The 65,497-nt window shown below is 46.0% G+C and overlaps 1 protein-coding gene and 1 long non-coding RNA gene across 2 annotated transcripts; one reads left to right on the forward strand and one right to left on the reverse strand.

Moving 5' to 3' along the window:
* Positions 1-6,061: 6,061 nt before the first annotated feature.
* On the reverse strand, positions 6,062-9,457 carry POU3F1 (POU class 3 homeobox 1). Its single transcript, XM_007492827.2, has one exon. It carries the CDS (start codon positions 9,428-9,430, stop codon positions 8,090-8,092), a length of 1,341 nt encoding a protein of 446 aa, XP_007492889.1. The 5' UTR covers positions 9,431-9,457; the 3' UTR covers positions 6,062-8,089.
* A 352-nt stretch (positions 9,458-9,809) lies between these two features.
* On the forward strand, positions 9,810-35,244 carry LOC103100777 (uncharacterized). The gene is made up of 2 exons (XR_466778.3): positions 9,810-10,467; positions 34,339-35,244. It is a non-coding gene; the product is annotated as an uncharacterized LOC103100777 (long non-coding RNA).
* Positions 35,245-65,497: the final 30,253 nt, after the last annotated feature.

Genomic DNA, 65,497 nt, shown 5'->3' on the forward strand with positions numbered 1-65,497 from the left:
GCATGATGCATTATGCATGAGGTCTGATTTAACATGAACATTATTTCTTGTGTATGAGACCATATGCCTCAGTTCTGCCTCTGTAGTCTAGTAATACCCAGCCGTCCCCAGTGCCGGCTCAGGGACGCGGGGCAGCCTGGGCTGGAGGCAGAGCGCTGAGCAAAGGCGACCGAGTACCCGAGAGCTCGTGACTCTGAGCGGGACTGCCTGCCTGTGTGACTGGCGGCCCGGGAGGGCGCCTGGACTGACCGCGGCCGGGTGGAGGCACGCCGACTCGTCCGTCCGTGCTGCGTGTGCCAGCGCGAGCCACTGGCGGGGACAGTCTGACTCGGACGCGGGACTGATGGCCACAGACGTTTGTGAGGGTGTAAAGGAGGCTGCTGTGTGTGTGCGCGCGAGAGAGTGACAACGCCAGTGCGCTACTGTGTGTGTTTACAGAATGACTGGGATGAGTGTATTGACATGATTTGCATTTTATATAAGGCGGTGAGATTGCCGAGACTCAAGGAGAGAGCCGGGGACTCTCTATGGAAGTGTTTACATATACACTCGGTATGTATATGTGGAGGTGGATGTTTAAAAAATAGGATTACACACATGCACATTTACATCGTCCTGCCAGTTATCCGAGAGGGACTCCGAAGCGAGAAGAGAGGAGAGGAGAGGCCCTCCCAAGGTTGATCGCAGCTAAGGCTGGGGTGCTTGGAGATCTTTGGAGAACAAGCCTTCCGACGACAGTGGAAACACCACCACTTTTATTACAGGTTTCAAGGATCTGGCATAGTCCCAGTTTTTCTCAGAAGGCCTAGCTCTGACCAGCCCTTGTTGCTCTGGGGTATATGTATGTGTAAGACTTACAGAGTATGCTTAAAAAAGGAGGGGTACAGCTTGGGGAGCAGGAGGGCCCCAGTTCTTGGATTTTACTTACAGCCCCAATGATTCTCTCTCCATCTCTCCCCCTCATCTCTCTCTCTTCTCTCTTTCTTCCCCATTTCCCCCTCTTTTCTTCCCCCTCTTCTTTCTCTCTCCTCTCTTTCTTCCCCATTTCCCCCTTTTCTTCCCCCTCCTCTTTCTCTCTCTCCCCTCTCTTTCTTCCCCATGTCCCCCTCTTTTCTTCCCCTTCCTCTTTCTCTCTCTCTCCTCTCTTTCTTCCCCATTTCCCCCTCTTTTCTTCCCCCTCCTCTTTCTCTCTCTCTTCCTCTCTCTGTTTTTCTTCCCCCTCTTTTTCCTCCTCTCTCTGTCTGTCTCTCCCATCTCTGTCTGTCTCTCTCTTTCCCCTTTCTCTCCCTCTCTCCCACTCTCTTTCTCTCCTTCTCCCTCTCTGTTTTTCTTCCCCGTCCTTTCCTCCACTCTTTGTCTCTGTCTCTGTCTCTTTCTCTCCCTCTCCTCTCTCCCTCACTCCCTCTCCCTCTCCTGGTGTCTCTCTATCTCTGTCTCTCTTTCTCTTTCTCTCTAGCTCTCTCCTCCCCCTACCCTCACCCCCACCCCCCCTCAGCTCATACACTCCCCTGGCTCAAAGATGGAAGACCAATAGAGGGCAGTCCTCTCCCACAAGAGGCCCGGGAGGCTGGAGGGAGCAGAGGGGAGCAGAGGCGAGCTGGGAGCCCAGGGCATTGGTGCTTCAATGGGAGAAGCACTTTCAACCCACCACAATTAGGATATCGTTTAACAGACTGAGGAGCAGGGATAGACGCTACCAAAGGCCCCACTGAGCCCAGACCCAGAGCAGGGAACTCAGGGAATGGTAGGGGCTAAGCCTAGCTCCATCCAAGGGATCTTCCCTCTCTGCCCTCATTCAGAACCATAAGGAGGTGGGGGAAGGACAGCACACAGGGCCAGTCTTCACGCTCTCCAAGCAATCACTAAACAGGCCTCAGAGCAACCCTTGCCCCATTTGGCTGATAACTTCTAGCCAGGGCAGAAGCTGCCTGGAGCCAGGTGAGCCCCTGAAGGGGCCAGCCAGGTTGAATGTGATCCCCAGGCTGAGTGGAGAAACAGTGGCAAATGCAAACCTCTCACTGAGCCTCAGCTGCGGTGTGATTGCAGCCCACGCCACAGCTCCGGATCTGAGACTACCTCACTTAGTCAGAGTCCAGGGATGGGCAAGGGCCACCTTCAGGTGTTCTTCTTCGATGGATATTGGGCAGTAGACTCTTTGACGGGGGGAATTCCCACGCATACATATATATACATAGAGGAGCATCTATAGTCATGGGGCTGAACATGTTTACCATGACTGCCTATGGCCTTTAAACAGGTATTTCATGACCAGAACTTTGAGCTAACTCAAACACTACTATTTTGGTGAAATATCTTCGCATCTTCCCAAACCTGATAGTCGTAGATAGGTGTGGAAATGTTAAGCACTCCAGTGCCCTAAATGATTTCCTCTACGCTCTTTCCCAGAGACTCTTCTTTCATATTCATGCATGCACATGACTAATACATGCTAAAAACACAGAGGCCCCTAAAAACATACAGGCATGCAGGCACTCCAATTTGTGAACACATTTACCGATGTACACCAAGCCGTGAAGGCACAGGCACTGAGAAACTCATATATTCAGGAAAGCTCCTTGTATTTGGAAATAGTTTCGTTCTTTGTAATCAGGTCCCTGGCACCTAGCACAGTGCCTGGCTCATCGTAGGTCCTTAATGAATACTTGTTGATTGATGCATATATATACATATATATGTGTTATTTATGTATATATAATAACACTGATTTTGACAAACACCCAAAATAATGTGAGATCAGGCATTATGCATTATGCCTGGTTATATCATAATATAATATATATTATTATATTATATCATATATATATGAACAGAGGCTAACAGACACACAAAATTCAGTTTACACAGCAACACTCATGTCCATATATTAAGTTGTCCCAGCACTGTAGGCATGCATATTCACATACACACCGTGGACGGACTCCTCTTTTATTTCTTTCATTGGCCTATCTTGTAGTGGATAGAATCGATTTTTAAAAATTGGGGATGGAAACCTTTTTGCTGGGGAGATATCACTGTATGTCAGAATCCAGGGACATCTGAGTCTCTGGGAAAGAATGAGCGGCTTTCCCTGAAGGTGAGTGTGAGCACACACAGACACATCCATGCAGAGACACGCATCCATGTGCATGCCAATACCCCAGCCCAGGCATTGCTGGGGCAGGAGAAGAAGGGGCTGGTACCTGCCTGCCTGCCTTCCTGACCCCTGATCCAAGGGGAAAAAACATGTAGAAAGACTGCTCCCATCCCACTCACCCCCAAAGTCCAGAAAAAATCTAGTGCTTGGAATTTCTCTGGTCTGCCCCAAACTGGGGAGGTGAGTTGAAGTGGCCAAAAGGCCAACAGCAGATGAAGGTCACTAGGCACACACAGTGGGTATCTATTTGGAGAAATCATCATGGTACCCTAGCGAGCAGGGAATTTTCTCAGTGATGCTTGTTTCAAATTGGTCTGTCAGTCCCAGCTCAGCTCCGGCTTGGGCTTTCTCTCTGGTCCCTGTTCTGTAGCTTATTGTTTTTTTGGCAGATCAGTTGTTTTAAAGAGTAAACCTAAACTCTTGCAAAGGATTAACCAGACAATTAGGAAAGCAAGCTTCATCAGAGCTAGCTGCAGGAAATCCGGAGGGGAAGCCAGGCAAAGCCAGGCAAAGCAGTCTCTGTTCCTTCAGCCTCCCTTTTTACAGCATCACTCTTATCCTCTCTCCAAGACCCAAGAGAAGGAGATCTACTAGCATCTTACGGTCTCCTACTAAGCTTCCCTCTAGTTCATATCCCAGCCTGGCCCAGGGATGGAAGTACAAGGCAATAGAGAAGGAAAAAAATAAAGAGAAAAGGAACAAAACAAAGAAATAATTTTGAATGAAACATTTGGACTGAAAGAACAAAAAAAATTGGCTTGAGCTAGGACTCTGCTGATGCCAGGAAACTGGGACCAATTGTCCAGTGTTTTCAGGGTTCAGGGAGAAAAGTCCATTTAAGGATTCCAGTGTCCCATCACTACTCAGTTTTCTGACTCAGTCTGCCTGCTAGCCCATGCACACTAATAATTTCAGGCCTTTATATGACTGTTGATCATCCGTGTTGGTCGTCTACGAGGCTGAGATCACAAGAGAAACAGGACAAAAAAGAAACAGAGGGTCTGAGTTGGCGGCTTTGAAAACCCCAGCTAAGGCTTTTGTACTGAGAGAAAAGCTTCAGACCCTTTGGTGGGTGAGCATGTCCCCTTGACCTGAAGCGGAGCCCAAGGGTCACTTAGGAAATATACCCCAAAGTAAGAGGAAATCTGACAAAGGAGAAAAAGTCTTCTTCTGCCCTGGCCCTCGACCTTTGCTATATATAGGACGACAGAAGTTAAATGGGAATAAACTAAAGCCATTTCAGGTTCTGTCATTTGTCTTGAGGACTGATGAACACCCCCGGCCCCCTCAAACACTTCTCTGGTGAAGGAGTTAGTTCTAAGGCCACCCACCTGGCTAGGGGTGGGGGGATGGAGAGCACTGTAAAGAGGGCCTAGCTTTTACCCACACACACACACACACACACATTCACACACTCTCTGGGATGCAACTTTCTTTTTAGGGCTAAAGGCGAAGGAAAGTGACAATAAGGAAAATATTACTGTTAGTATAGGCTCCTCTAGAGAAAAAAGAGGTATATACATTAGAGGGAATATTAGGAATATTTAAGAATTTAAGATCTCTGCTTGATCTTTGCTAACGGGTTTTGGTGATACTAGTCAGGGTCCCAAAATAACAGGGTTTTGGGTGCTAGGCCTGTGAATTTCTGGGCTCTGTGGAAGCCAGGCCCCTGTCCCTATAGCCTGATGTCCTGTTAAAAACTCAATCTTCACCAGCACCCAAGCAGCTGTTCTTGAAGGCTTATGGGAGGCATGGAAAGGGCCTTCTAGCTTTCTTTAATGGTGAGTGTTTGTGTTTCTCCTCAAATCAAATAATATTTGCAAATTGCTTATTTAGTACACCCCCCAGAACCCGGAAAACCTTACTACATGCTTGTTTCTTCCCTTCCACTTTTCTCCTTCCTATTACTGCTTTCTTCTCCAATTCCCTGGGCATTCCTTCCATAGTGGCACCCAGAGTTTGGAGAAAAGCATTAGTGGATATCGGGGAGCTGCTCATGACTTTCTCATCAGTCAGTGATTCTGGAAGAGAATGTGGCTATGAATACAGAAGGGAAGAGGATACTGTTGGTCCTTTAGACCCAGAAAATTCCCCAGCAAATTAAACAATCCTTTCAAATCTGAGACAAATATGTACATTTTGCTTCTAACTACAAAGTATGAGGAGAATGACCAACAGAAAAGAAGATTAGGAGAAGAGCGACTCTGGGAGTGTGGGAGCTCCCAGTGTTCTGACCCCTCCAGGTATGGAGGGATGGAAACTAAGGGCCAACTTGCTTACATTTCAGAAAGTGGAACTAGGCCCAGGAGAACCCAGAGATGCCAGTGGCCTGGGTGTGTGAGAATTCTTCTCTTCTCCCAAGGTCCCCCCCAAAGAGATTTTTTTTTTCTCAGACTCTGAAATAAACAAGAGGTGGGAGCACATGAAGTTGCTTTTGTTTAGAATCTGGTAGGTGTGGTCTGAGGGGTTCAGAGCTCTAGACTCAGGCCAGCTGGCCCCCAAGTCTGCTCAGCTTTCTGGTGCAGAGTGATGAGAACAGAAGACAAATCCTTTTTAGGGTCTCCATCTCCAGAAGAGAAATTTGGTGTGGTTTTGTACTTGTAAGCCTCTTCGTGAAGACTCTGATTTCTAGTAACTGCTAAGAGTCAGAGCTGAGCTCAATTTCTTTTCAGAGAAGCTGGTCTGAGCAGTATTGGGCTCTCTCCTGTTGAGACCAGGCTTCCTGAGGAAGAGAGATGCTGAGGACGGTGGGGGCATTATGGAAATATACCGCCTGTCCCCTGATTAAGAGTCTTAACATGTGAACACTGGGATGACACCCCCTGCTCCAGGCTCGGATTCCTGCCCCTGGCACCCATGCCACCCTCTTCCAGCCCCTGCTACAGCAAAGAGGACAGGACACAGCCATGGGGTACATGTTTTATGAGTAATAAAATATTTACTATAACATAAATATAAAGGGGGAACTTCCCAGTCTACAATTTTTAGAAATTAAAATACAAACAGAATGCACCAAATGCTGTCCAAAAAATTAATAAAAATAATAAAATTAAACTTTAAACTGTAACAAACAGACCTAGAACTGGGGAAGGGGGCGAGGTGGGGAAGGAAGGGAAGGAGTGGGGGAAGTTCCAGACACATCCAGAAAATAAATAGGACCGGTCAGAAATCCGGAAATCATATTAAAATATCCTCTTCAGATTAGGCAGCGTACAAAATTCTCTAGGATGGAAAACCCCAAGCCCCTAAGATAAGCTCAGCACAGCGGATTCCTCCTTTTCCTTTAACCACTGGCCTTTGCATACATATCTCACATATTTACAGGGCTAGTTCCTCCCCCAAACGCCCCAAGCGGGACTGGACTTTTTCCCAGCTTCCCTTGGGCTCCCAGGCCCCCAGACTGGCAGCTGGGGGAGGGGTTAAAGGGGGCAGAAAAGGAGTTGAGGGGAGTCTGGGGTAAGAAGACTGGGGGGAGGGGTGGGGAACCTGTTTCTGTCTCCGGGTTTAAAAATAATAACAGGGATCCAACTTTTGCAAAAAGTGTTTTCAAAATGGGATGGGGACAAAGGGGCCCTGGATGGTTTTGGGGATGCCGAGAGAGCTGAAGGCCCTCTGCCCCCAGCCCTCCGAGTCTCCCTGAAGGGGAATGATAGACCCCCGCCCCCCACCTGCTGGGGTGTAGAAAGATGTGGGTTCGGATAAAACGAAGCAGAAAACATCCCCGGGGTTTGGGGGATTTCGATCCATCTTTTCTTGTTTTCGGTTTTCTGGGGTGAGGTGGGGGAGTGTGAGAATAGATAGGGCTAGATGAAAGCTTTGGCTACTTCCTGTGTGACAGACACACAGACTCGGCTCTCCTCTCCCGGGCTCCCCCGCCGCTTGCTGCGCCCTCCCGCCCGCGCCCGTCGAGAGCCCCGATAAATACAGTAAACAGCGATTTAAATTAAGGACCCGAGCGGAGTTAGGCAAACCAAAAACGAAAAACGACTCAACGAATAAATAAAAACAATAACATTAAAAAAACCCCCCACCCCAAACAACACCCACCAACCAGGAGCACTGGGGAGACAGGGGCCAAGATTTGGGAAGGAAAAGAGGTTGTGGGGAGAAAATATAAGGTCCCCTCCTCCACTCCCCGCCTCTCCCCGTGGGTGCCGGAGTTTCCCTGGGCATTAACCCTTTAGGGACTTCGCTGCCCCCGGGACCCCAACTGGGAGGTTCCTCAGCGCGTATGTCTGACTGTGCCTGCGTAAGGGAGGGTGACTTTGTGTTTGTGGATGTCGCTGAGGGTGTGTATGTTTGTGCGTGTGACTGGGTTTGTAAGTGTGCCCGAAAGCGTGTCTGTGTGACAGAGTGAGTGTATTTTCGTGTGTGCAGCGAGCGCCCTCTCCTCTGCCCCTCTCCCCGGGAATCCCCCTTTCCCCTAATCGCGTTACCTGTCGCTGCTGGGAGAACACTGCCGGGATCCGGCCCGAAACAGCCGGGGGAAGGGAGGGAGGGAAGGGATGGGTGCGCGCCCGCCTGCCTGTGAGTCTGGGGGATTAGGGCTGCCGGGAGTGGGATGGATGGAGGTGGTGGTCCGTGGGTGCGCGGGCGAGTTGGTTAAGTCGGCTCGGGGTCTTGGATCCTCTCTGCTCACGCCCAGGCTCCGCAGCTAGTCCGCCATCTCCGAGACGATTTCGGGTCCTCGTCCGTCAGTCTGGTTCGGGGTCGTGTTATTATGATTATTTTTTAAAAGTTTCTTTGCCTTTTTTTTTTAATTGTAAAATCCAAACAAACAAAAAGTCCTGTCCGCGTGGGCTGCGGGCGGGATCAGCCCCCGACTGTCCTCTAGGTCTCGCTGTCTCGGGGGCCGCTCCCTTTGTGGGTGGTGGTCTTGGCACGGTGGGCAGAGAAGGGAAGGGGCTCGAGTCCGGGCCCCGCGGGGTGAGGGGGTCACTGCACGGATCCCTGCAGTGTGTGGTGGTGGTGATGGTGCAGCGGGGCAGGCGGTGGAGGTGGTGGTGCAGAGGGTGGCGAGGCGCCCCCGCCCCCGGCCCCCGGGGGTCCCAGCTCACCTGGCGCATACACGTCGTCCATAGGGGGGTGGCCAGCGCCAGCGGCCGGGGTCATGCGCTTCTCCTTCTGCCGCCGGTTGCAGAACCAGACGCGCACCACCTCCTTCTCCAGCTGCAGGCTGTCGGCCAGGCCCGTGATCTCATGAGCCGACGGCTTGGGGCACTTAAGGAAGTGGCTCTCCAGAGCGCCCTTGACGCCCACCTCGATGGACGTGCGCTTCTTGCGTTTGCGTCCTTGCGCCGCGATCTTGTCTAGGTTGGTGGGGCTGCCGGTGGAAGAGTCGGTCTCCTCTAGCCACTTGTTCAGCAGTGGCTTCAATTTACACATGTTCTTGAAGCTGAGCTGCAGGGCCTCGAAGCGGCAGATGGTGGTCTGCGAGAAGACGTTTCCGTAGAGCGTGCCCAGAGCTAGCCCCACGTCGGCCTGCGTGAAGCCCAGTTTGATGCGCCTCTGTTTGAACTGCTTGGCGAATTGCTCCAGGTCGTCGGAGCTCGGCGCGTCCTCATCCGAGTGCTCCCCGACCGAAGAGGAGCCGCCACCACCAGCGCCGGGGTGCAGGTGACCCGCATGGAGCCCACCCGCATGTCCATGTCCATGTCCACCCAGGTGGGGGGGCGGCGACGGCTCCAGCTGCGCCTCGTGTCCGTCTTCGTGCAGCCCGTGGTGCAGGCCGGGCCCCGCACCGCCCCCGCCAGCCGCTAGCATTCCCGCGAGGCCCCCGCCCCCGCCAGCTCCCGGGTACGCGGCCGCTTGCGCATAGAGCCCTAGAGGCTGGGGCTGGTGACCCCCGCCGGCCCCGGGTGACGGTGACATTGCCGGGCCTAGGTGATGAGGTGTCCCGCCTTGAGCCCACGCTGCTCCCGCATGGGCCGCCCCCTGGTGCACCAGCCGCGCGTGGAAGCCTCCGCCGTCGTCCCCTCGGCTGCCGCCTCCTCCCTTCCCGTGGTCCAAGTGGGGGCCACTCGCCCAGTCGCCCCCGCCGCCGCCGCCCGTAGGTAGCCACTGGTGATGGGCCAGGCCCACGGGGTGCCCCGCGCTTGCTCCCAGCCACTCATGGTGCATCAGCTTCTGCACCTCGCGGTACGCGGCCCCCGCATGGAGCCTCTCGGCCGCTGCTGCCGCGGCAGCCGCCGCAGCCGCGTCCGGGTGCATAAGCGGCCCGGCGCCCCCGGCCCCGCCGCCCGGGCCCCGCGGCAGGTACTGCGCGGTGGTGGCCATGCCGCCACCGCCGCCGCTGCCGCCGCTGCTGCTCCGTCTGCCGGCCCCGCCGCCGCGCTCCGCCGGCTTAAAGCCGGGACCCGCTCTGTACTCCGGAGCCCCACCCCTCCTCCTTCTCATTGGCTGGCTGCAGACACGCCTCCCGTTCTCTCCCCCCACCCCACCAAGCCCTTGGATGACTCCCCCCTTCTTTCCTCTAGCCTGTCGGTGGGGCTCCGGCCTCCCCCTCACCATTGGCCTCCAACTCCGGATGGTCCCGCGTGCCGGTCCCGCTGATTGGCCGCAGGGGGTTCATTCACCACCTCCCCCTTGTTCCCCACCCCCCTAGTTCCCCGCACCTAACACTCACACTCACGCCCCCGGGGGCGCGGCCGCCACGTGGGAGAGCGGCGCGGGGGTGGCCCGGGGACCGCACCCCGCTTTCCTCTCTCCACTCCCTGCGTGGGCCCCGCTTCCCGCAGGCGGTGGCGACCCCAGTAATAGGCCCACTGCCAGGAGCAACGAACCCGGGAGAGTACAGATAACTCTTTCTGGGCAAGGCAGGAGAAGGAGTCTCCTTCTTGGTTCTCCTGTCCAGGGGATCAGGGCTGGCTCTGGGAGGCGCTCAGGTTCCCCTAGAAGCTGCTCAGCCCCGCGGCTCCTCCTCGTTGCTTTACTCTGGGACTGGCCCTCCCCATGCTTCTGGAGTCCCTGCAGTGCCGAGCTGAGAAGATAGAACCGCGGTCCGGTTCCTGCGCCCCTGGCTCGGGATCTGGTCTGGTTTTGGGTTCGGCTCGGCTTTGACCATCCCCGCCCTGACCCGAGCTCTCCTTTCCTGAGGGCCCACCCATCTCGATCCTCGGCCGCTCGGGTTCCGATTTGGGGCCTCTGGCTCCCCGGAAAAGGCGAGTCAGGCAGACGGGGAGGGAGTAAAGCTCAGGGAGCCAGAGCTTTGTGCCGCACAGAGACAGAACCGGGGTTTCCAGGCCCGGCCAGGTTGGGCTGGGGCTCGATCTCCTCTGTCTCTCAGCGAAGTCAGCCCCAGCGCTGCAGCCCAGGTGAGTACCAAACCAGTAGCTGAAGGGCTGTTTGTTCCCATTAAAGAATCCACTGTCCCAGGCCTCTCTGGTCCTTTTCATCCTTTTCCCACTCACTCACTACTAGCGGGAAAGTGACTGGTGTCAAGGAGGGGCTCGGGCTAAAGTCCAGCCCCCGCGTTTTTCCCGGGGATAATGCCATCGGGCTCTCTGAAGGGTCAAGTTGGGGGTGGGGCTCGTTGCCATGGGAAGAGACCAGGTACTTAGGCTTCTCCTTCTCTGTCTGGGGAGGGCGGGGGGCAGTCCCTCGGGGCTCTCTGGAAGCTGCTCCCATCTCCACTTCCCCACTGGGCCTGACAGGCTCAGTGACTGGGTCACAGCTAGGTCACTGCCCCCTCCCCCTTCCCCACGGAGACATTGTCCAGCTAGGCAAGAGAGGAATATGGAGGGTGGGCTCATCGCTTGGTGGGGAGCTGTCCAGCCTGCTCTTCCTGGGAGTCTGGCTGGGGGCCGAGCTTGCTCAGAGAAATCTTGGAAGCCTCTCTCTCATTCCTACCATGTCTGTGGGTCAGAGGTCCTGGGTCTTTTGCAGGATCTATCCCCAGAGCAGGACAAGGAAGTTAGGAAAGAAGGAAGAAAGGAAGAGGAAGGACTTTTTGATACACTTTCCCTTAAACCTTAATGAGACAATTCAAGACAACCCCAGACCAGGGCACTCTGCTGATCACTCCAGGTTGAAGCCTACCGGGTTTAACTTGCTCTAGCACCCTTGACTGCAGGCTAGACGGAGGGCCCTGGACAGGGGAGCTTCAACAATAGCAGAGAATCTTCCTAAGTTTTATCATGTTCTCACTGCATGGAGGAGAGGCAGGGGCTTCAGGGAGGGGTTCAGATTCCCAGAAACCCAAGCTTCCTGGTTCCCAGTCCTGATCCATTTCCTCCCTAACTGCCTCATTCACTAGCCTCCTATCTTTTCCCAGCTTATATTAGATTATAGCCAAAGAAATTTCTGATCCAAAGGGTTCTCAGGAGGCTTCTGTGTCTGGAGCAGATGCTATAGGAACTGAAAGAAGGGACTGAACTCTTCTTGGCCATTGAAATTCCTTTTTCCTTTCCTCCTTCCCTCTTTCCTTCCATCATCATTTCTTCCCTTAGGCAGCTGTTTTCATGAGGCTGGGTCTCAGAGCGAGGTGAGTAGAGGCTTTTTATGAACAGCCCATCAGGAAACCCAAACTGAAGATGCATGACAGTCATCATTCAAACTAATCAGCATGGGGGGTACAGGTGGTCAGTTCATCATCTGAAGTGGTCAACTAAGCTTTAATCAAGTCTCAGCTTCATCTTATGGTGAGAGAATGAGTCTAGGTCTTGTGTTAGGAGACCTAAATTGAGATTTCCCCTCTGCCACTTTACAACTATTGTGACCTTGAGCAAATTCCTCCCTCTCTCTTATTCAGCTTCTTAATCTATAAACTGAGAGGGTTGGCCTTGATGATCTCTAAGGCCATCTCTCATCCTGTCATTCTTTAAATCTAAGCTTAAGTTACCTTCTCTGGATCTTGGTTTTCTCATCTTTAAAATGGGTATAACAATACTTGCACTGCCTGTCTTCAAGGGTTGTTTTCTGGAGATTTTTTTTTGTAAAAAAATATAAAATGATATAGATATAGGAGCCATTATTATTTTTTTGGAGATTCCTAAGTGGGCTGGGGAAACAATGACCATTCTGAGGGTTGTCCATGACACAGATGCATTTCTTAGGCAGTAACTGAACCGTCTGAAGGCCCTCAGTCTCTTGTGCTCCTGTGAGTTACCCTATGGGTGACAAATGTTTTGGCTAACCCCCCTTTCCAATTATTGAGAGCAGATTACTGGTCCTCCTCTGTCACCACCCAGAGTTTCATGGGCTACTCTCCCTACCTTGGGCTCTTAATGTGGCAAAATCTGAGAAAATTGAGGCTTCCAGAATATCCTTGAAATGCTTCTGAAATGTTTTTTCACTCCAAGCTGTCAGATGGCTGTGCTTCTGAGGCCATGCCCTTTTGATGATGAGACAGAACCCTTCTGTTGGGTAAGTTTCTTCCTTTACCTTTCAAAGGGCTTCTACCCTCTACCCTCATCCATTTTCTTGGGACCAAGAGACCAAAGTTCTCAATCTATGTAATAGAAAAGAACTTGGTCTTTGGAGAAAGAAGTCATAGATCCTAGTTCTAGCCTTGACACCAGCTTTCTGGCTAGGATGAACTTGAATGATTGATTTGATGGCATCAGCTTTCCCATTTGTGGAATAAGAGGTCTAGATTTTCTAATAGTATCCTGGAAGAAAAATGTTGCCATGTCAGGCAAATACATAGGCAGCAGCAAACTTAGCCAGTCCTTCTTGATCAAGGGGAAAAAATCATTGAATCAATAAATGGACATTGATTGTCATTCTATCTGGGTAGTATCTGTAGGTTCTCCTTGAGTTGTGTTTAAAGTAGCAGTTAGATTGTCACAGAGCCAAAAGGAATCTTCAGCTAGGCGAACCCCCTTATTTCTACAGATGAGAAAACTGAGGCTCAGAGTGATTATGCTAGTTATTACTGTCCAAGGTCACATATAAGCATCAAGGTTTGGATGAGAACTCAAATACTTTGATGAGCTGAGAATTTTGGGGAGCTGAGGACCACTGGACCAGTGCTTCCAGTTCTTATAGCCTATGAAAGTTCACTCTCATTCAGCAACTCCGAATCTGGCCTTCACTCATTTTATGGTCTCACTGTACATGTACACTGTCCATGTAACCTCAACACTGGTTTCTCCTTGGGACAGAAATCTTCTGATGATACAATAAGTGTTTAGGAGCAGTAGCATCAACAGCAAATTCAATGGTCCTTTTTAGTCTATGAGCCTTCAGGCTAGAGCTTGTTGTGACTTGGTGATCACTTCTGGGGGTTGCTGCCGTGAGTGAGTGGCTGTGGGCAAAGCTTGGGGAGAAGAAGCAATCTCTCTTTAAGTTTCTCTAATGGTTTTCTTTAACAGGCGCTGCTCTAGATTCTGGCTCAGCTCCTAGTGAAGACCTAGGCTGTGCCACCAGAACCTACTATTTCCATTTTCAGAGGCAAAAAGGATCCTACTTCAAACCTTTAGGGACTTGGGCAGGCTTATAAGTGAAGTAAATCTTTGATGGGAACAATTAAAACAAGGAACATAGGATTCCCAAGAAAAAGAAAGTCACATTTCTTTTCTCTGCTTTGATATTTAAAAATCTGGACATTGCTTCACATTTATTTTGGGGACCCTTATTTCTTCCCATCTGTCAAATGAAAGGGTTAAAATGGGTTGGGTCCAGGATCTCTTCCAATTCTGATATTCTCAGGCACCTTCTAGCTCATGTTCTCTATTCTTGAATTCTGTGGTGTAATATCCTTTCCAGTTCTGACATTTATTGGTTTATGTTCTAGTGTCCTTTCTAGTTCTGACAGCCTATGGACTCTCTTCTAACCTTCTTGACTACTCTAATTATCCCAGCTCTAATCTGTAGAAGCCAATGATATAAAGGGCAACTAGGTAGCACAGTGGATAGAAAGTCAGACATGGAGACAGGAGGTCCTGGGTTCAAGTCTAGTCATAGACACTTCCTAGCTGTGTGACCCTGGGCAAGTCACTTTACTCCCATTGCCCAGCCCTTACTGCTCTTCTGTCTTAGAAGTCATAGTAAGACAATAGGTAAGGGTTTGGTATGAAGTAAGAAGAAGCTGATGCTATATAGAGAAGGGCAATATTTAAAGTATACTCACTACCCCAGTATTAACCAGCTACTCTGGCCAGGTACAAATACTAGAACAGCAACCAAATACTATTTGAGCTAGAAGAGACAGAGAAGGCAGAATATAGGATTTCTCTTTCAGGAAAAAAAGACAATTTTGTTGTTCTGTTTGCAATTTCAAGGTCTGGAGCGTTAATGATTAGGATTTCTTTTTTTAAGTCAACATTTTTCCAATTTGAGAGTGGAGGTTTTAAGGCAAACTCACAGTCTTTAAGACCGTGTGGGATGGTGGGAGCCCTGCAACAAAAATCTACAAGGGCTTAACCAGTGCAAGCTTGGGTCAAGACAGCATCTGAGTTCAAAGGGAACTGGTGGGGAGAGGAGTTCCCCTCTTGTTCAGAGCTCACCCCCACATGGCCAATCACCACAACTGCCACTTCTAGGAGCACTTGATGTTTACATCTATTCTCAGTCAAATGAAGGGGCTGGATTACAGGGTCTCCCAGGTTTTTCAGAATCCAGCTATCGTCTGATCCTCATTTCATGGCAGCTCTGGGTGACAGAACAAAGATGATTGCCTGTAGTTTTGCAGATGAGGAAACTGAGGCCAAGAGAGCAATAGTGACTTGTCTAAGGTGAAACCGAGTCTCAGTGGAGCCAAGAATCAAATCCAGGTCTTTTGCTGTTTCCCCTCTTTTCCTTAGTTGAATATATATATATATATATATATATATATTCCCCCCCCCCCCACCCCCCCCGACTTCACACCAGGCAGGCTGGCTGGCAGGCAGCTAGATCCATGCTGATGAATACACAGACCCCAAAGCCACGATTACAAATAGATACACACAGACACATCCAGGCACTAACACACATACACACGGCAGCCTCCCTGCAGCACACAGCCATGGCAGGCGTAGAGACAGAGGCAGAATTCCTCTTAATGCACCCGAGAATGGATGCAGCTAGAGACGCACACAGCCAGGCAGAAGGTAGACTTGCTCTGAAACATCTGACAGGCCACCCAGATCAGGGCACTTGTGGTGTCCACACTAAGTTGTCTCCCCAGGGAGGGAATAAAAGCGCTTTCTCCCCCCTCAAATTCGTTTTTCCCCCATTGTTTGCAAAGAGTGTTCCTGCCAGGGCAGCTCCCGCCTGTCTCCTGGCCCCCAGCCCCCCTCCTTCCCCACCCCCAGCCTCTCCTTTTAGGGCTACCCTTTACATCAGTCAATCTGTCCCCCTCCCCCCACAGCCCCCCTCCCCCACCCCCATGCTGGGGGCTTTCCCAGCAGAGCCGCCTGCCCACCCTGGCCCAGAATGAGTTCAACCTACCCAACTCCTGGCTCATTTGACACAGGTCACTGATCGTCCAGCAGATGGGCCTGGCTCTGTGGGGGGTCTCGGGAGAGAGGCGGGGCTGTCTGGGGAAGGGGCAGGAGAGGAGGGGGGGAGTCCTGCAGGCCTCCGCCGGGGTTGTAGAGGGCAGTGTGTTCACACAGTTCCACAAACAGAGTACAACCACACAAACACAACCACACGCATTACATCCAGAGCTCCCTTGGTCTGCGCAGAGATCCCACGGAACCGGCCACAAACAAAGCCACGCAAGGGTCATGGTCACGCAGAAATCACACATGACCACCCAAGGGTAGAGCCAGGCAGAAAAAGCACACAACTCCGCACAGGAAACCCAGACCGCCGAGACAAACCCCAAACCCCGCTGCCCATCCATATTACAGATCCCGTTCTGTACCCCCCCAGTTACAGACACTAATCAGAGACCCCTCATGGCCATTCGCAAGCCCCAGGGCCCTGGCTGGGCTCTCTACTGTGAGAGGAAGGCCAGGGCTTTCTCTTGTTCCAAGGTTTACTGGAGGCAGTTTTGATCTTCCGACCACTTGACCTATGGTGCAGCAGGGGCATAGCTCTGTCTCACTCACTGGACCCAGGAGACGGCCGGACCTTAGCTGGCAGCTACAAGACACTGAACTAGGTCTAAGAGAGAAAGAGATGAAGAAGGAGACCGAAGAGTCTTTGTCTCCTAATTGGTCAGAGTGGGGAGAAATGGGGAGAATCATTGAGTCCAGTCTCCTCCTTTCATAGAAGGAGAAACTGAGGCTTTAGAGGAAGAGATGGGCTAATATAATAATGGGGGCTCACAAAGAAAGTGAGGGTTAAAAAACAAGATCCTCTCAGAAAGAAGGTGGAGAGTCCTGAGGTCAGCAGCAAAGAAAAGCAGCAGAGTAGGGAGATTCAAACCCAGGGCTGCTGATTCCTTCCCCATCCCATCAGATTTTCTATAGCTACGGTCCTTTCACTCTATCGGTTTAGAGATGGAAGGGACCCTTAGATGTCTTGGAGTACTACCTTTCATTTTACAGATATGGACATTGAGACACAAATGAAGTAAATTGCCAGAAGGTAAATATCTGAAGTGGGATTTGAACCCAGGTTACTTCTAAGTTCACTTCCCTATCCACCATGATTTCTCTCACCATGACATTTTGCTTCCTAACTTTAAAATCTGTGACCTCAGTGCATTGCTTGGGACAAAGTTTTCAGATTTCTAGCCTGGGGTGGAGGATGTGTGTGAGTGAGTGAGTGAGTGAGTGTGTGTGTGTGTGTGTGTGTGTGTGTGTGTGTGTGTTGGGTAATGACAAATGATCAAATTCAGGGAAGATCCATCTGAAAGGCATCCTGGGAGGAATCAGCTTGGAGGTCCTAGTCTTGGTCCTCTCCCCACTGTCCCCAGGTAGTGTGATGTCCCATAAGAGAATCCAATCTGGCAAAGGAATCTGGGTTGGGACCAAGGCTAGTGGAAACCCAGGTTGTACCCTCTAAAATAACAGGGGCAGCTAGATGGCTCAATGGATAGAGAGCTAGGTCTGGAGATCCTGGGTTCAAATGTGGCCTCAGATATTTTCTAATTGTGTGACCCTGGGCAAGTCACTTAACCCCAATTGACTAGCCCTTACTGCTCTTCTATCTTGGAACTGATGTTTATTATCAATTCTAAGACAGAAGATAAGGATTTAAAAAATAACAATGTTTTTCTGACCAGTGGCTCTATTTTGGTGAGCACCCATTTTGTGTTTGAGGGCAGGTGTGTTAATCTATTCATCTGATTCTGCTCCATCTAGTCTCCTTTATGTTCCTAATCATAAAAGAGCCTTGGGGGTCCATTTTTGGTTCCTTAAATCAAGAGATTTGGTGGATAGGGTGCTAGATCTGGAGTCAGAGGGACCCGAGTTCAAAATGTAGCCTCAGATACTTCCTAGCTCTGTGACCTTGGGCAAATCATTTAATCTCTGTTTGCCTCAGTTTCTTCAACTAAAATGGGGATAATAATAGTATATATCTACCAAGATTGTTATGAGGATCAAATGAGACAATATTGATAGGGTGCTTAGTGCAATGCCAGGCACATAGTAGGTGCTACATAAATGCTCTTCTTCCTAGTTTGTCTCTGACTTGTTGTATGACTTCAGGGCAACTTAAAAGACTCATCTCTGAGCTTCATTCCCTTACCGGTAGAATAAGTGGAATCATTTCTGACCTGCCTTTCCAGTTTGTTAGAGAAATTAAAAAAAAAAAGAAACAGGAGGATTTTTCCACCCAAGGATTGTCATTAGAACTGGATGGTAATAGTGTTTTCTTTTCCTTCTCTTCCTCTTCCCTCCTGGCCTGAGGCTCACGAGGAAGGGGCCATTTGGGCCAGAGGGGAAGCCTTTCCCTAGGAGATTCCCCCTTGCTTACCTTTCCCTCTGTGCTGTCCTAGGCTCTGCCTCTTGCTAAATCTTTTCAGGAATGACTCCACCACCCACAACTGTTTACATGCCCAGCACCTGAGCTGCCCCTCCCTGCCTCACTCAGCTCAGCATGTCTGGGTTGGAATGTATATCAGTTTTGACCCGAGGGGACCTGGCATCACCCCAGCTATTTCAGAGGATCACAGGCTCCTAGTATAGGCACAGCATGTCAGAGGTCATCTATCTCACCCACCCCTCTGCCTCAGTGTGGGCTGATCCCTCTTTTCCTAACCCAGAAATTGGAGCTTCTTTCCTTGAAAGGAAGGAAGGAAGTCTTTACTGCCCACCACAGGACTTTCCACTTTCCTTCTGGGAAAGTTGTCTTTTTAACCCTTACTTTCTCTTAGTATCAATTCTAAGACAAAAGACTGGCAAGGGCTAGGCAATGGGGGTTAAGTGACTGGCCCAGGTTCATGCAGTGAGAAAGTGTCTGAGGCTGGATTTGAACCCTCTGAACCACCTTGATGCCCCGGGAAGATCTTTTTAAATCTAATATTAATCCTTCTTCCTTTGGAGTTCTCTTAGGGTGATAAAATGTTATAGAAAATCTAAACCAATGTCCCATTTTACAAATGAGGAAACCAAAGCTCAGGGATGTGAGGTGTCCCCCCCCCCCCAGATGGGAGTAAATAAAAAGCAGATCTAGGTCTTGAACCCAGATCTTGTTTTTCTCAGGCCAGTAATCTTTCTACTATACCATTCTTTTGCTTTATTCTATTGCTTTACCTAAGAAGGAGAGAGTTACCTTATGAATCACCCTGGGGCAGGGTCAATCAGTAATATTATTAATTAAAAAGTAATAATAATAATAACTTACATTTCTATATAGTACTTTACAGTTACAGAGGGCAATGACCACCCATTATCATAAGTTGATGTTGAAACCAACCCTGTGAGGTTAGGTGGGCTGGTGCTATGTTATCCTTATGTTACGGGCAAAGAAACTGAGATTCAGAGAAAGGAAATGATTTGCCCAAGGTCAGTGGCAGCCCAAGAAAGATAATTTCCCTGGGGGTGAGGGGCAGGGGTGCTGTTGGAGGGAGGGGTTGGGGTAGGCAGCTTTTATTTATTGATTCTGTTGAGCTGGCTACCAAGCTGGGATGGGGGAATGGAGGGGCGGAGCTCCGGGCTGATGGAGGGCATGAAATATTGCCCTGGGATAAGCATTTCTTTCTCTCTCTCTCTCTCTCTCTCTCTCTCTCTCTCTCTCTCTCTCTCTCTCTCTCTCTCTCTCTCTCTCTCCCTCCCTCCCTCCCTCCCTCCCTCCCTCCTTCCCTCCCTCCCTCCCTCCCTCCCTCCCTCCCTCCCTCCCTTCCTTCCTTCCTTCCTTCCTTCCTTCCTTCCTTCCTTCCTTCCTTCCTTCCTTCCTTCCTTCCTTCCTTCCTTCCTTCCTTCCTTCCTTCCTTCCTTCCTTCCTTCCTCCCTCCCTCCCTCCCTCCCTCCCTCCCTCCCTCCCTCTCTCCCTCTCTTTCTCTCTCTCCCCCCCCCCCCCCTCCCCTGACCTGGCCTGTCAGCTCCCCCATGATGCACTAGCAGAATATTCAAATTGGGGATGGTCAATTGCTTGGGATATTTATATCCATTTTTAGGGGAATTGCACTGGCTGAATGTATCTCCCTACTCTCTCGATATGCAAAGCAGGCTCTTTGCAAATCAGTAAATCATTAGGGGGATTAATCACCCCGCCAGGCTGAGGGCTAGATTTCATTTCTCACAAAACAAACTTTTTCTCTGGCTGGCTTCAGCTTCCATCCCACTAGGGGAAGAGGAGAGGGAGGGGAGGGTTGGAAGGAGAGTGGGAAGGGGAGTCTGAGATAATTTAAATCCTTAGCCCAGTCAGCCCTTCAGCCTTGATTTTCTGTGCTGATGAATTACATAGCTCAAGTCCCCCCTGACTCCCTAGGCCTGGTGAGGCTCATATGGCAAGAATGGGGTGTATTCCTAGTCCCATTAGGACACCTGGAAGAAAAGTGGACAGCCCCCTGAGGGAAACTTCAGGCTGGGGTAGTTAGGGTGGGAAGGTTTCTGTTTGAGGGTCTCTGGGACTTGATGCCCATATTCATGAGCTATCCTTCAGCACCTGCTAGGGTCAGCTCTCTAGAAGGGACCTGGAGTCTGCACCCAGGCTGGGTTTCAAGAAAGCTGTGACCACTGAGGGCTTCTTTACCCAGGACATTCCTCCTCATATTCTTCTTCCTCCTCCTCCTCTTCCTTTCTATTTCCCTCCTTTTTCTCTTCTCTCCCCCCCCCCCCAACTTTGTGCCTGAATTCTAGAATATTTCTCCACCCAAGTCTTAGGCACTAAGGATTTCCTCCACATAGGAGGAATCCTATGACCTTTGTTTTAGGGTTTAGTGAGGAGGTGAGATGGGGATGACAAGGAGTAGGTCCACACTCACAGAATCATATATCCTCTGAATATGAGAAGTGAATGTAAGATCTGAGTGGGGGTGGGGGTGGGGTTGGAGACAGGAACTTTAGAACACTTACTATCAGAGCTGGAAGACCTTAGAACACACAATTAGAGAGCTGGAAGTGACCCTGGAGGTCACTAAGTATAATGTCTCATTTTTTTTTCCCCATGGGGAAGCTGAAGCCAAGTGAGGAGAAAGGACTCACCCAAGGCTATCTAGCTAATTCTTTGCAGAGCTATGACTACAATACAGGTGTCCTGCCCAGGACTCTTTCTACCACACTATGGATCAGGACACTTGTTCCCCCTGTACCCCTTCTTTACCCACTTCCACATCCCAATAATATTTATGCTGACTGGGTGGGGAGGAATTCTCCCTTCTATGTCTGCTCCTGGCAACCAGCTCCTTATCTTACTCATTCTCTCTGAGTGAACCTGCCTTGCTCTGGAGTGGTAGTTACCCAATAATGACCCATTATTTATTTTACTTTCTTCTTGGACAATACTAATGTGGGACTCTCCTGTTCCCTGGTGCCCTAGGAAGGATTCAGTGGATCCAGGGAAGGGTGGTTTAGATCCTCAAGTATTCCCCACCCCCCAACTTCTGTCTGCTATGGAATCATAGAATACTAGACCTTTAAGGGACCTGAGAGATGGTCAGCAGCAGGCTCTTTTAAATTTGTGTGTGTGTGTGTGTGATGAAACCTTTTAGCAATCTGGTGAAACGAGAAAATCTTTATTTCCTTCCTTCTCAAAATTGTGTTCTCCAGGGCATAAAATGCACTGGATTTTAAAGGAAATCAACTAGATAGAAATACAGTGATATCTATTTGCATGTATGTATGTATGTATGTATGTATGTATGTATCTGTCTGTCCATCCATCTGTCTGTCTTCTCTATTTATCTATCCATATGTCTATCTCTCTGTCTAGATTATCTGTTCTGCCTGTGTCTGTCTCTGTTTCTGTTCATCTATCCATATCTCTGTCTTCTGTTTTTGTCTACCTGTTTCTATTTATCTGTCTCCATCTATCGATCTGTCTATCTGTCTATCTATTTATCTATCTGTCTGTCTGTTCATCCATCCATATCTCTCTCTACCTCTTTCTTTTTACCTGTTTGCCTACCTGTCATTCTATCCTATATACCTCTCTCTCTTTCTTTCTTTCTTTCTTTCTTTCTTTCTTTCTTTCTTTCTTTCTTTCTTTCTTTCTTTCTTTCTTTCTTTCTTTCTTTCTTTCTTTCTTTCTTTCTTTCTTTCTTCCTTCCTTCCTTCCTTCCTTCCTTCCTTCCTTCCTTCCTTCCTTCCTTCCTTCCTTCCTTCCTTCCTTCCTTCCTTCCTTCCTTCCTTCCTTCCTTCCTTCCTTCCTTCCTTCCTTCCTTCCTTCCTTCCTTCCTGTTTTTGTCTGTCTGTCCGTCTGTCTGTCTGTCTGTCTGTATCTATCTATCTATCTATCTATCTATCTATCTACCTCTATGAACCTATGTATATATGTATCTACCAACTGATCCAATTTGCTGTCTACTTCTATCCCCCCCCCCCTCTCCTTCCTTCTAATCTCTTTCTATGTTTGTCTTTCTATCTAGAATTATGTCACCCTGGGCAAGTAATTTCATCTCTGCTTGCCTTGGTTTCCTAATCTTTAAAATGGGGATAATAATAGCGCTTACCTCATAGGGTTGTTGTGCGGATAAGATGAGTTAATAAGTAAAGTATTTTATAAATGTGCTATATACTTCATTAGTATAATAGTCATATAATATAATTTATTAATATAATGTAACTGTTAAAATGCTATATAAATGCTAGTTATGATGATGATGATGATGATGATGTCTCCCATTGCTCCTAGTTCTGCTCTCTGGGGCCAAGCCAAACAAGTCTAATCCCTCATCTACATGACAACTCTTCACAGACTTGCAGATGGTCATTCTTTCCCCTAAGTCTTTGTCATTTTTTTTCTTCTTTTGAGACTGGCCCCCCCTGTCTTACCTCCCTATCTTGTAAGAGCTGCAGCCACTCAGGACCCACTACACTGTTGATCAGTATGGGAAGTTTTGAGCTGCTCTATTTCTGATCTGGGTGGGTCAGTGCTCTCCTTTAAGCGGTCTCGTGACCCTATCTCCAGTCTTCCCAAGGGGCTTACCGTAATAATGGTGCCAAATCTAAGCCTGGACATCTGATCTTTGTTAGCCTAATTTCAGCTCAGAAATCCTGAGCTCAAACAATCCACCAATCTTAGCCACCCTAGTAACTAACTGGCCTTAAAATGCCTTGTTTGGCTCTTTTTTCCATTCATTTGAAAAAAATTATTTTATATTACATTTTAATTTTTTAATAAGATTTAATTTAATTTGATACAATTTAAAAAGATTTAAGCACCTCTAGTACTTTCCATAGATACTCATATGCACCTATTCCAGTCCCCTCACAATCTTTTTTTTAGGAGCATAAATAAGATCATAGAGTTAGAGCTAGAATGGCTCAGAGGGGTCATCTAGTCTACCCTTTTATTTTGTAGCTAAAGAACCAAGGCTAGGCAAATTATATGTACTTGTCCAACATCAAATAAGTAATGAAATCAGAGTTAGGATTTGAACCCACAGCCTCCCATGCCAAATTCTCCCTCTTTCCACTGTATTACTCTGTGTTCTTTGCAACTTCCTTGCTAAAGTCCATAGCCTGGACTGGGCATGGTTCCTCAGAAATGGTCTAGCTAGGACAGAGGACCCCTCCCTTGCTCTGGTCACTAGATCTCTGTGAATTCAGCCAGGGACCAAAGTGACTTGTTTTCGCTTCTGATTCATGGGGAGGGCAGGCCCAGCTTAGTGGCGTTTTCCTTCCTGAGAGTGAGCAGTGACCACTGTTCTTGTCTCTGACCTATATTCCCATTTCAGGCTAAAGCTAATTCCCTAGAGATCCTCCTGTGTGTGATCCAGGGGAGTCAGTGTCTGCAGCAGAGCTGGGCTCAGCGGTCTCTTGACTACTGTTCTGGAGCCTTTAAGCTCTCTACAATTCCGTGTTCTAGGGCACAGGGAAGGGAGCTAGAAGGGACCTTAGAAATAAATCACGTGTACGACTCCTTTATGTTATAGGGGAGAAAACCGAGTCACACTCCGACATGCCCAAGCCACACGCCAGGAGTGGAATTTGAGCTCAGGTCTTCCAACTTTGAATTGGGTGCTCTTTCTTCTGGCCTTCCTGCCCGATTTGTTACACTCACTAAGTCTTCTTTCCACAGAATTTAACTTCACACTTCTCTGATGCTCCCAAGATGCCACATGAACAAGACTTTACTGAAACCAGACCTGCAAAGGGACTGTCAGCGGAACAAAGCTGGAGGTTGGGGAGTCCCAGCATGAGGCAGTGAGGACACCTGGGGCCATTAATGGGCTTTTGATTTATGGGTTTTTTTTCCTTCATGGGTCATCCAGTGTCTTTTGAGGCCTCTAAAAAGGCAGGAATGCCTGGCTCAGGGGGTCCTGCTGGGATCCCCCTTCTGGTACTGGCAGTTAGGCAGTACAATGAATAGAATGCTAAACTTGGAGTCAGGAAGACCTGACCTCAAATCCAACCTCTATCATTTATTTGTATGACCCTAGGCAAGTCACTTAACCCTTGTCTTCCTCAGTTTCCTCCTTTGTAAAATGGGGATGGTAATAATGGCATCTACCTCTCAGGATTGCTGGGAGGACCACATGCTACTATTTATAAAGTCTGGTACACAGTAGGTGCTTTAAAAAAGCTTAATTTCTTCCCTTTGTTTCCCCATTTGCAAAATGGGAAGAATAATAGCACCTACTTCCCAGGGTTGTTGTGAGGGCCAAATGAGTACTATTTATAAAGCATTTAGCACAGTGCCTGGTACACAGTAGGTGCTTTGAAAATGCTTAATTTCTTCCTTTGTTTCCCTGTTTGTAAAATGGGGAGAATGATAACACCTACCTCCCTAGGGCAGTTGTGAAGATCAAATGAGATAAAAGCTGTAAAGAGCTTTGTAAGTGCTGTGTAAATGCTAGCTATTATTAGTATAATATTATTAGTAGCATAATAATATAATTTTATTTCAGATCTTGAGTCTGCCTTCCTCTCTGGTCCTTCTTCTACTCTTTGCATTCTCTTCAATTCAGCAAAAATATATTAAGAAACAACAAACATTTATTAGGTGTGCAAAGCATAGTCACTGGGGATGAGAAGACCAAAAAAAAAAATCAGTTCCTGCCTTCAAGGAGCTTATATTTTCCTGGAAGGAATAGCATGTGTGCAATGGACCAAAATACAAAGTAATTGGAACTGAGGGAGAGGGCAGAGTAACAGTTGCAGGGAGAGGAGGATCAGGGAAGATGGTGGGTGGGAAGTGGCTTCCCTTGAGCTGCATCTTGAAGGGAGCCTGGGATTTCAAGAAGAGAAGAGATGGGGGGTCATTCCAGAAATGGGGGAATAGCTGGGGCAAAGACACTGCAGTGGGACATAGAATGTCACGAATGGGTAATCAACCACAGTTTGGTTGCAACATAGAGCGAGTGATGGGGAATGATGTAAAATGAGCTTGTCAAGAGAGGCTGGAGCTATATTATGCATCATTTCAAATGTCAAATAGAGAAATTGGTATTTCCCCCTGGAGACAAGGGGAGCTCATGAAGCTTCCCATGTTAGGGAAGTGACCTGGTCAGATCTGTGCTTTCACAATATCAATTTAGCAACTTTGGGGAAGATGGATTAGAAAGAGGAGACTAGAAATAGACCATTCAGAGGCTCTTCTAATAGTCTAAATGAGAGGTGATGAAGACATATATCAGGGAGGTGATCCGGGGAATGGAATCTCGACCCTGGTGTGTTCTTATTGCCCCCTTGATGAAGTGGTCTTGTTCTGAACTGTAGAGGTTGTGACTCAGGATAGAAGATGTGTAGGGGGGACCTCAGGCTCCTGTTTATCCCACTCTGTTGGGAGAGGAACCTATAGTAGAATAGAAACTCCTTGAGGTCAGGGATTATTTCCTTTTTGTCTTTGTTTATACAGAACGTAGACTATGTTGTTATTCATACATTTTTTCAGACGACTGCAACCCCATTTGGGATTTTCTTTGCAAAGATGCTGGAGTGGTTCGCCATTTCCTTCTCCAACTCATTTTACAAATGAGGAAACTGAGGCAAGCAGGGTTAAGAGACTTGTCAAAGGTAACACAACTAGCAAGTTATTTGAGGTAATATTTGACTCAGCAAGACTCATTTTCCTGACTCCAGACCTGGTACTTTATCTATTGTACGACCTAGCTGCCCTAATCCCTGGAAGAGAGTAGGTGTTAAATAAGATTTTGAATCTCAAGGTGGAGATATGACCTTCAGGGGAGATACCAGATGTGTCCAGGAGACAAACAGATAGTTCTAGTGGGAGAGCTAGGTAGATACAAAAATATGGTGGCTAATATAGTTACGTCAGAAATACCACTGACGTTCTAACTCACCTTAAATGTATAGAATCTTACATTCTGAATCCCTAGGAGGGCTCTGCCCCCAAACCTTCCAGCATCTTTCAGATATCCTGACACCTTGTGATGTAGATTCATTGATTTTTAAATCTTGAAATTCAGTCGATTTGCATCTGATTTCCATGTGTTCATTAACATGTATAATTAATTATTTGTTAACTTATTAATATCAGCCTCTCTTTCCCCATGCTTTATAAGAGGGTAACATGGGTGTGGAACTGGCCACACTGAGCCCTTCAGCACTAGCCTCAGTAGCTCTAAGTATTGTAAGGGGACATCTGTGGGCAGGGCACAGGTTTGGGAATTATAAGAACTCATGTTTATGTAGCAGTGATATTTCCTGATATTTCTTCCATTTTTTTTCCTTTTTAATGTCAGGCTAGGATTAGCCCAGCCTGGGGAAAAAAAAGACCTTGGCCACAGAAAATAGATTGGACCAAGCTCTCCCAATATATACTAGAATAAGCTCTAAATGGATATATGGCTTAAATATAAAAGGCTATAGAGATAGGGATTGGCTCTGTGATTTCACTGATATAAGGAAATCCCAAATAATCCTTTACAAATGCAGGTGAGCAACTTCCTTGCCTTAGAGAACTGACTAGAATTCTAAAATGTAAATGACTTGTTCAGGGTCACACAAGTATGTATCAGAGGTTGGACCTGAACTCGGGTTTTCAGACTCTGAGACTGGCTTTATTCTGTTACTCTCCCTCCCTCCCTCCTCTTTCCCCCCTCCCCCCACATCCCTAGTAGTTGTTATTTAGTCTTTTCAGTCATTGTGACTCCATTTGAGATTTTTCTTGGTAAAAGATACTGGAGCAGTTTGCCATTTCCTTCTTCAGCTCATTTGACAGAGGAGGAAACTAAGGCATAGTCAAGTGACTTACCTAGGGTCACACAGCTAGAAACATCATATTTGAACCCAGGACCTCTCATCTCTGGGTCTGGCTCTCTATCCATTGAGCCATCTAGCTGCCCCTAAATCCCAAGATCTTTTACAAAAATGGAAAAGGGCAGCCTGAGAGTAGAATGCCTAGAGTGAAGGTGGGTATTTTTCCTTTGGGAAAATGTCAGAGCCTGGGGGCAGCAAAGTGACCTCCTTATGGGCAGAAGCAAGCATTGAGTATTGAATCCAGGAAACAGAGAGGAAAGAGGGAAAGTGACTTGTTGAGGCACGTGGTCTGTAAATGGAAGAACCTCTACAGAAGCCAGATGTCCTGGGTTCTGTCCCAGTCTGGGTTCTGGCTGCTGTAAGCAGAAGCAGGAGCAGAGAGGGGATGAGGCAGCACCTCTAGCTGGGGCTGGGCTTCCCTCCTGACCAGGCCTTCTTCTGGCTGTGGACGAGCCCTTCCCACAGCTGCATCCTCATGCTCCCCCTGGATCATCCAGAGGATTCAGGCCTATCTCCCCTGGCCCCTTCATCAAGACCCGGGCTCCCTGTGCTGCTCTTTTGGGACAGAGAATCCTTTTACCTCTCTGGGGTCTACCCTACCATTTCCTGGGCCATTCCTGGCCTTTCCCCCTTGGGGTCACAGATTAAGCCCCAGGGAGTCCCTAGAAAGGCTTCCTGCTTCCCTGCTGGGTTACCTTAGTGGGCCTGGTTCTAATTAGGAGCCTAAGCCAAGTTAGAGGCAAGAGCAGGAAACAGCTTAGAGATCATGCAGGGAGCTTTGGGGCTAATCCAGGGCTGATTCAGGCTTGGCTGACAGTGATGCCTTCCCCTTCCCCCCCTGCCCATGGCTCCCAGGGCCTGGAGGGATTATTCTCTATAATATGACAAAGAGGGAAACTGAGTACTAGAGTGGCCAAGAGTCCCAGAACTAGCCAAGGTCCTGATTGGAGACAAAGGAGTCTGAGGTCCTAGTTCAGTATCCCATTGTGGGCCGTACTATTCTCTCCCATAGTGGTGAGCATATATGGGACTGGGAGCATGTTGGCAATCAAAAGTAATGGTTCCCATGTAAGGTTGAGATGCATCTTACATCAGATATCTCCTTTGATTCTCCCACTGAAGGTAGGTACTATTGCAATTTAGTCATATCAGTTGTGTTTGATTCTTTGTGTCTCCATTTGGGGTTCTCTTGGCAAAGATGCTGACATGGTTGATCATTTCCTTCTCTAGCTTTCTTTACAGGTGAGGAAACTGAGGCAAACTGGGTAAAGTGACTTGTCTAGGGTCACACACCCAGTAAATATCTGAGACAGAATTTAAACTCTGGTCTGCCTGACTCCAGGTTGTGTGCTCTATCTATTGTGCCACTCAACTGCCATGCCACCTTTCCCCTTTTGTTTTCCAGCTGAGAGAACTGGGTTTTAGAGAGTTTAGGGGATACCCAGGGTGATGCTGTGAGTAAATGATTAAGGTTGGATTTGGTCTAAGGTTTTCTTGATTCCAAGTCCCCAACATGCTATCTTCTGCGGTGCCTCTTTAATTTTGGAGTATCTGATCGTTTGTAAATGAGCAGGTCCTAGCCGTAGAGTTGGAAGGGACCTCATTTAGGCCATTCCATTCATTTTGAAGAAATCAAGGCCCAGAGACTTGCCCCAGTACATTTAGGAGAGTAAATAGAAAACCTAGGACTTGAACTTAAATCTATTGACTCAAAAGTGAATGCTCTTTCCCCTGGGACCAGAGCGTCTCATTGATTTGGGGAAAACTGATCTTGGGTATTTCTGAGTGACTCTGCAGGGCAGGTGATGCTGGGCATCTCCATGGAGCCTTTGCCAGCCCCAGGCCTTACCCCTTACCCATGAGCTAAAACCAGGGCCAGAAGAGGTCTTCTCCTTGTCCCCCTCCCCCATGCTTCATCCCCTGCCCCCACCGTCAGTAAGGCTGCAATGAATATTTCTGATCTCTGAAGGTCACAGACAATTCTAGGGGCAAAAGGCCTGCCGGTAGCTTTGAATCCAGGAGGTTTTCAGAAAAGAGAAAGAAGAGCAGGATGAGGGTTTAGTGGGGCTTGGCTCTCTTGCTCCCCTGCCTTCCCCCATGCTCCCTCACTCCCTGAAGGAGGAGGAGGGAACCGCCTGCCTGCTTGCCCTGCCTGACTGCCAGGGGAGAGGGAGCAGAGTAGAGGCTTCATGTTTTATTCATGGTGCTTGCCATCCTTCCTGTTTTCATGCTGATAACCTGCTGGGGGAGGGAGAGAACTCAGGTGGCAAAGCCTAGAGCCTTTTCCCCCACACCCCCAGGCATCAGAGCAGCCCTGGGTGGGAGGCCAGGGCTGGCCCCAAGTCACCCAGGTTTGAATCTGACTGCAGACACTCTCTTCTTACTCCCCATGCATCAGTTCTCTCGCTCTTCCAGGGCCCAATGTGGACCCTTATCTGTCTCTGGGTCTCCTTGATATAATCAAGGTGTCAGAGCTGAGAGGGCCATTAGAACATAGAATGTTAGAGCTGGAAGGGGCCTTAGAAAATAGAATATCAAATTGGGAGAGTCTTTAGAACACTGAATGTCAGACCTGAGTGAGTTCTTAGAGCATAGAATGTTAGAAATGAGAAGGACCTCAGAACATAGAATGTCAGAGATGAGGGAGCCCTTAGAGCATAGAATGTTAGAAATGAGAAGGACCTCAGAACATAGAATGTCAGAGATGAGGGAGCCCTTAGAGCATAGAATGTTAGAAATGAGAAGGACCTCAGAACATAGAATGTCAGAGATGAGGGAGCCCTTAGAGCATAGAATGTTAGAAATGAGAAGGACCTCAGAACATAGAAGGTCAGAGATGAGAGAGCCCTTAGAGCATAGAATGTTAGAAATGAGAAGGACCTCAGAACATAGAAGGTCAGAGCTGGAAGGAGCCTTAGAACAAAGAATGTTAGAAATGAGAAGGACCTCAGAACATAGAATGTCAGAGATGAGGGAGCCCTTAGAGCATAGAATGTTAGAAATGAGAAGGACCTCAGAACATAGAATGTCAGAGATGAGGGAGCCCTTAGAGCATAGAATGTTAGAAATGAGAAGGACCTCAGAACATAGAAGGTCAGAGATGAGAGAGCCCTTAGAGCATAGAATGTTAGAAATGAGAAGGACCTCAGAACATAGAAGGTCAGAGCTGGAAGGAGCCTTAGAACAAAGAATGTTAGAAATGAGAAGGACCTCAGAACATAGAAGGTCAGAGATGAGGGAGCCCTTAGAGCATAGAATGTTAGAAATGAGAAGGACCTCAGAACATAGAAGGTCAGAGCTGGAAGGAGCCTTAGAACAAAGAATGTTAGAAATGAGAAGGACCTCAGAACATAGAATGTCAGAGCTGGAGGGAACTTTAGAACAAAGAATATGAGAGCTTGGAGCAGTCTCAGAAAACAGAATGTCAGAGCTGGAAGGGACCTTAGAACAATGACTATTAGAGCTGGGAGCAATTTTAGAACATAGAATGTCAGAGATGAAGGAGTCCTTAGAACAAAGAATGTTAGAAATGAGAAGGACTTTAGAACATAGAACTAGAAGGCACCTTACAATAAACATTAGATCTGAAAGGGGACTTTTGAGAACAAAGTGTCAGTTTGTAGGAACCTGAGAAATGTATATTAGAACAGACATGGTCCTTGAAACATCCAGTATTACAGCTGGAAAGGACTTTGATAGTCTGATCCTCTGCCTTATCCCTTCTGCATTTTATAGATGGAAATAATTTTGAAGCTGAGGGATTTTCCTGATTCCCACTGAACCAGGAAGGAGTTTGATATGGCTAGTTTTGCAGGGCCACAGCCAGAGGAGTTGTGATAGGCCACTCAGAATAGTTAGCGGGTGATCTGTAAATGGTATTTATTTGCCCAGCTCCCCACCCTTTCCTGGGGCCTCAGTGCTGGGCTTCATAAATGAGATCTCTCCCATTAAATTTCCTGTGTAGTAATTCTTTACCTGTGGCTATTATTTTCTGGTCCTTTGACTTTTGTTTAATGTAGATTACTGTCTGGTCTTGAGAGGTTCTGGATGCCTGAACACATTACACAATTCCAGAGCTTTAGAAGTCCTGCCCTGTAGAGGAGAGACAGTGTCAAAAACTGTCTAGGCCTCCCCTTCTGCAAGGCCACCTCTTCTTCTGCCTTCAATTTTCCAAAGGCAGACCTAGGCATAGATAGAATGGTCAGCTATCTATTACACCCCCCCCCCCCAGCCGGCTCCCACATCTCCCCTCATTCCTGCCTTGTGCGGTCTTCCTCACTCCCATATCTCTACTCACTATTTTTAGAGGATGTGACCAGGGTGGTGAAGAGACTAAAGACCCTACTATACATAAATGTTGGAAGAAATAGGGATTTTTAACCTGGGGAGTGGGGAGAACAATTAGGGGTGATATGACAGCTGTGCGTATCTGAAGGGTTATCATACAGAGAGGAAGGATTAGGCTACACTACATCACAGAATTTGAAAGTAAGAAGAGACTTTAGTGACCATCTAGTCTCTTCTTGTTCAGTCATTTCAGTTGTGTCTGATTCTTTGTGACTCCATTTGAGATTTTCTTGGCAAAGATATCGGAGCGGTTTGCCATTTCCTTCTCTAGTTCATTGGACAGATGAGGAAACCGAGGCAAATAGAATTAAATGACTTGCCAGGGTCACACAGCTAGTGTCTGAGGCCAGATCTGAACTCAGGAAGATGAGTCTTCCTGACTCCAAGCCCAGCATTCTCTATCCCCTGAGACACTCAGCTATTTATCTGGTTAGACTTACACATGAAAGGAATCTCCACCATAACATACCTGATAGATAAGTGGCCATCCGGCCTCTGAAGACCTCTAAAGAGGATGAAGTCACCATCTTCTCCACTTTTGGAGGGAGCTCTTCTCCTGAGCAAGTTTTTTTCTGACATCACATCTAAATTTGCCATTGTTCCCAGTCCTGCCTCCTGGGGCTAAATAGAACAATCCAAATCCTTCCTCCATATGACAGCCCTTCAAATAAGAAGACAGACATTATGCCCTTTCTGACTTCTCTTCCTTAGGCTTACCCACGGTCTCTTCAACTGATCCTCATGACGCGGGAGCTACTCTGCTTCACCAGAGTAAAACTAGGAACATTTCAATGGTGTGGTGGGCTGTTGCACTGATGTAGAGTTTGATTTAAAATAAAGAAAAACTTTCTAATAATGAATTAGAACTGCCCAAAAGGAGAACAGGGATCCTCCTCCGCCTTCTTTTTAACCCCTTACCTTCTATCTTAGAATCAATACTGTGTATTGGTTCTAAGGGAGAAGAGCAGTAATGGTTAGGCAATGGGGGTTAATTAATTTGCCCAGGGTCACATAACTGGGAAGTTATCTGGCCTGAGGCCAGATTTGAACCCAGGATCTTCTGTCTCTGGGCCAAGCTCTCAATCCACTTAACCACCCAGCTGCCCCATCACCAATTTTCTCGACTCTTATCTTGCCACTGGTCTTGGATGATCAAGGAAGACAGAGTGAAGGTGACGAGTTAGTCAATCCAATTTCTACTCATCACACCCCATGATGTCATTGGTCCTCTTTGAAAATGAAGGACAAACAAGAAGAGGATCAAAGAATAACTTTCTAATAATGAATCAGAACTGCCCAAAGTAGAATGGGGAGTTAGTACATTTCCCAGCCCTGAAATTTGTCAAACAAGTTTGGTGACCTCTTGGTGAGAATGTTGTAGTGAGGATTCTTGTTCTGGGCTGGGTGGGATTAGATGTCTTTCTGCTGAGGTTCCTTCCAACCCTGAGGCTCTGTTCATCTTTAATTTTCTGGGACAAAAGGGGAAGGTAAAAGCAGAAGCTGGTCCTTGGACAGTTAAGCAAGTGGACTGGATGGGAAGGAACCCCAATAGTTAAGGGAGCAGGGGCCTCTATGAAGTACGTGATCAGAGAGGTGGAACCTCATATGAACTTGCCTGTGCAACCTGCCGCACCTGCTGTGCACAGACAAGGTCTTCACTGACCTCTTGACCTACAGCCAGGATTAGTGGGTCTTTTGAACTGACTAGATGCAGATAACATAGCCAGAACTGGGTCAAAGTGGAACCCCTGAGAGATCCCCAGACAGAAGGGGGACATCCTAGGAACCAGGGAAACAGTATTAATGATTAGCTCTTTGTTTATATACATCCAGTTAAAAACAGCACCCTTTATAGAGTCTGGCACATAATAGATGCTTATTAATTATTTCCTTGTTTGCTGAATGAATGAATGAATGAAGAAGGAATCTGACTTTGTTTAGTAGTTTTCAAGGAATGAGCTTTGGAGGTGGTGTTGATTTGAGTAATTTTCAGGAAGTGACCATCAGGTAAAAAAAGATTTAAGTTAAAATGGGGGTGGGGGTGGAAATCAAGGATTAGAGAGAGGAAGTATCTTGGTATGCAAACACCCAGGGATATAAATGAGGGACCTGGATCTTTCCTCTGCCACTGACTTACTATGTGAGCAGGGACTGTTCAATTCTTGAGGGCAGCCTCAGTTTTCCCCCTGTATTTGAGGAGGGCATGGACTAAGCTTTTTCTATGGTCCTCTCTGTCTCTAAGGCTATGATTTCTCAGGGGCAAGATGGAGTGCTATTTTTCATTTTTTGTTTTGTTTTGTTACTTTGTCTTTTGGCTAAACAAAAGAGATTTGCAGCTTCATGCACACTCCTCATTTCTGTTCCTTTATGCATATGGAGATGCCCATTTTTTGGGCATTTGTTAAGTTTGGAATAAAAAGATTAATAAAAAAACAATCTTTTGCACAACTCACAGAAAGAGGAAGAGAGGAAGAACAAAAAGAGAGGGCTGGCAGAGAGAGATAAACAGAGATACTCAGAGACAGAGACAGATAAAGAGACAGAAGAGAGAAAAATAGAGAGAAAAAGGAGGGAAGAGGGAAAAAAGTAGAAGAGGGAGAAATAGAGATGAAAGGCTGTATAAGAAAGTTTTCTCTCTATTTGATTTGCTGATAATTATTTGCTTATCCTGCTCAAATAAATATTTGGGAAGGTAGTCTGAGAGCTAGTAGGTCACAGAGGTAAGTAAATATATTTAGAACAAGAAGTTTGAATTCTTTTTTTAGGGTCCCTTTAGGGGAAAACCCTAGAGTACCCACTGGTGAATTTCAGTATTGTGTTGGGATACTCACTATGGGTGCATCTTGAAGATCCAAAGGATCTTTGGATCCTGTAGTCATCTCAAAGCTGGAAGCCAGTTTTTGGCCTTTGACACTATTAATCTTGTCTCCATGGTGAGGTATGAATGAGTGCCTCTGTTCTGAGTCCTTGGCCTATTGATACCATACTGAGGATGGTTGATCCAGTCATGGTTGCTATATAGCTGAGTCCCACCCTTCATCCACTTGACCTTTAAAAGGAAATAATACACAGATCTGAGAGATTGAAAGAACCGAGAGACACAGAATTGAGAAGGGGAGACTTAAAGAGAAAGACTCCAATTCCCTTGAAGGGATTTTGCAATCTCATGGCCCCATTTTCTGCCTCCAGGGAAAGGTGTCCTAACTCCCCAGAAAAGGAGGAGCCATAAGAATATGGATATGTCAGTGTTTATTCCATTGAAGGCAATGTAGAAGGAAAAGGCATTCTTGGATGAGCAGAAGAAATTGTGGGACTAAGTCTTCTGGAGAAAAGAAGAGGACTTCCTGGAGCAAAGGAAGAGTTCTGGAGTGAAACTGGATCTGGCACTAAGGAACAGCAAGAGACAGAGTCAAAAATATGGAAGAACAAACTCAGACTTCACCCTTCAGTAGTGCTGTGAGTTATAAGGACCTTGCAGATCCTGGGGAAAGCAAGCATGCTCTCTAGTGATCTTAATTTCTTTCTTTGAACAGGAAAACGATATTGGGATGCACTGTAAGTCTGGACTGTTTAGATCTTTGAGAGAGGTAGGTCTGGGGTGGGTGGTGGGCTTGATTTTCTAGCAATAGAGATGCTTTCTTCTTTGATGGAGGTTGTGGGGGCAATAACTTAAAGATAGAAATGTAGACAATAGATAGATAAGGTACTTAACCTTTATTAACTCTAATTTTAATAATTTAATAACACTTACTATGTGCCAGGTACTAAGTTCTGGAAATACAACTAAAAGCTAAAAGACAGTATCAGCCATCAAGGAAAGGTCTGGGATTGAAGAGAACAAAATTATTGCTGGTTCTTTAAATGAGTATTTGGGGGAAAACTCACCAATAGGAAGAAGAAGAATGGAAGAAAGTGGTGTGTGGAGGCACAGGCTGGTCTTCTGGGACTGAACCTGAAGGTAAAACTATAAGTCTCTATAGGTCCCTGGAGGTGGTGGGGCTCCTGGAATGAGGAGAGTTGTTTTGACTGTTTATGGATCTCATTACAAATCTTTGCATTTTCTCTCGTGTGAAATAAAGCCTGTTCTGTATCTCATATATTGTTAGCCCGAATGCTTGAACGTGAGCTGAGGCCCCTTACATCTTTCCTGAAGAGGTCTGGACATAAACCAAATTCTGCTATTTGAAAGAGAGAGCCTGAATGGAGACAAAATGAGCCAATTTTTGAGACATCATCCCTAAGATTGAGCCCATGCAATGTAAGTCCAGAATTTTGGTTCTGGACTGTGAGTTGCATCTGTGATTTTCTGACTCATCAATAATGTTATTTCAATAGGACACTCACTATCTAAGTGGCACAGAGCAGCACTGTAGTCTTCAGGGTATGCCAGGGACACTGACACAAAGGTATGCTGCTGTAGAGATCTCTTACTGTGAGGAGAAGTCAGGGATTTTTAGAGGGCATTGTACCCTTGAGATCTCTCGACTTCTGTCAGAAGGTAGAAGAAAAGAAAGGCAAATGGACAGAATATACAGAATAGATTAAATAAGGAGGGGAGGGTGAGATTCACTGAACAAAGGGAAGAGGGAAGACCCAAAGGTGAGGACTGAGAACACCAGCTGAGCTCTTGAGGGAAGAGGAAAAAAAGCCTGAGGTCCAAACAACAAATAGTCTTCCTTCAGAGAATGGAAGGAAAGCTAAAGACCACACCTTGACCTTAACTCTGGTGATAGGGGAACAAGACTGCACTGAGAGAGATATGTGGTAAATTAGGAAGGTCCATTGTCTTCTTCTGTCCTGTCCAGAGGACTCTGGAGTACTTTGTACAGTCATGAGATCACATTTCAGGAGGCCAGGTCAATAAGCTAGAACATGTCCAGAGGAAGCCAAACAGGATGGGGAGGACTGGAAAGCATGCCATTGGAAGATGGCTGAGTTCAATATGGGGCCAGGGGCATGGCTATTTGGGGCTGAAGTTAGGGCTTGATTTGAGGCAGAGTCAGGGCTCAATCTGGAGCTAGGGTTAGAGTTAAGTCCAAGATTGGAATTAAAGCTCAGGCTAAGGTCAGAATTTAGGTGGGGACCAAGATTACATCTCATTCTAGGGTTAAAGTTACTATTCAGCCTAGGACTAGGATCAAGTTTTAATCTGGTTCCATCTATAGTTTAGCTATACTGGGCTTCCCTGTCCCAAATATCCCAACTCAAGATACATCTGAAAATCATGATGGCCAGAGGAGGGAATTACTGTCTTTCAAAATGAAGGACAATTTATAATCTTAGAGTTATCTGTGGCACTGAGAGATTAAATGACTCTCCCAGAGTCACACAGTCAGTATTGAGTTAGAGGCAAGACTTTAACCCATGTCTACCTTGTTTCAAGACAGGCTTTCTTTCCACTACTAACCAGCACATGGTTAGTATATGTAATATTCCTCACCCACAGACTTTGCAGTGAAGGGGGATATATGTATGTGATGCATTTTCTCAACTCTTCTCTAGAGTTAGGCTTTTTCACTATAGTTATGAAGCATTCAGTTTTGTTTTATCACAGAGTTTATATTTTCATCAGAGATTATCCTAGCCTCTTTTCTGGACTTAAATTCAGAATCACATTATAGGGAAAGGACTTAGAAATCAGGAAGGAAACTTCGAGATCAGACAGTTCAATCCCCTCTTTCTACAGGCAAGAAAACAGAAGGAAGGGAAGTAATATAGTCACTAGTTACCCAGGGAGTAACTAGTGACAGAACTGGGATTTGAAATTGGGTCCTCTGGCTTCAAATTCAGTACACAAAGAGCAATCCTTTCCTGGGGTTTGAAGGGATTAAGGGATGCTGAAAACTAGTACCATTTTCATCATAATTGTGGAGTCCTGGTCTTGATGAAAAACTTCCTTCCCATCCCCAAACTGAGGCCTCAGAGGGAAGTTTATTTTTACTTTAAAAACATATCCAGGTCACCTGTATCAAAAACCACTTGTGCAAACTACATCTCTGTTCAGGTCATGTCCCTCAATATTATTGTTCGGTCATATCCAACTCTTTGTGACCCCATTGGAGATTTTCTTGGCAGAGACACTGGAGTGGTTTGTCATTTCCCTTTCTAGCTCATTTGACAGACAAGGAAACTGAGGCAAATAGGGGTTAAGTGATTTGCCCAGTAAGTGTCTGAGGCTGGCTTTGAACTTAAACCTTCTTGACTTTATCCATGGTACCACCTAGCTGTCCCATATGCCTCTGAATGTTACAAATCTATAATATCACCTACCTATGCAAACTATATCTCTTTTCAGGTCATGTCCCTGAATGTTACATAGCCATAATATTACATACGTGTGCAAAAGATTGTTACTTCCTGCCTTCTGACTTTGAGCAAGTCATTTCTCTTCTTTGGAGATCAGTTTCTTCTCCTGTAAAATGAAGGAAAGCGGGCTAGATAATCTTCAGTTATCCTTTAGTTCTAAATCCTAGGATAATATTCCTGTCCACACTGTGTGTATATCACCCACATATTGCCATGCCATGTCCATGGCATACATGCATATCACATGATCTGCATACATGGTCCCCAACCCACCTGCAGCCCATACCTGTACATGACATGCACGTGCATATCTCCATTTGCGCTACAGCTCACTGTGTACCAATGCTCAGGTTACATGTGTGCATATGCTTCAGACTCGGGTATATTGTGCACACACATAATATGTAGCTGGCTCCTGATTAGTGCAAACCATGAATCCCAGGAAGGGGTTGTATTATTTGAATTCACATAATTGGAAGTTATCAATTTGAAATCATCGAATATGAGAATTGATTCCAGTTCAATGGAAATATGGAGTGTGAATTCAAATGATGCAACCACTTCATGGGATTCATTACTCTCATTAATCAAGTCCTGGCTGTACTAGCTGTTACAACATGCAATTGTAATAACAGATGTCAAATTTAGGTTACGAATGGACACACATGTGCATATTACATGCCATGGTGCATATTAAATAACTCTACATGTTACATTGCTGTATAACAAAGAGTAAACTGTGAGGGGAGTTCTTTTTCCCTCCATAGTGCCTAGGACAGTGCTTGGCACACAGGGTGTCAATAAAAACTTATTCATGGCTTCTCTGCTGGTGTCTCTTCCTTCTCTCTCTTTAATAAAATGTATTTAGTCCCTATCGCAGGCCTCAGAGGTTTTCTCCTGATAGGATGGTGGTAGTGGGAGGGGGATTTTGAAGACCAATTACCCTGGCTCCAGAGCAAGGCTGAATCTTGATGCTTCATCCTTTCCCTCATCACCTTCCTCCTCAACAACAGTCCTTTTCCTTTTAAAAACCCTTACCTTCTGTCTCAGAATCTCTACTGTATATTGGTTCCGAGGCAGAAGAGGGTTAAGGGCTGGGCAATGGGGGTTGAGTGACTTGCCCAGGGTCACACAGATAGGAAGTGTCTGAGTCCAGATTTGAATTCAGGACTCCTCATCTCTAGGCCTGGCTCTCAATCCACTGAGCCATCCAGATGCCCCCAACAATCTTTTTTCTCATCTTTTTCCCACTTCCCATCCCCCAAACCACAATGATGGGCACCACTGGCCATGGTGCTGAAAAGATAATTTTTTTTTTTTACATTTTGGTCCAGGACAGAGAGCCCCTGAATGCTGCCCTTCTCCTGAGACTAGGCTAATGACCCAAGAACTCTGGAGAAGGGAAGAAAGGAAGAAAAAAAGCTTCCCCACTGGCCAAGGTAGAGCTCTAAGCCTCTTCAGAGAGCAATTTCTAATGACTTTGGTCTGCAAAGTAGCGCTAGCTTCCAACACATCCAGGTTCTTGGCATTATCTGGGAGCCAAGGAAATAACAAGGCTATACAGAAATGTTTGATAAAGTGCAGAGTGGGGGCAACTAGGTGGTTCAGCAGATTGAGAGCCAGACTTAGAGATGGGAGGTCCTGGGTTCAAATATGACCTTAGAAACTTCCTAGTTGTATGACCCTGGGCAAGTCACTTAACCTCCATTGCCTAACCCTTACTACTCTTCTGCCTTGGAATAAATACAGAATATTGATTCTAAAATGGAAGGTGAGGGTTTAAAAAATAAGTTGGGAACATAACTATTTGCTGCCACTTGTTTTAAGGTGGTGGCCGGAGTTGAACGTTTAAGATTAAATCCCTGGGTTGTTGAATGCTTTCCTTCGCCTTTCCTTCCCTACTCATGGCTATTACTGAATAAAATTTAGTGGTTGGGAGCCTAGCAATCAGCTAATTAACATTAAATTAACTGTGAAATGCAACATAACTCCATTCCTTGGGAAAGGGACTCAAAACTCAAGTTGGACTTTAGTAGGGAAAACATTCCTAAGCTTCATTCAGCTACCTGTGGATGACAGCTTCTATGGGTTTTTCTGATTGGTGTTTTTCAAAAGTAACATTTTGGGGCATCTCCCATCCTTTCCTTCTCTCTACATCTACCTTCTTACTCCAAGAGAGGAGACTGGGAAATGAAAAGGCAGCCCAAGATTTAATATTAAACAAGAAAAGGATGTTCAGTCAACAAGTCAGTAAACAAGCATTTAAAAGCAAAAGGCTTGGAGTACCAGGCACTACTATGTGCTGAGAATGCCAAGAAAGGCAAAAGATAGTTCCTGCCCTCAAGTTGCTTACAGTCTATTAGGGACGCAATATGCTATATGGCTGATAATATCAGGGGAGTCGTTTTATGTGTGTGCCCTGGGGAGGAGGAACTTTTTTGGGGTGCCATGTGTTGGGAAACTTCTGTGGGGGTGCTCTGGGATAGGGAAGTCTCTGAATGTGTGTCTCTTGGGGTCATTTCATCATAGATCCAATAAAGAAACAGACTTTGGCCTTGTTCCAGAACCAGCTCTGTTCTCAATCTTGGAGTAGCAGGAACCCAAAAGGGGACATACCAATAGCTGTGTACTCACAGCTCCAGAGGATGGTGGCTCCAGATGTTATAGTGGGGAGGGCATGAGCTAGGAAGCTGGGCCCTCACATGAAGGCCCCTATGTGAATTAGAGACATAATGAATCTGACATGCATGGGAATGAATAACCCAGGGAAGGCATGCGGCTTTGTGAAAGTAAAGCCAGCGGTCAGAACTCTTCCCACCAGGGAGGTTAAAATCTTGTCCTATGGATCTGATGAGAATAATAGACTTCAAAAGTGGGGCCAAGGAGTCATCAATTCATTGTGGGATCTTTCCTCTTGGGGCTTTAGTTTCCTCTTCTGTAAAAGGAGGGGTTAATGGGGGCAACTAGGTGGTTCTGTATTGAAATCCAGGCCTAGAGATAAGGAGTCCTGGGTTCAAATGTGACCTCAGCCACTTCCTAGATGTGTGACCCTGGGCAAGTCACTTAACCCCCATTGCCTAGCCCTTACCGCTCTTCTGCCTTGGAGCCAATACAAAGTATTGATTCTAAGATGGAAGGTAAGGGTTTTTTTTTTAAAGGAGGGGTTAAATTAGGTGATCCCTGAGATTATTTTTCACTATAATGTTCTATGATCTAAGGTCCCTCCCAGCCCTGAAATTTTATTTATTTTTGTATTCTTTGGTTCCCTGAAGCTCTAACTTTCTATGTGTTAAGATTTTTTGCTGCACTGGCCTTTTATGTTCTAGGTGCCCTTCTCAATGGTGACATTCCATATTCCGAGGTCACCTCCAGCTCTGACATTTCATGTTCTAGAGTCACTTTTAGTGCTGATATTCTATATTTCAAGATCCCTGCCAATTCTATTCTGAGGTACCTTCCAGTTCTGAAATTCTAAGAATTCCCTAATTGTCCACACCCAAACCTTTTATTCTATGTCCCCTCAGAAATTTAAAATTGTTTATATTTGTAATTGCATGTATTGATATGTCATTCTACACAGGTAATCACATTGGTTTTTTTTTTTTACAAATATATTAGACTGGATGCCTGCAAATGTCAGGGACTCTATCTTCCTCTTAGACCAATGGACTTTGTCCCTCTTGTTCAAAGCCCTGACCCACAACTTCCCTGAAGAATGGGAATAAAGAGAATATCCTGTATTCTACAGGAGAACAATGACTAAGACAGGTCTAGTGCCTTATGTGTAGACTCCCAGATTGGAACTTTGTTCCTAACTCCTAATGCAGCTTAGTTTTGGTGACCTCTGGTTACTCAGATTTCTCTGCCATCAGGAGGACATCTAATTATTGAAGTTACAAGTAGCCTGGTGAGGAGTGCAGAAGAATCAATTATTCTTGGAGGAGCATGACCTGAAAGCTATTGTGGGAAGAGGCTGAGAAAGACAGTGTGGTGCAGTGGAAGAAACATTGGGCTAGGAGTAGGGACACCTGGGTACTAGTTCTGCTTCTGCTTTTCCCTAGTTGTGTCATCTTACACAAGCCTCTTCTCTCTTGGCTCCAGTTCCTTGTTTTGTAAAATGGGCAGGGAGCTGGATTAGAGAGTCCCTGAGATCTCTGTCAGCTCAAAAACATTCTAAGAGTTTAAAATCAGAAAGTACTGAGTGGGAACAGCCCATGATGGAGGGGAAGCAGCTATATTCAGCAGGTGCAGAGATCAAAGAGGCACTCCTTGGCTGGGTTCCAGACAGCCTGGGGGCCACTGCTATGACTGGATGCTTCAGATGCACGGGCAGCAACCTCCTTACAGGCAAAAAGCATGCACCTGCCCCTTCTTCCCTCCCTTTCCTGGGCCTCCCTATGTCTTTACTTGCACAGAAGAAGAAACAGATGTATCTGGCCTCAGGTACAAACATCTGGTTTGCAGGAGGACACATACTCCTTCAGGGATTCTCTTGAGACTAGTAGAAACCTAAGTAAAATACTACTGGCAGGAGGAAAGTCACACTAGGGACAGCCAGAGTGTTGTGTATGGATCTTCCCCTGGGCACAGATGTCATACTGAGGACAGACATGCCTCTGCTGACAGACTTCACTGGGGGATAGATGTCCCCCCTGCAGACAGATGTCAAACTGCATACAGAAGTCATCCTAAAGACAGATAACCTCTACCAGAGAGTTGTCACACTCTGGACAGATGTTCCCCTGTAGACAGATGTCATACCTTGTGGACATGCATTCCCTTGCAGATAGACGTCATACTACAGACAGATGTTTCCCTGTGGACAGATGTCACAATGTGGATGGACATCCTTCAGAAGATAGACATCACCAAGGGTAGATATTCCCTCTGCAGAAAGATGTCACACGACAAACAGAAGCTACCATGTGGACAGATGTTTCCCTGAAGATAGAAATCACACTGAAGAGAGTTTGCACCATTGATAGACCTCATTCTGTGGACAGATGCTGTTAGACATATGCTACTCTGCAAATGGACATCACTGTGAACAGATGTGGGATGGCAGATGGAAGACTGCAGTCATTCTGTGCTGTGGGATTGGGTTGGACTCAATGGCCTTGCTCTATACCCTGGTAGCTGGTCACTCTGACTTTATGAAGATTAAGGACTGAGATGCCCAAGAATAGACTCCTCTGTGTTATGAGTTTGCTCAGTCCCAACCTCAAAGGCTAAGAGGTCCATGAGCACTTATTCATCAATATACTATGTGAGTCAAGTGATTTCCTCATGGGCATATTGGGGACTCCACAAGGCACTCTGTCTTATACTTTCTTTCCCTGGCAAAATGGAAAGAGCCCTGGACCTGGGAATAGGAATCCTGCATTTGAGCTTGGGTTCTATTTATTAATTGTATGACCCTGGGCAGGCCACTTCCTCTGTCTCAGTTCTCTCATGTTTTAACTGGAGATATCAACATTTGCTGGGCAGCTAGGTAGTATGGTGGATAGAGTGCTGGACCTGGAATCAGGAAGACTCATCTTCTTGAGTTCAAATTTGGCCTCAGAAACTTACTAGCTATGTGACCCTGGGCTCTCTTAGCTCTATTTGCCTGTTTCTTCAACTAGAAAATGAATCGGAAAAGGAAATGGCAAACCACTCCAGCAACTTTGCCAAGAAAACCCCAAATAGGATTATAAAACATTGGAATGAACAAAATCAGTATTTGTAGAATCCACTTCAGAGATATGCTGAGAGGAAGATACTTTGCAAACTGCTAGAAATGAACTTCACCTACTTCAAGGATATGTGATTTTATTAAGGTAGGAGCTTAAGATATTGCCATGGCTCATGACCCCTTCATGCCATAGTCAATGGCCTTTGCTGCTGAGTCCCTTTGCATGTAGCCAGGCTGATCCTTAGCATAGGGCATATATTTCTTCAATTCTAGTTAACAGTGATAAGGTAGCCAGAAGAGTTATCTTCCTGTCAGATTTCATTAACAGAGATTTGGAATCCAGAATAAGGGGTGATGGTCTTGCTGCTCAGACCATGTTTGTACTATTGCTCTCTGTTCTGGCCATCACATTTTAAGAAGGCCCTTGAGAAACTGAAGTGTATCTTATGTATGAAGGTCCTTTCCAGCTAGCCCTAACAATCTATGTTCAAGGTTCTAAGATCTCATCTAATGATAAAATTTCATGTTTAGTACTATAAGATCTCTTTTAGTTAAGAATTCTATGTTCTAAGTTATCTGATGTTCTATGTATATTCTACGTTCTATGAGTCCTCCCTGTTTTTTAGCATTTTACAAATGTCTTAGGAAGCAGGGAGTAGAGGAAAGTCAAGACTTGAGTTTAAGGCATACTGAGATTGAGGCTAAATTTTCTATTTGACCACAGTCCAATTTCCTTTTAGCTCATAACCATGGTTCTCTCTGGCTTAGTTCTATCTAAGTAAGATGGTGACCATGCCATGAGTACTGATTGAAAGGCCTGGGGTTGTTAGCCTGGAGAAGAGATGTAATAGCTACCTATCTTCAGATATTTGATCAGACGTGGGATAGAGGTGTTCTGCTTTGCTCCAAGGAGCAGAACTAGAAATAGAAGGGGGAAAATTATGGGCAAACAGGTTTTGGTCTGATTTATGGAAAAACTTTTTAACAACAAGAGCTTTTCCAAAGTGAAATGAGATACCTTAAGAAGTGGTGAGTTTATTACATCAAAGGAGTTCTAGGAGATTAGGTGGCTGTTTTTTGGAGAATTTGTGGTGGTGGCTTCTTCCTCAGGTACTGCTTAGATTTGATGGCTTCTGAAGTTGCTTCTAACTCTAAAATTCAGTCCAGATTTTGTGGTACACTGGCCATATAATAAATCAATTGGTCAATTATTCAAGCAAGTGGTTTATTAAGTGCTTACTATGTGCTAGGCACTGGGAATCCAAAGAGAAAAATGAAACAATTCCTGCCCTCAAGAAACTTATAGTCTATCAAATGTAGTGATAAGGTGAGGCAGCACATGGATAGCTCAAGTGTTACATGAAATCCTAAAAGAATTAGAGAGCATTCTTCAGTAAATTGGGTCTATTCTGTATGGATGGTTTCTCTTTTGTTCTGGGTGCCATATTTTTGTAAGGATAAATTGGACAGTATCTAGAGGAGAAGAGTCAGATGTCAAAGAGCCTTGAGGTCATGACATGAAGATATGTCGAAGGAACTGGGGACATTCAACTTGGAGAAGAGAGAACTTCTGATGTACATAATAGCTATGCACATAGTAGGTGTTTAATAAATTTTGAATTGCACAGAATTTAATTGATCTATTTAGAAGGGCTATGGTATGGAAAAACTGTTGAATATACTCTGCTTGGTTCCAGAAGGAAGAAGTGGATGTCAAAGAGGCAAAGTTAGGATTGAAAACAGGGAAAATTTCCTAATGAGTAAGCTTGTCCCAAAGTGAAATGGTCTACTCAGGGGGTAGTGAGTCTCTCTTACTGGAGGCCTTCAAGAAGAGGCTGGATGAGTTCTTGTCAGGTTTTTGGCAGGGGAATCCTTGGGCAGATGTGGGTTAAAGTCAGTGGAATTTGGAGTCTCTTCTTACTCTAAAATTCTGTGATTTTTAAGGTCTCTAAGAAAACACAGACATGAATCCTATAGGATATAAAGGTGTGGAGAGGTTGGATGGACACATCCCAGATGAGCAGATGAGTAGCTGCTCAAGTTTGGAAATATATGTCACTATTCTGGGGACACAAAGAAAAAAATGACACAAGGAACCACTGCTCAGAGACAAAGGACCCCTCGAAGCTCATCAGCTTGAACTCCTCCCCCACTCATATCCACCCAATCCCTCTAGGATGAAGGAGACACTGATGAGTCATGTAAATTATTCATCCTGGCCAGAAACAAAAGTGGAGATGTCATTTTATTTCATTCATTAAGGCTACAGGAACCCAGCCCAGAGAGCCTCAGCTGACATCAGACCATATCTTCCAGAGCCCTTGTAGAGAACTACAGGTTTAAGTGATTCTCCCTAGGGCTTTTCTCCAGACTGCTCTCCTTTGGAAGTGCCTCAGGATGGCCTTAGGAGTGGAGAGTTCCTCCCCATTATTTTTGGCACTATTTGAAACTTGAACATTGATTGATAACCAGAATTCAGGAGACCATTCAGACCACTGTCAGTGTGACCTTAAACAGGTGCCTTCCCTTCTCTGGCCATTGCTTTTTTCCTTTGTAAAATGAGTTTGGATTGAGGATGCTCTAACAGTCTATGACTGGTTTGGGGCTTTTATGTGAGTGAATCCTAAGGAGTCCCTGGGATGACATCTCTGCTCCTTCATTGGCAGACTATTTGTATTTCTATATAAATATAGACACACAGATACATATATGAATGTGCCTATATACATGTAAATATATGTTTATATAAAACATAAAAATCTATAATATTAGAATTAACACTGGAGTGGAAGTCAGGAGACCCCAGGTTTGCTGCTAATTTTCTGTGTAACCTTTGGCAAGTCACTTCCCTTTTTCTGGATCTCAGATTTCTTGTCAGTAAAAGAAATGATTTTGATGAGATCATCTCTGAAGTACCATCTAGTTCTGACAATCTATGCTCATAGTATTCTTCTAGTTCTGACATTCTCTCTTCTAAGGTCCCCCCTATCTCAGACATTCTATGTTCTAAGGGCCTTTGTGTTTTGACAGGTCTATGTTCTGTGTTCTATGTGTCTCTCAGTTCTGATGTTCTGTGAGTGCCTTTGCTGACTCTCAGTGTGAGAGGTGACAGTTGGGGCATGCTATTTTTCATTACTAAATAAGTACAGTTATCCCCTAAATCAGATGTGACTTGCACCACAACATGGGTAATTAAATTAAATATTGATGTGTGGGGGCTGGAGGGAGAGGCTGAGTAACAGGATTGCCATTTCTAATGAACATCCTGCTGCAATGGTCCCACTAGGGCTGTAAGCTACCCCTCCAAATGGCAATACCAGTAGCTAGCATTGAATGAGCCTGATTCATAGACCCCTTCCTGTCCTACCAGACACCTTCTTCTCCTGTTGAGGAGGGAGGCTCCTTTTTCTATTGGATTGATGGCTTGGTAAGTTGCTGGAGGTGGCAATAGTGGCTTTTGCATAAGAAGTCAAGTGCAACTATGGGCAAATTCCCAGGAGGCCCTAGCATCCTCCTCACCCACTGCCCATGGTGATGCTGGTAGGAGAGGAATCCCTGTCTTGTCCCCAAATGCAGTGCTGACTAAAGCAGAACTCAGCACCTTGGAACTTAGAATGTTTGAGGTGGAAGTACCCTTAGAACAGAGATTGTGAGAGATGGAAGGTCTGTTAGACTATAAAATGTGAGTGCTAGGAAAGATTTTAAACCATAAAATGGTAGAGCTAGGAGAGACCTTAGATTACACAATATCAGAGTTGGGAGAGGCCTTAGATCAGAGAATATTATAGTAGGAAGGGGTGTTAGCATATAGAATGTTAGACTCAGGATGACTCTAAGAACATATAATGTCAGATGTCAAGAAACTTTTGATTACAAAATGTTAGATCCAGGAAGAGCCTTAGAACATAGACTGCTCGATGTAGAAGGGTTCTTAGATTATATATACTGTTTAATGGCCAATGCAGAAATTTATTTTGCATTATTACAGATTTGTAATTTTTTCTTTTAATTTTCTCAATGGATGAAATAGAGGGTGGAGGAAGACAGAGAATTTGGACCCCTCAAAAAAAAAAGAATAAAAAAGGCTCCGTACTTTTAAAAAAATATAATTTTAAAAAAGAATATAGACTTCAAACCCAAAGGGATTTTATAGGCCATAAAATGTTACAGATTGAAGGGTCTTTAAAACAGAGAAAGTGTTTTGTAAAAACTTGAAGCAATATATAAATATTAGCTATTATTATTATCATGTAATGCCATACTAGAGAATATTAGGGTGAGAAGAGATTTTGAAGATCATGTGATAATGTGCCTCATTTTACAGACAAGGAAACTGAGGTCTAGAGAGAGAAAGTGATTTACCCAAGGTCACAAAGAGAATTAGTGTAGTGGCTGGGTGGGGACTAAAGTAAAACATTTCTGATTCCCAGTATACAGGATCTCCCCCCACCCCTTTTTTAATACTAAGGCTACTCCAGTTCCAAGGCAAGGACACTGGGAAAAAGACCAGAGAAGCAGAGAGACTAGGAACCATCAGAAAGAAAGTGAGGGGGGAAAAAGAAAGAGGTGAAAAAGATAACAGACAAGAAAGGAGGGAGAGTATTCTGTTCATCATGGGGCAGGAGGTAGTCCCTATCTCCTTTACCTAGTAGCCTTCAGCCCTAGTAGCTGGGTTCCTACAGTTCTAGAAAACCACTGCCCTGAGTTCTCAGAACAGCTTTGGAGTGTTTCCTGGGTGCAGGCTTTGCCCAGGTCTCTGGAACCAACCTGGGCCACTCTCAGGAAAAGATTCCAGAGAGAAGGGGCAGCTTAGCTCAGTTCTCTTCTCCTGCTCCCTTTCCTCCTTTCCTTTTGGCAGCAGGTCCCAGCCCCTCTACTTTTTTCTCCCCCCTTTTGGGCCTTCCTTTACTGCCTTTACTGTCAGTCTCCTTTCCCGAACCCCCAACCCCTTCACTGAACTCGGGGATTTACATGGTGGTGGCTGCGGCACTGCTCTGCCGGGGGCTGGGATGTTGGGAATGACAGAGGCAGAGAGTGGGGCCACCTGGAGAGGAGAAGAAGAATTGTGATAAGGGAGGGATACTGGAGGGGAAAGAAGGGTGGACAGAGGTGGAGCGGGGGATGGTGTTGGAAAGGAAATGGAGGAGGGAAGGGCGGAGCTGGAATGGGAAGAAATAGGGAGAGAAGGATAAATGCATGGGTGAGGGAGGCGGGGAGCAGAGAGGAGAGGGGAAAGGGAAGGAGTGGACAGGAAAAAGAGGCTTGGAGGGCCGGAGGGAAGAGCTGAAACTGAAAGGGGGACAGGGACCTAGAGAGGGAGCTTACAGAAATGGAGCAAGGAGGGGAGTAGAAGGCAATGGCAGGGAGGGATCTGGTCCTGTACTCCAAGGAGCTCCGGAGGGGGTGGCTGAGTGAGGCTCTGAGGGGGCAGAGGTCCCAAGGGCTCCGTGCCTACAAAACCCCGCCCTCCTCCTGTCTGCTGAGGCTCTATCCCTCCCCTTCCAAACACTGCTCCATCTCCCGCTTATAGCCCACTCCCCTATCGGGAGGAGGAGTGGTGAGGCTTGCTGCTAGTGCTGCCCATCCTGAGGTGGGGGGTCTCGGAAGGAGACCCTCTCCTTACAAATGGCTGCATGATAATGCGCCCCCCTTAATGTATGGAGCCGCTCGGGCCGCCACAGACCCCTCTTCATCTGGAAATGCTTTTTAATTAATTCCATTCATTAATACTGCTTGTCATGGCTAAACTCCTGAGACTTCACAAAAACTTGGCTTCAGCAGTTGTCAACACATTTCGGCGAAACATATGTTTTTGAAATGCTTTCTGATAACACTGCGGTTTCTCATATGCAGAGTGCACTACTTAGGGTATTAAATGGAGAAGTAGATTCATGGCCCGCCCAGGGTGGAGGGACCTGAGGCATGGGGGCTGGGGCTGAGAAGGGGGTGGGCTCCCATCCATCCCGTCCCTTCCCCTCGCCTGGAGGACCCCGGCTCCAGTTTCTGACTGGCTGCTGGTGGAGTAGGATTCTGGCTGGTCCTAGGGCTTGGGTCACCACAGGGCCCCCAGTTTAGAAAGAGGAAGGCTCCTTCCTTTCTCTCCCTTCAGGGTTCCTAATAAACAGCATTTCAATCATAAGACCAGCACTCCTTTCCATGAACTTTCGGCATCCATCATCTCATTGGATCCCCCCAGTCATCACGTGAGGTAGTTATTACAGGTAATATTATAGGTCACACAGAGAAGGAACCTGGGGCTCAGATTGGCTCAGAGACTTGCCTATGAGGGGAGCTTCAGATGTGGGAATTGAACCCAGATCTTGGGTTCTTCAGGTCCAGCCATCTACAAGCTTTGTGATTTACATGCCTGGAGGAAGAGTGATCAAACTCTGTCCACTGGTTTGGAGCTCAGCTCCTTCATGTCTTGATGCCCTTTATAAGCTGCTCTGACCTAAATACTTAATCATCTGGTGGTTTTTGGCCAGGAACCACAGCTAACTTAGCCAGGCTGCTTTTCACTGAAGACTTCACACTTTGGCAGAACATCCCAGAGCTTTTACTCTCCTAGTCTTGCCTCCAGAGCCTAGGATCATCAGAAGATAATGTTAGTGAATAGAAAATAGTACTGCCACATTTCCATAGCTCTTTATCGATAAGAAATGCTCTATTTAGCTTTTCACATTTCACATTTCAAGTGGTTTCTCTGATGTTTTTTTTCAAGAAGGCACTGCAAATACCATCCTCATTTTGAAAAATGAAAAAAACTCAGAAAAAGCTCAGAAAGGTAAAGTGACTTGTTTGAGGTTGCCCAGCTAGTAAGTGGTGGTGGAGGAACTCAAACTCAGCTCTTCCACTCCAAATTCAGTGCTCTTTCTTGGACAGCATAAATAAAGCCTGTGCTCATTTCCCCTGAACAACAGCTGTCTGGCCTGCTTTAATCTACAGATGGGTCTTTATCCCTTGGGGAGGTCAGAAACAAATGAAATTAAAAGCTCCTTCCTCCAAGAGGTTTGCTGCTTCTTTCCTTCTTAGTTTAGTTAAATTCAACACTTTTTAAAAGGGCTTTGTCCAAGGTACTGTCCTTGGTGCTGGGGATAGAAGATTAAAAAAAAAATTTAATCCCTGCTCTCAAAGAGTTAATATTCTAGTGGGAGGTAGTGGAAAGTATATGCACATAGGTAATTATCAATCCTATAAGAGAGGCTATCTGATGGAAGCAAAAGAAAAACAGACATACTGTACTAGGAAAATATGAGAGGAGATCATTATTTTCAGCTAAAGGAGGAGGAGGTCCCTGAGCTGAGTCTCCGAAGGAAGAGAAGAATTTTGAAAGATGGAGAAAAGGAAGGAGTTTGGGTTTGGGGGATAGTCTGTGCAAAGGCAAGGAGGTAGGAGATAGTAACATGAAATGAGTGACCAAGGAGTACTGCTGGAATGTCATTCATAGAAACAAAGTTGGCTAAAGAAATTTGAAGAGCTTACTTTCAGCTGGGAGGAATGGAGAAGTTCATGGAAGAATTAGTTCCTGAACTGGGCCTTTGCAGCAAGGCAAGGGCTGAAACATGCAGAATGGGTAGGGGTAGGGGAAAGGAAGGATTCTGAGTATGGGGGTATGGAGAGTGCATGAAAGTAGCATATGCCACGTTGAATTCATAGAATAGGTAATGGTTCAGTTTGGTTGGCACAGTGTGGGAAAATAGCTTGAAATCATATTGGGGATGGCCTTAAAGGTCAGGCCAAAGAGTTTACCTCTTAACCTAGAGGCAGTTGGAGGCCACCAAAAGTCTCTGGGTAAGGGAATGATATGGTTCTGTTGTATCTCTGAAGGATTATCTTGGCAGTCATTATGGAAGATAGATTGGCAAGGAGAATGGTTAGAGGTAGGGTGGTAAATGTTTAACAACCAGGCTTGGAGGGGTTACACCCAAATACTTTCACATTTAATCTTCAAGATGAACATTTTCTTAGGTCTAGACAATCAACAAAACAATAAATCAAGTCCTGATTTGTAGGGATTATTTGGTTTTTAAATGGTCATTAACAAATTTAACAAGATGGTTAGATCTGGCTCCAGCACACTCTTAAGGCAGGGAGAAATTACAATGAGCCAGAAAGTTGATGGGCCAGGCTGCTGGCCTTGGTTATGGAGTGAATGGAATGGAGATGTGAAAGAGCCATCAACAGGACTTGGATATTGGGGATAAAGGATAGGAAGAGTCAGTTATGACTCTAAAATTAAGAACTTGGTGACTGGGAAGATGGTGGTGCCATTAACCAAAAGAGAAGTTGGGAGAAGGGATGATTCACATATGAGTCAAATTTTGATTCACATTTACCAAATATTGGCAAATATTCTCCTCAGTCCACCAGAGACATGTGTTTAGATTTTTTAAAAGCTTTATTAGGGAATGAAGGGAAAAGGTAGAGTAAGACAAATAAATATGGAGGAACAGAGAACTGTTTGGTTTATTGCTTAACAATAAGTGCCTGGTACAAAGTAGATGCTTAATGAGTATAGATTGATTTACTCTGTAAACACAATGACCCTGGTCATTTCACTCTCTTGTTCAAAGAACAAAACAATCTTCAATGGCTCTCTGCTGCCTCCAAGTTAAAATATTTATTTCTTAGCCTGCCATTCAAGGTCCTCCACAATCTGGCTTCAACCTATCATTCCAGTTTGGCCTTATAGTCCAGACACCTTTTGTTTGCTATATTATATTGCACTTTCATGTGAGTTAGTTGTATCTCCAGTAGAAGGTAAGTTCCCTGAGAGCAGAGACTGTGTTACCTTTCATATATGTATCCCCAACACTGAAGTAACTGAAGGTTCTGAAATATAGCAAGTGCTTAATCAATGTTGAAATGAATTGAATCTGCCAATGGGAGCCTCACCATTAGTACCCCCTTCATGCATGCACACTTGTATGCCTCCCTGGCCAAAGTTTGGCTTCATATCCTCTCTACATGTAGATAGGGCTAGTTCTTTCCATAAGTGAAGTTCAGCAATATCACATCTCATCAGCCACTCAAGCTGGAATCTTTTGGGCCCTAGAGGCACCCTTCCTGTGATTCTCAGGTCAAGCTGGAGAACATTTTTGCCTTCAAAACTCTTCCTCTCTCTTCCTTCTTTTGGCCAAGCCAGACACAGCAGTCCTTTAGATCCTTGAAGGTAGTGATCATGTCCCTTTAAGTCTTTTAAAATCTTCAGTTTTGTCTTTTTAGGAGATCATTCCCCAATAAGAGAAGAAGTTGTGAGACTTGTGGCCAAGGTGGAGGTTGGGAGTGGGAGGGCAGAGATGCTGAAGACTGGGAAGGCACAATTAGTCTAAGAGTACCAGGAGGCAAGGCAAGTAGGCTGGCCTTGGTACCTGGGAGAGTTGAATTCATATTCAAGATCCAACACTTACCAGTTGTTTGGCCTTGGGCAAACCCCTTGCCATCCCATTCAAGACAATATTGTGCAATGGAAGAGCGGCTGGAGTCAAAGGTTTTGGGTTCAAATCCTAGCTATACCATTTGTTTCCTATATGACCTTGGGCAAATGACATATCTTTAGGCCTTGGTTTCCTCCTTTGCAAAAGGAAGGGGATGTATTTTGTGGCTAAAGTCCTTTCAAACTCTAAATCTGTGATCTTGGCCTCAGTTTCCTCATCTGGAAAAATAATTCTCATTTCTATAGAGCTCTAAGTTTGACAAAGCACTTCTTTCTCCCATGGGAGGTAGGTAATACGAGTATGTCTCTCCATTTGGTAACCTCTTTGTAAAACCTCAGACAGACAAAGTAATTTGCCCTGGGTCTAGCAAGTGTCACCATCAGGATTCAAATTCAGATCTCTTGTATGTCAATCTGTATAATGCTGCTTTTCCTTTTGGGGGAGTACTTTTTGTTTTTACCATACATTAATGTTTGTTTAATTTAATTTTTAGTAGAAATAAAATTTATTTTTGTTTTTGAAGATTTAATTTAGTTAAAAATTGAAACAAACATCCATTTCCTCTGTTTCCTACCTCTCAACCTCCTACTAGAAAAAAACCAAACCAAAACAATACCCTCCTAACAAATATGCATAGTCAAGCAAAGAAAATTCCCTCATTGACCATGTCCAAAAAATATATGTCTCATTCTGTCTAATGATCATTGTACTATTCTACAGATTTGTATTCTTCCTTCCCTGGGTTGTTGGGCACAAGGCACTTTGTAAACTTTAAAGGACTCACTCTAGAAATGGGAGCTATTATTATGCTTTCATTAAGGCAGGGCCATGCTTGCAGGCTCAGGAGCCTGGCCACAGCACTGCTTCCTAATTCTTGAGGCAAATCGGATAGGTCTTGGAGGAGACCAATCCACACTGGCTAGAGGTCCATTCGATGTCCCAGGTCTCTCTCCTCACTGGAAGATCAGGGAGAGAATCATGGGCCATTGATATTGACAGCCCACTGAAGAAGATCTATGGCCATCACTCATGGAATATGTTGTGTGAGAGAGGGGATTTTTTGCTTTCAACAAACCCTTGGTCTAAGCAAAATCAGGAACCTGAAAAGAAAGGGTCTTCAAAGATCTTCAATAAACACCTTCCCTCCTCCATCAGCCTTTCAAAAGACCTCCTTCTTGAGTGAGTGCCCCTCACAGTCACCTGGTCTTTGTTGGAACACTTACAATGACAGGAAGCTCATTACATTCCCAACCTATTTGGGCAGCTCTAATTACTGAGGCAGTTAGGTGGTATGGTAGATAGAGCTCTGGGCTTGGAGTTTGGAAGATGCGATTTTAATTCTCACCTTAGACAATAGATGTCTGACCCTGGGCAAGTCAACTAATTTCAGCCTTAGTTTCTTCATCTGTAAAATGGGGTTAATAATAATACTTACCTCACAGGTCATCGTGAAAATCATCTGAGATAATACTTAAAGTACTATATAAAAATTCTAGCTATTATTATCATTTGTAGTAAGTTCACTGTTGTAATAGAGGGTTAGTCTGATGGTAAAGAGAGAGGGGGAGAAAGAGTAGAGACCTCCCCTCTTAAAGCAGGGTTCAGGGGAGAGAGCTGCTGTTTAACTTGGCCAAGGGAAAGGAGAGGGGGAGTGAGTAGTTCCCCTGTTCAGCCTCCCCTCAGCTATGACTGCTCAACCCAGATTGCCTCTTGACTTCCCTCTACTACTAATGTCTTTCCTCAGAGAGAGAGAGAGAGTTACTCTCCCCATCAACTGGAACTGTTTCCCACTCATACTAGAGTCAGTTGGGGAAAGATGACAAACTTTATTTAAACTGATCAATTTGGGAATAACACAGGGAAATGACTGCAGAAGGGTTTTTGTGAGGAAAGAGGGAAGGGTGTCCTTATTCTAGCTACCCTTATCTCCCTCCTCAAGTTGGGAAACCCAGGCCTTGGCAGTCTTGGGCTCTGAGAGATTCAGGCTTGGATGGCCTTGGTCTTGGCCCCCCCTGGGCACTGTCAAGCCTCCAGGCACCAGGAACTGTGAGGTGATCTTGTCTGCTGCTTGGTGTGTTCTCAACTGGCCACTTCAGTTGGAAATGGGGGGGTGGGAATGTCCAATCACTAGGAGAAAGATGTAAGTCTTTCCTCAGGAGCAAAGTCTTGACCAGACCTTTCCTTAGGCTGTTTTAGGATTGAGAGAGAGCTAACTGCTTCTCTCTGACAGAAAACTCTTGCTCTCCCAAGATTGCAGAATATCTCCTGGAGCCCCTCCCCTGCTGTGGCTGAGGCTCCAGCAATTTCCCAGACTGTAACTCCAGTTCTTGGGCTTGAAACCTCTATCACAATGTGATATTGTAGCTAGAGCTCTGGGCTAAGAGTGCAGAGACTGAAGTTCTGGTCCCAGCTTTGACACCTTAGTCAACTGGCATTGACTTTCAACTGCTCTCTGAGCATCAGTTTCTTCATCTTTGATATGGGGAAACAGCACTGTTACTATAAGTCTCACAACTATAGTTGTAGGGAAAGTGATTTATAAATATTCAATCAAATATAAATGTTAGTTGTGATTGATATTATTATTAACACATTGAGCCCACTTATTTTTCTTTATGATTTTCAATCATAGACTATCAATCAGTATACTATAAAAAGTGACTTGCTGGGATTCAGGAGGTGTGTTCTGTGTTCAAATTCTTCCTTTGCTACTTCACTCAGTGGGTGACTTTGGGTAAGTCCCTTCCTCTGCCCAAGACTTCACTTTTTTTCTCTGTAAAATAAGGGGATTGGAGAAGAATGCAATGCAAACAAAAATGTCTGCATTCCATACAAGTAGCAAGTAGGTTCAAGTAGGTTTCTTTGGGATATGGGTCCAGATTGGAAAGGAAGAGGAGAAACATAGTCTGGGGTTTGTAAGGTGTTGGAAGAGAAGGTAGAATATATAGGGTACTATTTCTGTAAGGCTAGGCTAGAGTAGGGTAGGCAGGGAAAGAAGAACTCTTGGAGTAAAGATGTTGATGCCCTTTACATTTTTTACCTTGGGGCAAAGTCTCAGTTGCCCTGACCTGGTTTTAGCATTGGGACCTAATGATCTCTGGGTTAATTTCTATAGATATATGATTCTCCTTCTCTCTCTGGCTTTGGTGCCAGAAAGGTCCAAGGCCTCCTTCAGACACTAGGTGGCCTTGGGCAAACCACTTAATTTTTCTGGGCCTCAGTTTCCTGATCTGTAAAATGTGGGTCTTGTGGAAGGGAGAGGCTGTTCTAATGAAAGGAAAAGGAGAGAGCCTGGGGGAGCAGGTTTCCATCCATCCAGTGGAAACAGCATTCCTGAATGTGTGTCATGGAGTCGGGCGGGCCAGGGATGGGGGTGTGGGGAGGAGGCTGACAGCCTGTCCACAAGCCCCGCTTTCATCATGCTTAACAAGGCCCCCTCAGTATACCCGATCGGCTGTGCAAACACGCACATCTGGGCCGTGGGCTGGGGTTGGGGGGAAGCGGAACTCCCCCACAGCTGGCTGGATGTTTCTGACCTTTGGGACAAAGGGAGCTTTGGTCACTCTGGGGACCCACTGCTCCCTTCTGACGACTTCAGAGCCCCTGAAGTCCCCAGGGAGCCCCTCCTCAGACCCAAGGACCCTCTACTTCCTCTGGGCATTCCCTCCTGACCCACTCCCCAGGGGTGACTCTGGTCCCTACTTACTGGTTACTGAGGGACACAGACCCTTGAACTTCCCCTGGCTATCCGTTCTCCTGAGCCAGATGGAACTAAGGTTGTGAGCTAAAAGGCCATCAGACTGGGGCATTTAGAAATGTTAGCCATCATCAAAATATGTCCTTAGCTTCAATCCTGCTGTTTCTTAGGTTCTTGCTGTTCTGAGCTGTCTTTGAGGGGCTGGCCTGGGGCTTAGGGGGAAAGAATCACCCACTATAGAATAAAATAGAATATATAGAATAAGATAGAAAAATAAAGTGGGAAACAAGCCTTTTATTAAAAGCCTACTAGGTATCAGACCCTAGGCTAAGTGCTTTACAAATATCTCATTGTTCCTTACAACAACCCTGGTGTTATTATATTCATTTTACAGTTGAGGAAACTGAGGCAAACAGAGGTTAAGTGACTTGGCCAGAGTCAAAGAGCTAGTATCAAGTCAAATTTGAACTCAGGACATCTGGACTTCAGTACCAGTACTCTGTCCAACCTAGAAGCATCTAGTTGGTGAAATGGAAAGAAAGCAGGACTTGGAGTTAGGAAGAATTGAATTCAAATCTTTTCTCAGTCTTGTGAGCCTGGGAAACAGGCCAAACAGTTACTGTGCCTGTTTCCTTTTCTATAAAATGAGGATAATAATAACACCTATCTTCCAGGGTTGTTGTTAAGATCAAAGGAATTAACATGTATTAAAGCTCTTTGCAAATCTTAAAGCTTTATACTAATGCTAGCTATCATTTTTAGAATATTATTATTAGAAGAGATCTGAGCACATAGAACATGGAATGCCCATAGAATGGGAGCTTAAGTGGTTTTTGAATATCAAACACAGGATCTCAGAGCCATAAGGTACTTAAGTACATAAAATGGGAAGGAGTTAGAAGGATCTTGGAGGTCATCTAGTTCAACTTCTTTGTTTTACAGATGAGGAAACTGAGTCCAAAGAGAAGAAAGGAGTTTGTCCAATGCTAACGTTGGGCCTCTTCCTCTCCCCACTTCCCCCAAGCATTCTTTTTGAACCTCTTCATGGTTCTCATATGATTCTACCAATCATGTGCATTTGTGTCTTTGTCTCTCATATGAGACTGAGCTTTTTTTTTTGTCAATCAACAAGCATTATTTAGCATTTACCCACTGTGCCAAGCATTAGAAATACATCAGAAAGACAAAAATCCATTCCCTTCCTTCCAAAAACTCACCTAAGCTGTAAGTGATCCTGAAGATCATCTGATCAGAGGAGGAAACTGAAGAAGAGACTTTTCCACAGTTACCCATCAGGTTGAGGGCAGCCTTAGGATCTGAACCCAAGTTTCCCTGATTCCCAGTCATGCACCTATTTATCAAACTGGGCTGCTTTTCCTCAGATGCTCTATTTTCTGACCTCAAGTGAGCCATGGGAGCATTGGACTCAAAGCAGCTTCCTGGCCAAACTACCCACTTGTGACAGACTTTTGGGTGGGGGGAACCTGCCTCACTGATTCTGGAAGCAAAAAGTTTAAACTTTTTTAATTGCATCTCTTCGTAAATGGTAATTAATAAATTAGCATTTATGCAAAACACCGTCATAGCTTGGCTAACATGTCAACTTCCTTCCCTAGCTGCAAAAATGTGAACGCTCCAAGGGACTGCAGACAGGCATCCCCTCCCCCTCCCAACAGACAGTTCCATTTGACCCACATCACTCTGTGTGTGTATGTGTGTGTGTGTGTGTGTGTGTGTGTGTGTGTGTGTGTGTGTCTGTGAAATGCCTGGCAGGAGAAAGAGAAGTGGCACAGGCTGCTGGCTCTACTGTACTCTCAGCTCTCAGAACTCTGGGGCAGGCTCTCCTGGAGGACCAGATTTCATAACTTTCAGGTAGAAAAAACCCTGGATTTGGGATCAGATGATCCTAGGTTTGAGTCTTGGCTGTGCTCCTTCCTAGCTGTGTGACTCTGGGAAAGTCTGTACTCAGAGCCTTAGAATCCATCTGCAGTGGTGTCAACAGGTACCTGCACCTTTGAGCCTTTGGCAACCCACAAAATCAACTGACCTCACTCCTAGTGTCCAAAAACCCTGGGATTGCTGTTGCAGCAATTCTCCTTATGAGCAAAGAAAGCACAGACAGCAAGCTGTAATTTTCTCATCTGTAAAATGGAACGATAATAGTACCTTCCACTTAGGGTTGTTGTGGGGAACAAAATAAGATATTTGTAAAATTCCTGCACATAGTAAGTATATAATAAATGATTGCTTCCTTCTTCTCTAATATCCCATATTCTCAGTTCCCTGCCAGCTCTGACAGTTTATATTCTTTGTTTTAATAAGTCTTCTAAGGTTCCTTCCCAGCTCTAATATTGCATTCTAAGCTTCCTCCCACCCCTGTCCTAAGAGCCCTTCTAGTTTTAATAGTCTGTTTTAAGCTTCCTCCCAGCCCTGACCTTTTGTGTTCTAGGCTTCCTCCCAGCCCTGATATCCAGTATGGTAAGGGTCCTCCAGAGCCCTGATCTTCTGCATCTAAGCTTCCTCCCAGCTCTAACATCCTGTGTTCTAAGCTTCCTCCTAGCCTGACCTTTCTGGGTTCTAAGCTTCCTCTCAGCCCTGATATCCAGTATTGTAAGGGTCCTCCGGAGCCCTGACCTTCTATGTCTAAGCTTCATCCCAGCCTTGACCTTCTGGGTTCCAAGGACCCTCCCAGCGCTGACATTTTGTGTTGCAGGCCCCTCTCCGGCCTCTCACATTCTGTCTTCCCAAGTCCCCTCCCAGCCCCGACATTCTCTGTTCCACATTCTAAGTCCTCCTCCCACTCTGGCATTCTTTGTTCTGATTTTCAAATCAAAAGGCTGTCCCTGGCGGGGTGAACGCGGGGAGGTAGCCTCCCAGGAGTGCTTTGTTCCAAGCTTCCGGAGGAGTGAGTGGCCGGCTGTCTGTTGCCCATGCGGGCGGCTGGCAGGCCAGTCAGCCGGGCTTTGGGACGAAGTCACTGGCTCGTCTTCCCAGTGGCGCTGGCGGCTGGCCGCGGTGAGGACGAGCAGGACGAGCTCATGTTTTTTCATGTTGCCTCCCGCGCGCGCTCGCTCGCTCCCTCGCTCGCTCGCTGGCTCGTCGCTGTCTGCCGTGGGTCGCGGAGGCACCCCCGCCTTGCTGGGCCCTCCAGTGTACCATTCCCCTACTCCTCTGCTCACGCGGCTATTGTTCAAGATTGAATTGGTCCCAGGAAGCAGCGGAGCATGTGAAAGCCGCGATGAATTTTGCAAAGTGGCTTCAGGGCAGTAAAGCATGTCAGAAGAATAAGGTGCAAAATCCGAAAGTCCCAATTTAGAAATCTCAGCCAATGCTGCAGGCTCAGCCGGGGAAGGAAATACCCCGAGTCTCAGGCTGGGCCTCCAGAGCCGGCTTCTACACTAACCAATAATATTCATAACAAAAGCACTTTACTTTGTGCTTCTATCCATTCTCTGGCTTGACCCTAGAGACAGCCCTGGGAGGGAAGATGGTCTGATGGGTGGGAAAACTAGCCCCCATTTTACAGATGAGGCACGTGAGGCCTCCTAGAGGGGCGAGGGCTTGCTCAAGGTCTCCTGGCTGGTAAACTGACGAGCTGGGACTTGCACCCAGGAGTTCTCTCAGTCCAGTGGCCTTTGTACTACCCCCACACGGCTTTCTCCCTCCAACCCATCTAATAGAGTGGAGAACAATGACACGGAGGCTTGCAAAGTCAAATAAGTCCCCTTATTAAATCGGTTTATGTGCAATTAACCTGTTAGCCATCCTCTTATTACTCCCCACAACTGACAGGCTGGTGAGAAGAGTGATGTCATTAACAGGTCTTTCTTTGCATTCTGCTTTTATTTAATAAGTGGCGCCCTCCCCCCTCTCACTTCTATCTCAACGAGTCTTTTATTGACTCTTCAGGAAATTAGGGCCTTTGGGGAAAATATAATGTTTCTTCTACTTGAGCTATCTCAGTTGGAAACCTTCAAATTTAACTTGGAGCCACTTCTGTCTCAGTAGTGAAAATCAGAGGATGTAGAGCTTGGAGGGGGAGTCCCACTGCTTCCTTTTACAGAGAAGGAAACTGAGGCTGAGAGAGAGTAAAGAACTGACCCAAGGTCAGAGTGAAGCTTTAGAGACTGTCTTCTGACAATGGACTCAATGCCCTTTTCACTCTGCTGTGCTCATGAGTCCAATTCCCTTATTTTACTAGAGGGGAAAACTGAGTCTCAGAGAAGGATAAGGGTTTGTCCAAAGCCGCACAAGGGGGAAAAGCCAAGAGATGAGCCCAGGTCATCTGATTCCAGATCAAGGGCTCTGCCCTTTGCATCACACTTTCGCATAAGGAGAAGGATGTATGGGAGCAGAGGGAGCAAATATTCCTGGCTCTGTCTACTACCCCTTCCATGAAACTTGAATGTAGTAGACATGTACTTTCTGAGCTATGCTCTGGCCTGAGAAAACCAGACCTGGAAGAGACTTCAGAGAATCATAGAACACAGAGAAATAGAGATGGAAAGGTCCTCAGAAAACCCCTCAGGTCCAACCCTTACTTCCCATCATTTTTGTAGTTGGGGAAACTGAGACTCAGAAAGAGTGATCTGCCCCAAATCACACAGAAGGAAGTCAGTGCCAGAGTGAAGATTAGAACCCAAGGATCCTGACTTCTTCTCTAGGACCATATACCCTGCTTTGGATAGCCATAGACAAAACAACAAGGGAGGAATGGGGAAGGTTTGGAAGATGGATGACAAAAGTGTGGTTTAAGGTGCCGGCAGGCCATCCAAAAGGATTGAAACACCTAATTAAATGCATAATTAGAAGTGCTTTGAGATCCCAGCATTCCTTAATGATATTAATCCAATTATGTGAATATTTACAGGATTCACCATTAATATTAATGACAACAATAAACAAGTGTGAGTGTTCTTTTCAAAGCTGCTGGCTGTTCCAGAAGCTGCCTCCTTTCATTACAGGCTGGTGTGACTCTATGCAGGAGAAGCCACGGCATTGTGTCTGACAAACGACTCTTGTCATACTTCTCTCTTCTTGGTCCCTGGCAGAAGTTGGACAGTATCCCCGACGACTGTCAGCCTTGGCAGGGGGGCGGGTGGGGAGGGAAAAGGGCATTTCCAGGGCTGGGGATTTCAAAGGAATCCATGCAAGAACAAAAACAGGATTTTAGAGCTTGGAGCTGTGGGCCATGGAGGGGGCTTGGCACTGGGGAGGAGAAAACAGCTTTTGCCCCAGCATTGGGATGTGACCCCGACCTGAGAAAGAGGCCCTTGGGAAGAGACAGGGTGGATTCTTTCATGGACAGACCTGGTTGCTCAGTGAGGCAGGTAGAAAAAAACCTACTATCCTGATGGAATCAGAGCATGGAACATTAGAACTACAAAACTGGAAGGCATATTAGCACAGAGAATGGGAGAACTGGGAGGTACTTTAGGTCATAGAAGGTTAGATCTAGAACAGATAGAAGAGAGCTGTAAAAGGTTACAACTGGAAAGAAGGCTAGAATATAGAACGTTAGAACCTAGAACAAAGACTTCTAGAGATAGAAGGGAGTTTAGAACACAGGGTGTTAGAACATAGAATGCTGGAACTAGAAAGGAGTTAGATTTTTGTTAATTGAAAAATGAAATGAAATTTTAAAAAGATTAGAAAATAGTGTTAGAACACAGAGTGCAGAATGATAAAGTTGGAAGGGAGCTCAGAATGTAAAGTATTACCACTGGAAATAATAGTAGAGCAGACTGTTAGAGCTGGAAAGGAACTTTTAAATATAGCCTATTAGAGCAGAGTCTAGAATATTAGAGCTAGATGGGGACTCAGAGATGATCTAGTCCAACTACCAACCCCCATATTATAGAAGAGAGGACAGCTGTTCTGACAGAGGCTACATGGTCACTGAAAGGCAAGGTCAGGCTGGACCAAGGTCTTCTGACTCTTCTATAACTGTGTCTATGATATACAAGAAGGGGAAGCCTGGGAGGGGCAGTAGGAATATTATATTTGTAAATAAGTGGGAGCAATATAAAAGCCAGTTAGTTACCAGGACCTCCCCCTCCTCTCGGCCCCCATGCTGCCTTCTCTCTCTCAGCTGTCTGGCATTAAGCTCCACTGTGGCAATATTGGGAGATAGGTTTCCAAGTCCTTCCTTCTTCAAAGGATTTGTTAATAAGTCAATGACGGAATATCTAAAGGGAGGAAAAATATTTCTTTTTATAGTTGGAGATAATTGTCCCTGGAAAAAAAACAACAACAAACCTTTAATTACAACTCACATGGAGAAAGCTTGATTTGTGCCCTGCGCCCAAATGCTGAGGAGCCGGATGTAAAATATTTGTAATATTTAGGGAACCTAGAGTTTTACATAAAAGTAAACAGCTTTGCCGGAAGGCACAATTTCTAGCAACACAATAAAATGTGCAGTGAATTTATGGCGGCCATCCATTAGCTCTTACCAAGGCAACGTCGCCCATATCTGTCGTCCATCATTATAATAGAGGGTTAATGCACCGAATTTACATAAAAAAGTCATATTGTCTGCATGAATTATTTACACCCTCAGCTGTTTTTACAGCTCGGCTTCAAGCTGTATTCTGAGAGAGATTCTGCTAGTAAATTACTCTGTGGAGGCCCAGCTCTATAACTACAAACGGCGGGCGGGCAGGCACAGGGCTATGAAAAGGAAGAAGAAATGGGGAGGCCCCAGAGTGGTTGGTGAGGGAAGCGGGTGCCTACCTTCTCCTGTTCATGGTGGGGTGGAGGCAGCCCCAGAGTCCCCCAAGAACTGGGACAGAAAATTCTATTGGGCTGGGGGCTTTAGAGCTGAGATTACATGGCACTAAGATATTCATGGCATTTGGAGCTGGCAGGAACCCTTAGAGGGGATCTAGCCCAATTCCTTGATTTTTGCAGAGGAGGATTCTGAACCTTGGAGAGGAAAAAAGACTTATCCAAGTCATACAGAGAGTGTGCCAAGAGAGGAACCAGGGTCCTCTGACTCCCAGTCCTAGGCTCTTACCACAATACTCTTTTCCAAAGGGATATTCCAGGCTGGGCAAAAACAACAATAACACAAAAAATGACCCAAAAAACTAGTTGAGTCCCAAGGAAAAATCATTAACCTTCCCCTACTTCCTTAGCTACTCAGCAGACTCTGCAGAGTCTAAGGCTGTCTTTGCAGTGGGGTAAAGGACACAGACACCATTCATTCTGGAGATTCTAGAGCTCTCAGCCCAAGGGAACTGTGGGGTCTCCTAAAGTGGGTAGATCAAGGTCATGACATGGATCATAGGACTTAGAGCCCAATGGCATTTTGGAGACCATCTAGTTTGATTGCTTTATTTTACTGATGGAGAAACTGAGTTTCAGGGCAAATAATCTGCCCAAGCATACAAAAGGAGTGAGTAGCTCAGTTGGTATTTGAACCCAAGATTTCTGATTCCAAATTCAGGGTTCTTTCCATGAGACCTCAATCAGGGGATTCATGAAACTAAGACTGGGGCTATCTAGGACTCAAGCTTCTCTTTTGATCAGTGTGTTACCATAGCAATGGGTAAGCATGGTACTAAGTTAGGAAGCCTAGAGTTCGGTCCAGCTCTGTTTTGTGACATTGAGCAGGTCATCCCCCCTTTCTGGGCATCTGTTGGCAGGAGAAACCTGTCTCCTTTAAAAGCTGTTTTTTCTTGTCCTGGCTTCTTTACTGTGCTGGCAGGAGAATTAAGTGAGCTGGCAGGTGCGGAAGTGCTTTGAGATCTAACTTGAAAGCCCCTGTAGAAATGAGGTTGAGTGATGAGGAGTTGAGGGCTCCAGGAGGGAGGCATAAGTGTCTGGACAAACGCAAGGTACACATTCTCCTGCAGCCATGCACCATGTGCTCCATGAGTGAGGGTCCTGTTCTAGTGTTGTGGTCCGTATATCATCAGCACCCTTGGAGATCAGAGCGACAGTGACCCAGGGAGACCCAAAGGGGCAAAGACTGAGGCAGAGAAAGACAGATAAAGAAGCCAGAGAGAGACAGAGGAAAAAAAACCCCACAAGGAGACAGACCCACATCAAGAGGCAGGGGAAGAGCCTTATTGTAAAGCTGGACTTGCAGATGCTCCCGTCTCCTGTCAGATGATATCTGGGGATCCTGGGGGTCTGGGGAAGCTCTTCTGGGGAGCCGCACTCCCTAGCCAGGGTCTGAGATTTCAGTGATCTCTGGTTTCTTTACATTTGTCTGACTCCCCTCTCCTCCCCCATTTCCTCCCCTCTCCTCACTGTCCTTCACTTCCTCCCCAGTGCAAGGTTCCTGTAGGGTGGACCTTAGCAAATGGAGGCGCATGCTGGACAGCAACCTCCTCTGCCCTATCACTGCCGCCCCTCCCCCCCTCTTCCCAGTACAAAGGAAACTGCCAAGGGTGAGGGTGAGAGTCCCTGCACCGAGGTGGCCATCCGTCACAAGGCTCCTGCAAAGCCTCAGTAATGTTCTCTTGGCTGGAAGACTCCTAATGAGTCCCTGCTGAAATGGTACTCGCCCCTCTCCTGCCCTAACCCAGTTCCAGTACAATATCATCATCATAACCATAGTCCTCTGGGGGATTATACCTCCGGGTGATTTAATCCTTAAATTTGTTTTGCTTTCATTCTCAGGAGGAAAAAGATGTGGGTTGTAGTCTGTCTTCTTCTGAGCGCCACCCCTGCCCCTGCCCCTGCCCCCACTGCAGATCTCTGCCTGTTGAAATTTTGTTGGTTTTTCTAGACTCAACCCTAATGCTGCTTCCTTCATGAAGCCTACCCTGATTGCCTGGTCCTTTGGTAACTGGTCCCCCCTTCCCCCTGCCCCCAAGCACTTTGGATATCTCCTATAATGATAACATGATACAATATATATACAATTATGGGCAGAGCAGGTAGAGAGATGACTAGCCAGGAAGACCTCAGTTCAAGTCTCACCCCTGACATATAGTATGTGGTCACGTCACTTTAATCTTTCAGTGTCCCAGGTATCTTCCCATGGCATCTCAAGTGTGAACTTGAGCAAATCACTTGTTTAATGAAGGGTTCTTGCTATGCTTGCTTCACACCAAGCTCAGCTCTCTCTCTGGCCTTCCTGTCTTCCCAGAAGCCTTGCCCCCCTGGGGATATCCCTTTCCTGAGGACTCCTTTCCTGATTAGTGAGTCCCCAGCCCAGACTGCCATTTCAAGAGGGACTCCAGCTAAGTTCACTTCACTCCAGGGTCAACTTGTCTTTCT

This window comes from Monodelphis domestica, chromosome 4 (assembly GCF_027887165.1).
Source record: "Monodelphis domestica isolate mMonDom1 chromosome 4, mMonDom1.pri, whole genome shotgun sequence".
Lineage (NCBI taxonomy): Eukaryota > Metazoa > Chordata > Mammalia > Didelphimorphia > Didelphidae > Monodelphis > Monodelphis domestica.

What these genes read in the sequence shown, in the direction of transcription:
- POU3F1 (XM_007492827.2), bottom strand. Translation starts at nt 9,430, where the DNA reads ATGGCCACCACCGCGCAGTACCTGCCGCGGGGCCCGGGCGGCGGGGCC.